Below are 60,948 nucleotides of genomic sequence, written 5' to 3'. Positions count from 1 at the left end.
AAAATGGAAAGAAATATTATTTTATCAGATACGTATATCCCTATCTCATGCGAGTAGTTCTTTAGTAGTTCTCCTGGCATCCCTACCTCACAACGAAGGAAATATACATAGCATCTCTGTCTCGTGCGAGTCGGATTTTTTACTATCTCTTTACTTTATCGAGTTTATGTATGTGTGTTTTTCTTGACCAATTGAGGACGACGGTAAATCAACACTTTTACCGTCCTCAATTTTGCGGGTCAGAACTGCGAGTTTTTTCCAAATCGCTTCAGTCCACTTTACCGTCCTCAAAAGTGCAAATATATAAACTCGCTTTAATTTTTGTCAAGGACGGGAAATAGAATGTCAATACATTCCTTGACTAAGAATCGATTTGCCACTAGCAAATGGAAAGAGATCAAAACTTCGAATATGAAAATTAAATTTGGAAAGTTAGACAGTCATTCAGTAAGTGTCTCGATTTCTCCTGGGACATTTCTCGTAACATCTTTGCTGGTATACCCGAGAAAAAAAGGGTAACAATTCCGGGAAAGCAACAAGATTCTTAGAACACGCATCGAAAAACTCGAACATACATGAAATAACATCGAACCGTATTTTCAATCGAACTAATTGAACTAATCAAGATTTCCGCGGTGAAGTTCGATTACTGTCCGATTCGGTTCGTTAACCGAACACCTATCGTTCGATTAAGTTCGATTGAAATTCTATGAAAGGTAGGAGTAATTTCAATATTAGAAATTTTAAAAATTCAAAAGTTCGATTTTTATCGTTTTCGAGCACTTTCTGAAAGTAACTTTTTTGCTATATAAGGATACACATCTAAGCCTTCACTGTAAAGGGAAAAACCCTTTCCCTCTCCCTCTAAAGATGCTTACTCCCTTTCTGTTGCTTTAAGAACGAAATAGCAACACCTGTCAACCTATACTTTTGCAATTTTGGTCCATCATTTGGCCATCTTCGCACAAGAAGTTAGTTCTCTCGAAAATCTAAAATCCAAATTTTAACCAAAACCCCTAATAAGATGAATGAGAAGGTCTAGCTCTGGTTTAGAGGGTCCACTTTTGGCCTTGTATGCTCTAATTGTGAACTGAAGTGAACAGATAGCTGGCTGTCTGAGGACAATGCGTTGTCTACTTTTGAGGACAATGCATTGTCTACTTTTGACGTCAATGCAATGGCTTCTTTCAACAAGTTTTTCAAGCCAAGATTGCCTTCAATTAGAACAGGCACGGTAAAATCAGTCGTCTAAACTAGAGTTTATTTTCGAAATTTATTCTACGCTAAAACTTCAGATTCTCTATTCGCGAGTAAAAAATCCAGGTCAAAAATTAATCCACTTAAGCGTATGCACCTCATTAAAATGTTGATTATTGGCAACCATTAATGGTCTCTGTTGTTGCCAAGGATGTTGTTGCTGTGTAGGATAATGGTTGGCTGTTGTTGTTGTTCCGATGGATGGAAGAACTGGGTGGTTAGGATGGCCTCTCAAATTGTGAAGTTGCTGAAAATCAAATCGGTATAAATAAAACAAAAGTTGTTTGAGAAGAGGAAATATTTGGAGTATTTTTAACAAACATTCTAATAAGATTAGCCTGTACTGCTCCTAACACCCATAATATACATTTTTATTGTATGACCAAGTACTTCTCTTAGGAGTGGCTCAACAAAAAGATGGCAAAAAAGTAATTTCTAAATGCAAGTTCAATTTGTTATCAATATAAAGTGACAAAGGGCTTCTTTCTAGGTTGAGTTTTCTTTTTACAGGCTTAGTTTACCTGTCTTAGCTGTTCAAGCTCAAGTTGTTGGCGATAATATTCCGTTTCTTGACGAATTCCCATGAGCCTCTGTTCGTGAAAATCACCTTTGTGGTGACTTATCATTGGTACATGATCATTCTGCAAGTGCCCTATAGTGGAAGTTAGAAGAATGATAGATAGATAGGGTCGATAGTTAGAGGTGGATAGCACAGTAATAACCTAGGAATTTTAGACAGTTTTTTCTATTTTATTGAAAGAATCCCAATTGATAAATTAAACATTGTCGTTACCTTGGTGAAAGCCAAAAGGATGCAATGTCGATTCAACATTTTCCTAGAAAGTTTATGTAAAATATTGTGTGAAAAATGTTTACTAGACCTAATTTCCATTGAAATGCAATAACCTAATTACTAAGTTTGATTAAGTACTCTAATAAGTACTCAACGGACTAATATAAAATGACGAAGGGGGTCTAGCCCCCAGCAATTTTTGAGGGGAGGGGCTAGTGAAAATATCCCCCAGCTAAATTTTAAGGGTGTAACCCCATCTCCACGAAACGTAAAATCAAAAATTAGTTGACGAAAGTTCTCAAACAAAATAATCAAAAAGGTCACTTAAATGCAATAACATTTTTTCCTATTACCAAATATCTCCATGATACATTAGACATTTTTTATAAGCAACCAGGTTGCTAAGGCACGAGCCCTGACAATTAGCCAAATCGTTTTCACTATCTCGAAAAGCTAAAGCTTTTCAGATAATCTAAGCATGGCAACCCACAGCCATTGACCGAATAAGCATAAAAATGGTATAATATTAGGGGTCAAAGCAAATTTTTCAGAAAATGAGCAAGAATGCTAAGCAACCCCAGCCCTGACCCGAAAATTGGAGTTGCTTATTAAAAAAGGATGTTTATCACATAAGGGCAAGCTAAATTACATTTTAAATTTGCATACTAGTATATAAGAAAATTATTTGAATTGTTAGCACAGCCCCCAGTTTGATTACTCAAAACGTACCCACTCCCTATTTCCGTATATATTGGAACTGTTAACAGACAACATTATACCTGTGCATTTGACTTCTGATTTTGATTATTTGATACTTGTTGCGTCCGTTTAAGGTGATTAATTTCATCTTCCAGGTATTGGTTCTTATCTTCGAATTTTTTTAATTGATTTTGTAATTGCTCGAGAGTTGTGCCAACTAAAAATTAGTCACATGGATGGGTTAAATAATATGGTCTGACAAAGATTGTGCTACTTGCAGAGAAATTAATGTCATAGAAATTTTGACCATATTTTTTCTTACCCTGTATTAAATGTTATAACTGTAGAATTATCCTGTTTAAGTTTTCAAAACAAGTAAATAGTTCAGAATCTTAGATTGTTACTCTTAGGTTCCAAATAAACGCCCCCCCCCCCGCTTGTTAATTTTTTTCATTCCAAGTCCAGCGGCACGTCCCCGTCGGCCATCAAGCTCAGTGCCCCCCGGGTTATAAACAAACCTGGGCTTGTGTTGATTGCCTCTCTATTGCCATGGTCACCTTCTAAGCCATCTTTTAGATATTCGATTTCTTTTTCAAGTTTTGAGAAATAATTTAGAATGTTTTGATCATTTCCACCTTTGTTTATGTAATCCTCAGACATGACCCTGGTAAGAAACAATAAAAAATGAAATTTAAAAGTGAGACAATGTAAAACTGGGGAAAAATAAGTTTGTCGCAAATTTATGGAATGTCTGGATTTATTTTTTTGGGGCTAAGGTTAAGTGTATTATATTTGGTGAGTATTTCATTCTTTGAATTCAATCAAATTTAATGGCCTAATTTAACTTGAGTCCCGCTCGGGACTGTCCCGAACTAGAACAGACTAGAACGACGTAGTTAGGAAGTCGAAATCGATGAAAAAAAAAATTGATCGATGGTTTGATTTATACTATTATATAGTAAACGAGGACTAAAAGTTTCTCGTTACTATATATACTTTTACTTGAGTCCCGATTTTGCGTACGAAATGTTTGGATTCGGGACTAAATTAAAATTCCCGATTTGGCCTACGAAATGGTTGAATTCGGGACTCGAGTAAAAGTATATATAGTAACGAGAAACTTTTAGTCCCGATTTACCTTACGAACATATTGGATTCGGGACTCAAGTAAAAGTATATATAATACATATTTAATATCTGAGTCACTGAAAAGATGGATATGGCGGCTTGAATTTGAAAATCAGGGAAGTGTGGGCAGATCTTTATTTATACGGGCTAATTATAGCTTGTCTTGAAAATGTAAATTTCGGGACGGTCCCGAATCTGTCTATATAAAGGTTTGATTCGGGACGGTCCCGAATTGGTCTACGAAAAGGTTGAATTCGGGACTCAAGTAAAAGTATATATAGTAACGAGAAACTTTTAGTCCCGATTTACCTTACGAACATATTGAATTCGGGACTCAAGTAAAAGTATATATAAAACATATTTAATATCTGAGTCACTGAAAAGATGGATATGGCGGCTTGAATTTGAAAATCAGGGAAGTGTGGGGCAGATCTTTATTTATACGGGCTAATGATAGCTTGTCTTGAAAATGTAAATTTCGGGACGGTCCCGAATCTGTCTATATAAAGGTTTGATTCGGGACGGTCCCGAATTGGTCTACGAAAAGGTTGCAGCATTCGGGACTCAAGTAAAAGTATATATAGCAACGAGAAATTTTTAGTCCCGATTTACTTTACGAACATATTGGATTCGGGACTCAAGTAAAAGTATATAAGGCAACGAGAAATTTTTAGTCCCGATTTTCCTTATTTCAAAATTTCTAAAGAAGGCGAAAATATAAGAACAAAAAATCCAAACAATGTATTCCGCCTTTTATAAAAAAATTCCCTTTCGAATGTTTCTAAAGAAGGCGTAATACATTACTATGGACTTACTGCCCTAACATAGTATTCCGCCTTCTTTAAAAAAATACGTTTTCGAGTGTTTCTAAGGAAGGCGGTATACACTACTTTGGACTTACTGCACTAACATAGTATTCCGCCTTCTTTAAAAAAATACGTTTTCGAGTGTTTCTTAAAGAAGGCGGAATACACTACTTTGGACTTACTGCCCTAACATAGTATTCCGCCTTCTTTAAAAAAATTCCCTTTCGAATGTTTCTAAAGAAGATGGAATACACTACTATGGACTTACTGCCCTAACATAGTATTCCGCCTTCTTTAGAAATATACGTTTTCGAGTGTTTCTAAAGAAGGCGGAATATACTACTATAAACTTAATGCCCTAACATAGTATTCCGCCTTCTTTAAAAATATACGTTTTCGAGTGTTTCTAAAGAAGGCGGAATACACTACTTTGGAATTACTGCACTAACATAGTATTCCGCCTTCTTTAAAAATATACGTTTTCGAGTGTTTCTAAAGAAGGCGGAATATACTACTATGGACTTACTGCACTTACATAGTATTCCGCCTTCTTTAAAAAAATTCCCTTTCCAATGTTTCTAAAGAAGGCGGAATACACTACTATAGACTTACTGCCCTAACATAGTATTCCGCCTTCTTTAAAAAAATACGTTTTCGAGTGTTTCTAAAGAAGGCGGAATACACTACTTTGGACTTACTGCCCTAACATAGTATTCCGACTTCTTTAAAAAAATACGTTTCGAGTGTTTATAAAGAAGGCGGAATACACTACTTTGGACTTACTGCCCTAACATAGTATTCCGACTTCTTTAAAAAAATACGTTTTCGAGTGTTTATAAAGAAGGCGGTATTCGGGACGGTCCCAATTTTGATAGCAAAAAGGTTGAATTCGGGACTGTCCCGAACGTGTTAAATATGTGGCTAGATTCGGGACTGAATTAATATGGGTAGAGGAAAATTTTCGAAAAATTAATTAGCAGGGGGGGACGACCATTAGATACCCGAGAGTATTACAAACACGGACATTCATTTCCAAATATTTAAATCGGTATGGTACTTTTCCGGGCGTGTTACAATGACGTTGAAATCGGGTTCCGGCAAATTAGAATGGACTTATTTTAAACGCATAATGACGAGGGATCCCTAATGACGAAGAGAAGAGGAAGAGAATCGATTCCAAAGAAAACCCAAAAAGGTAAAGACATAAATTTATGGTTAAGTACAAAATCGACGAAAATCCTTTGTCTGAAAAGTCGAATCCCACTCGGGACTCAACTCCAATTAGGCCAATTTAATTCTATGGATTGGCATGTTTTGGGCTGTTAAAATGACCCATACAGAGGGTCAATAAGATGAGTTAAAATTACTAGCTTCAGAAAACCCATTTTAGTTTTGTTTACTTCATGTCTTTTTGCGTTTGAATATAAAGCAGAATTAGATTAGATTCACAGCCTATGTTTTTTAGACTTGAAGATTAAAAACAAACAAGCTACATCCTACATTTCTACATGAATGGACCTACCTGAAGATTGATGTAATAAGACAATTGAGAAAATGGCAACATTAATATGAAAATGCAGAATAATACAAGAACAAATAGAGAAATTCAAGAAAATCTCTTATTCCGGCAATTCTCGGCTGTTCTGGCGATTTTTAGAAAGTTCCGGCTACCAAAATCAGTTTCGTTGAAAATTGAACCATGCTTAATCTAATTCTTATAAAAAATGTTTTTGTTTGAAAAAACAAAGATAAAAAATGAAAAAGTCCATTGAAAATCTGCAATTTCCGGCATATCATTTTCTGTCATTTTCGGCCGGGAAACAATTTTCTGGAAATATTTTAGGCATTGCTAGTATTGCTTTGAGTAAAAAATTAAGAAAAAACTAATGATGAAATCTCGAGAAAATGAAAAAAACCCCGGTGTTTCCGGCATATTTCCAGCATTTTTGGCCGGAAAAATTTTTTTCTCAAAATAGGGCTCCGTCACATTTTAGGTATTTCCATTTTGCATCAGTGTGCAAAATTTCATTAAAAAATGTATAATACAGCTCCGGAAATCCAAGAGAAACCATTTTCCCGGCGATTCTCAGCTGTTCCAGCGATCTTTAGAAAATTCCGGCTTCAAAAATCAGTTTTATTGACAATTGAATCATGCTTGAAAGTGGGATTGTTATCAATAATGTTTTTGAGTGAAATAAAAAAGAAATATTCGGAAAAAGTCCAATGAAAATTTGCAAAAACGGTGATTTCCGGCATATTTCCGCAATTTTCGGCCGGAAAAGAACGTTTATTCAAAATCGGACTCTGTCAGATTTTAGGTATTGCCATTTTTCACAAACTTCCAAAATTTCATTTAAAATATAAAGTATAGCTCGAGAAATTGAAGAAAATCTGTTTTTCCGGCGATAATCGGCTACTCCGGCGATTTTTAGAAAGTTCCGGCTCCAAAAATCAGTTTTATTGACAACTGAATCATGCTTGTTGGTGGGCATTGATATCATTAATGTTTTTGTGTGAAAACGGCGATTTCCGGCATATTCCCGGCATTTTCGGCCGGAAAAAAAATTTTCTCAAAAATCCGAATCGGCCACGTTTTGGACATTGCTAATACGCATCTCTGTGCAATAAAGCAAATGAAAAAAGCATACTTCTGACATTTTCGGCCGGAAAATTTTTTTTCCGAAAATCACCCGATCACATTTTGGGTATTGCCATTTTGCATCATTGTGCAGAAAATCAGAAAAAACTAATGAGCCAATGCCGTAGCGTGAAAAGCACAGGTCAAAATCATATATTGATGCTGTGCCGACGAATCGAGATTCTATTCATGCGCAATCAACGAAGACAAAAGTAACCATGACGACCATCCAAGATCTTGGATGGTTCAAAGTTGATATTTTTATTCCCATCGTTGAGAACACAACAAAAAAATATCATCAATGTTTTTTAAAAAGAGTCCGTGATAGAGAATCATAACATAACTTCTGTCTATTATTTCGATTCAATTAAAAGTGACATTTCCATAATTAATAGTTTAGAGGTTACTGTTATACATTTGGGGATCATGTAAAAGATTTCTTTCGGAAGAAACTCACTTCGATTACACTTGGAGGTTTCTGGGGAATTCGTAAATAGTAAACTGCATACTGATACAGTCTGCTAGACATTAATAAGGTAATATTTGCTTTTCATCTTTGATTCTTTCTAAAGTGATTAGATTGACACATGCGCGATAAAATTTCTATTATTGGTCTTCAGAGGTTAATATATTCTTTGAAAACTTAACCTCTGATACTCAGGATACCAATGCCGAGGAAAGCTGGTAACAGACAAACGAACGAACGAAGGAACGAAAATCTAAGGTGTTAAGTTATTTCAAAATTACAATTAAACCTCTGCCAAAACAGAACATTCTTTTAATGTGAAATTGACGTCAGCAACAATAAATGGATAAGATGACGCCAATTAAACTGACCAGAATTGACGTCAAATATTATTATTTTTTAACTTTTGCTAGTTTAAAAAATAGTTGACAAAAAAAGAAGCAGTACGAAAAATGGATAGAAAGGCGACGCAGGTGGCACGGAGCACTACTGGGTCAGAAACCGTTCGATTCGGACACACAAACGCTTTTCCATGCGTGACAAACGGGTCACCCGTTCGTGACGAATGCTTATGATTTTTTTTAATAAAAGCGTTTGTCACGAACGGGAAACCGTTTGTCACGAATGGTTTTTAAAGAAAACCGTTCGCGAAGAACGCTTTAAAAACTTCAAGAGATAAAACCATACGCGAAGAATGCTTTTCCGTTTACCTCGAATGCTTTTGAACAATCGTTTAAAATCGTTCGTCACAAACGGTTGTAAGTTTTTAAAAATGTGTGCTGAATGGCTCTTCTTAACAATTGTCAAGATTATCGTCCTTAAAGGTATTCTATGGGAATAAAAGGAGCTTATTTTAGGCAGTGTCTTTATGCTGAGCCAGATAAATCAAAGCTACTTTTTTACGCAACGATATCCTGTAAACAAGTGAAAGATCAAAAGTTGTTTCGAGATGTGACCTCGCATTCTTTGGCTTTTGTAAACAAAAAAAGATTTCGAGCAAATTTATAATCGAATGTTTTGATTATAAGATAGAAAACGTTCTATTTATTATAAACATAAAAAGATTCGAAAGAGTATCAGTTAAAGTCTGAGGAATGAGGAATGTTTTTTTATTCAATGTATTTTCTAATCTTGTCGCACTTGTTTTTACTACATCCGCATCATCAGACCTTTCAATCAAAAAAAAACCTTTAAGAGAGGTTTTCCTCACATTGACTGTTATTAAAGTTTAATGATGATAAAAATAATTTGATTTTTCTTTGACTTTAAACGGAGTCACTGAGACAGGGGTGTATAAGGAAAGTTTAACAATAATTAAAATCATTTGATTATTCTTTGACTTCAATCGGAGTCACTGAGACAGGGTTGTAAGGAAAGTTTAATCTACCTTGGTTGAAAATCATTTCATTTTATTTTGACTTCAAACAGGGTCACTGAGACAGGGTGTAAAGAAAGTTTATTTGATACTGATGAAAATCATTTGACTTTTCTTTGACTTTTTACATTATTTGATCGGGTTCTTCGATTTGGGAGGGCTTGGCTTCTAGGCTATAATTTTGGCCACATCCCTTCTGATATGATTTGTTATAGGAGATGCCGTATCGGCGAACAACCCTTGTCGTGGTAAAAGGTAAGAAAAAAGAGATAATCCTCTATGGAAATTCACTTTATAGCAAATTTCATTTCATCAAGCATTTCATCGATACTTAAAATCTCATTTCTGCTCTCTGTGAAGAAAAGGAAGACAACGCAGTGTCATTTTATTAAGATCAAAAAGGCCGCCATTCTTGGGCAACATTTTCTCTCCTTTTTTGCAACATTTAAAAGAAAAAGAAGACATTCCAATGCTTATTACGTGATAAAAATCTCCCACGCTCTAAGAAACACAGGAAAAGTATGGAAATCACATGCTTGGTAAAACTGATTTCTGTGCATGTGATTCTGAAAAAAATCATAAGCGTGTGAAAATGCAATTCACAAGCCATCTTTTCTCGACTTAAATGGAGTGTCTGACTAGATCTAAAATCACAAATAGGATTGTTTGTCTTTCTTAGAGAGAGAGGTTTAATACCCTAAAAGTAACTCACTTCTATTCTATTTAACAAGTGAGAAAAGATGGATTGTGAATTACATTTTCACACGCATGTGATTTTTTGCAGGATCACATGCTCGGAAATTGGTTTTCACACGCATGTGATTCACGGATTTTTTCCTGTGAAAAGCTCTGATTTTCATTTTTACAATGTATAACCTTTTCTTAAAATTAAAGAAGGACGGAAGTAGGAAAAGATTGGGCTTATAAGCATATCTAGACTCATCATACTATGGCAAAGATTTAAGAATTTTTCAAAATTTGTTTGTTTTTGGCTGGATTTTCGAAATTTCTCTAAAATTTTGCTTAGGATATAAGCATCCTTCAAAGCATTTTTCAGCTTTGTAAATCTCTCGATCTAAGCATTTCCGAGCCAGCTTTTGAATTTTTGTATGCTTATAAAAAATCAATTGCATTTCTAAGATCGATTTTATTGAATCGCTTTTTTCGAATCGCTTTCTTTGCAACTTTTAGAGTGTTTCTAAGATCACTTTTATCAAATCGCTTTCTTCGTAACTTTCAAGGGTGTTTCAAATATCACTTTTATCAAATCGCTTTCTTCGTAACTTTTCAGAGTGTTTTCTAAGATCATTTTTATCAAATCGCTGTTTTCGAAACATTTAAGAGTGTTTCGAATATCACCTTTATCAAATTGCTTTCTTCGTAACTTTCAAGGGTGTTTCTAAGATCATTTTTATCAAATCGCTGTTTTCGAAACATTTAAGAGTGTTTCGAATATCACTTTTATCAAATCGCTTCATTCGTAACTTTTAAGAGTGTTTCTAAGATCACTTTTATCAAATCGCTTTCTTCGTAACTTTTCAGAGTGTTTTCTACGATTATTTTTATCAAATTGCTGTTATCGAAACATTTAAGAGTGTTTCAAATATCACTTTTATCAAATCGCTTCATTCGTAACTTTTAAGAGTGTTTCTAAGATCACTTTTATCAAATCGCTTTCTTCGTAACTTTTCAGAGTGTTTCTAAGATCACTTTTATCAAATCGCTGTTTTCGAAACATTTAAGAGTGTTTCAAATATCACTTTTATCAAATCGCTTCATTCGTAACTTTTAAGAGTGTTTCTAAGATCACTTTTATCGAATTGCTTTCTTCGTAACTTTTAAGAGTGTTTCTAAGATCACTTTTATCAAATCGCTTTCTTTGTAACTTTTCAGAGTGTTTCTAAGATCACTTTTATCAAATCGCTTTCTTCGTAACTTTCAAGAGTGTTTCTAAGATCTATTAAGGTTATTCTAATACAGGTGTTCTCTAAAAGATCGTTCGTGGTGAGACAGGGGTATCTTCAAAGTTTTTCTTTTAATTACTTAATATTCTGGTTTTGACTTTCTAGACGGAATGAAGATTTGATTTGAAAAGAAAAGTTAATAATGATTTTTACCTAAAGTTTCCTTATAACTTATCGACCCCGAACAGTTTTTTAAAGCAATGTTGCTGCAAATCTTTAATGACTTTTATTTCAATTTTGACCCCTTCTATAAAGTTACCCTTTTTTAAAAAACATTAATGAGAGAAGTAACTCAATAAGTAAATTCATTCCCCGTTCCATAAATCCGAGTAAATGCGAAGTAAATTTTCTTAGAAATCTTTCCCATTAAAATCCATTCGTTGCGTATGTTAAACCGTTTGTGACAAACGGTTTTTTGAATAATTCTTTAAAAGCATTCGCGGCAAACGGAAAAGCACTCTTCGCATACGGTTTCATTTCTCAAATTTTCGTAAGCGTTCTTCACGAACGCTTTTCTTTTTAAGCCGTTCTTCACAAACGGGTTAAAAAGCAAAAGCGTTCGTCGCGAATGGTCGCAATCAAACTTTTTTAAAGGGCGTTTGCGAAGGATGCAAAAGCATTCGTCGCAAACGGTTAACCCGTTCGTCACGCATGGAAAAGCGTTCGTGTGTCCGAATCAAACGGTTTCTGACCCAGTAGTGGAGGCTTCTTCACAATAAGGTAAGTACTTTAAATTGAATTGAATTAAATGTATTTTCGCAGCAACGCAGTAGAGTAATGCCCTTGTGAGATTGTGTTCATGAGACTAAGACATGAAGTTAAATCAAAACTTTGTGTGCCAATCCTAAAATTTATTTCCCTTGCTCTCAAACAGTCTTAAAACTGTATGGGTAAATTCATCATTTTGCATATTTTCTTAAGCTGAGTCTAAAATAGGAAGTATAAAGGAACGAAAACGACAACGAAGGGATTAAAAACAGAAAAAGGAGATATGAGAAGGAACGAAAACAAAGGGATGAGAAGGAACGAAAACAGAGGGATGAGAAGGGACGAAAAAGGAGGGGTGAGAAGGAACGAAAAAAGAGGGATGAGAAGGAACGAAAAAGGAGGGATGAGAAGGAACGAGAACGAAGGGATGAGAAGGAACGAAAAAGGAAGGATGAGAAGGAACGAAAAAGGGGAGGATGAAAAGGAACGAAAAAGGAGGGATGAGAAGGACCGAAAAAGAGGGATGAGAAGGAACGAAAAAGGGAAGGGTGAGAAGGAACGAAAAAAGAGGGATGAGAAGGAACGAAAACGGAAGAGGGATGAAAGGGAACGAAAACAGAGGGATAAAAAGGAAAGAAAAGGGAGGGATGAGAAGGAACGAGAACGGAGGGGTGAGAAGGAACGAAAAGGGAAGGATGAGAAGGAACGATAAAGGAGGGATGAGAAGGAACGAAAACAAAGGGATGAGAAGGAACGAAAAAGGAGGGATGAGAAGGAACGAAAAGAGAGGGATAAGAAGGAAAGAAAAGGGAGGGACGAGAAGGAACGAAAAAGGTGGGATGAGAAGGAACGAAAAAGGGAAAGATGAGAAAGAACGAAAACAGAGGGATGAGAAGGGACGAAAAAGGTGGGATGAGAATGAACGAAAAGGGAAAGATGAGAAGGAACGAAAAGAGAGGGATGAGAAGGGACGAAAAAGGTGGGATGAGAAGGGACGAAAAAGGTGGGATGAGAAGGAACGAAAAAGGGAAAGATGAGAAGGAACGATAAAGGAGGGTGAGAAGGAACGAAAGGGAAGGGTGAGAAGGAACGAAAAAGGAAGGATGAGAAGGACCGAAAAAGAGGGATGAGAAGGAACGAAAACAGAGGGATGAGAAGGAACGAAAAAAGAGCGATGAGAAGGAATGATAAAGGGAAGGGTGAGAAGGAACGAAAAGAGAGGGATGAGAAGGAACGAAAAAAGAGGAATGAGAACGAACGAAAAGGGAAAGATGAGAAGGAACAAAAAAGAAGGGATGAGAAGGAACGAAAACAGAGGGAAGAGAAGGAACGAAAATGGAGGGATGAGAAGGAACGAAAAGGGAAGGATGAGAAGGGACGAAAAGGGAGGGATGAGAAGGAACGAAAAGGGAAGGATGAGAAGGAACTTAAGGGGAAGGATGAGAAGGGACGAAAAGGGAGGGATGAGAAGGAACGAAAAGGGAAGGATGAGAAGGAACTTAAGGGGAAGGATGAGAAGGGACGAAAAGGGAGGGATGAGAAGGAACGAAAATGGAGGGATGAAAATGAACGAAAATGGAGGGATGAGAAGGGACGAAAATGGAGGGATGAGAAGGAACGAGAACGAAGGGATGAGAAGGAACGAAAATGGAGAGATGAGAAGGAACGAAAAAAGAGGGGTGAGAAGGAACGAAAAGGGAGGGGAGAAAGGGATGAAAACAGAGAGATAAGAAGTAATGAAAACAGAGGGATGAGAAGGGACGAAAATGGAGGGTTGAGAAGGAACGAAAGGAGAAGTATGAGAAGAAACGAAACAGAGGAATGATAAGGGACGAAAACAGAGGGATGAGAAGTAATGAAAACAGAGGAATGAGAAGGAACAAAAAGGGAAGGATGAGAAGGGATGAAAATGGAGGGACGAGAAGGAACGAAAATGGAGGGATGAGAAGGAACGAAAGGAAAATGATGAGAAGGAACGAAAACAGAGGAATGATAAGGGACGAAAACAGAGGGATGAGAAGGAACGAAAAGGGAGGGGTGAGAAGGAACGAAAAGGGAAGGATGAGAAAGAACGAAAACAGAGGGATGAGAAGGAACGAAAATGGAGGGATGAGAAAGAACGAAAAGGGAAGGATGAGAAGGAACGAAAACAGAGGGATGAGAAGTAATGAAAACAGAGGGATGAGAAGGAACGAAAAGGGAAAGATGAGAAGGAACGAAAAAAGAGGGATGAGAAGGAACGAAAAGGGAGGGGAGAGAAGGGATGAAAACAGAGAGATGAGAAGTAATGAAAACAGAGGGATGAGAAGGGACGAAAATGGAGGGTTGAGAAGGAACGAAAGGAGAAGTATGAGAAGGAACGAAACAGAGGAATGATAAGGGACGAAAACAGAGGGATGAGAAGTAATGAAAACAGAGGAATGAGAAGGAACAAAAAGGGAAGGATGAGAAAGAACGAAAAAAGAGGGGTGAGAAGGAACGAAAAGGGAGGGAAGAGAAGGGACGAAAAGGGAGGGAAGAGAAGGGACGAAAAGGGAGGGATGAGAAGGGACGAAAACAGAGGGATGAGAAGGAACGAAAATGGAGGGATGAGAAGGAACGAAAGGAGAAGTATGAGAAGGAGCGAAAACAGAGGAATGATAAGGGACGAAACAGAGGGATGAGAAGTAATGAAAAAGGAGGGGTGAGAAGGAACGAAAAGGGAGGGATGAGAAGGGACGAAAATAGAGGGATACATGTTTTTTATAAGCATAACGCTTATAAGTATACGAAGGCTCAGATTTGCAAAATTCATAAGCATAACATGAGCATATAATGTCAGCCTAAAATACTTTTGAAGAGGTCATTTTTATCTGTTTAAAAAGGTTTGGTAGAGGTTAAGTAAAAAATAAGACATTCCACACTGCTCCCAAAGTCTGAATAAATTTTTTCACAAAATTTCTGAAATTCAATTAAAAACTTGGCTCAGGGTGAATCATAAGCATGATTCTTAAGCTTATAATAAGCATAAACAATGCCTGGATGCATTGAGAACTTAAGCATACACGAGCCTGACCAAGGGGCCTACACTTGCTTATAAAAAAAACATGTAAGAAGGAACGTAAAGGGAGGGATGAGAAGGAACGAAAAGGGAGGGATGAGAATGATCGAAAAGGGAAGGATGAGAATGAACGAAAAGGGAAGGATGAGAATGAACGAAAACAGAGGGATGAGAAGGGATGAAAACAAAGGGATGAGAAGGAATGAAAAGGGAGATATGAGAAGGGTCGAAAACGGAAGGAGGAGAAGGAACAAAAACGGTGTGATGAGAAGGAACGAAAACAGAGGGATGAGAAGGAACGAAAAGGGAGGGAAGAGAAGGGACGAAAAGGGAGGGATGAGAAGGGACGAAAACAGAGGGATGAGAAGGGACGAAAAGGGAAGGGTGAGAAGGGATGAAAATGGAGGGATGAGAAGGGATGAAAATGGAGGGATGAGAAGGAACGAAAACAGAAGGATGAGAAGGAACTTATGGGGAAGGATGAGAAGGGACAAAAAGGGAGGGATGAAAATGAACGAAAATGGAGGGATGAGAAGGAACGAAAAGGGAAGGATGAGAAGGAACGAAAACAGAGGAATGATAAGGGACGAAAACAGAGGGATAAGAAGGAACGAAAAGGGAGGGATGAGCAGGAACGAAAAGGGAGGGGTGAGAAGGAACGAAAAGGGAAGGATGAGAAGGAACGAAAACAGAGGAATGATAAGGGACGAAAACAGAGGAATGATAAGGGACGAAAACAGAGGGATAAGAAGGAACGAAAAGGGAGGGATGAGCAGGAACGAAAATGGAGGGATGAGAAGGAACGAAAACAGAAGGATGAGAAGGAACTTATGGGGAAGGATGAGAAGGGACAAAAAGGGAGGGATGAAAATGAACGAAAATGGAGGGATGAGAAGGAACGAAAGGAAAATGATGAGAAGGAACGAAAACAGAGGAATGATAAGGGACGAAAACAGAGGGATAAGAAGGAACGAAAAGGGAGGGATGAGCAGGAACGAAAAGGGAGGGGTGAGAAGGAACGAAAAGGGAAGGATGAGAAGGAACGAAAACAGAGGGATGAGAAGGAACGAAAATGGAGGGATAAGAAGTAATGAAAACAGAGGGATGAGAAGGGACGAAAATGGAGGGTTGAGAGAAGGAACGAAAGGAGAAGTATGAGAAGGAACGAAACAGAGGAATGATAAGGGACGAAAACAGAGGGATGAGAAGTAATGAAAACAGAGGAATGAGAAGGAACAAAAAGGGAAGGATGAGAAAGAACGAAAAAAGAGGGGTGAGAAGGAACGAAAAGGGAGAGAAGAGAAGAGACGAAAAGGGAGGGAAGAGAAGAGACGAAAAGGGAGGGATGAGAAGGGACGAAAACAGAGGGATGAGAAGGGACGAAAAGGGAAGGGTGAGAAGGGATGAAAACAGAGGGATGAGAAGGAACGAAAATGGAGGGATGAGAAGTAATGAAAACAGAGGGATGAGAAGGAACGAAAAGGGAAAGATGAGAAGGAACGAAAAAAGAGGGGTGAGAAGGAACGAAAAGGGAGGGGAGAAAGGGGTCAGTGGAGGGTCAAGTGAAACTTTTCTTTAAAACTAAAAAGACTGTTTCACATAAAAAAAAAACTTTTTCTAAAAGCAACAAAAAGTTCTAGTGAGCAGCAAGTGAAACAGTTCGAACGAACGAACGAACAAACGAACGAACGAACGAACGAACGAACGAACATCAGTTAATTTAAAGGACCTCCGTGGTAGGTCCAAAAATATTAGAGCATTAGCCAGTACATCGATTAAATAACCTTGCATCTATTCTTCGATTTCATACTCAAACATACCTGAGATCTTGCAATAGTTGAGAAGGGTTCTGATTTTCAAAATCTTCATGCCCATCCCATGCATATTGCGGACTGAGAGGAGAAAATAAAAAAGAAATGTTAAAAAATAATAAGCATTCTGGAATTGATAATAAATAAACACAGAATTGAAAAACATCATGTATATATAGTTTATTTTAGCAATTTTCTATATTTAAAAAAATCAATACTTATAAGTTTCACCCTGACTTAAAAAAACTAACACGTAATAAAAGTCTAGAAGAACATACTTAACTTGTTATTAAGAATATACTTTCTAAGAATATTCATAATAAAATTGGCCAAAAATTAAGAAATGCTAAAAATATCACCATCATGGAAATTTGGCAACAGAATCTAAGAATACCATTATTAGAGCATTATAACCGTAAATTTCCAATTAACCCCCAAGTAAGGCTAAATGTTATCACAAAAATACCATTTTATGCTTCATGTGTGTATCTCATGTTAAATTTAAGTTTTGAATTTGGATCCTAACCTAAGAAGACCGTAAGAGTATTTAAGGACTAAAAAGTTGAGAATATCCATGATGAAATGAGAAAACGTCATTCTCATAAAAAAAGCGTGTAGATAATCTATTGACCCACTCATACTTAGGACCAGTGACCTAAGGTAGAGGCAGTTTCTCGATTCTGAATAAACAAAATCTTTGTGGTACATTAATAGAACTATTCTCCTAAAATTTGATTTTTTCAAAAATTCACCCACGCTAACATTAAGGTACTAATCTCCTTATAACTCAAATCAAAGACTAGGCTGCGGGCATCCCCTTTGATATATTTTTATACGATTAGCATCCCCTATATCAAATCAAAACATATCAAAGGAGATGCGTGCAGCTTAATCAGAGATGACTGATATAGCTTTGCTAGCACAGGGTTTATAAAGGTTAGGGTTTAGGACAGATATTTTTTACTTACACTTTTCCTGCTTTAAACAATTGTTCATGGTCATCGTTGTTACCAGATAGCTAAAAATCGAGAAAAATATTGTATTGACAATATTTCTCATAAAACAAGCAGCTCTTCCTTGAAGTAAACAATTAGCTATAATTTGATACCGCTGCACATATTGAAAGCAGGACAAAGAGCTATCCATCTCAAAGATGAGAGGACAAAAAGGTTATAGCTCTCGACAGAAGTTGAAATATGTAAAGATAGTGTTTTTGTGCCCGTTTAAAAGAAAATTAAGGCTGGTCTACACTTTCGCACAAAAATGAGCAAAAACGTTTTGACTAAGTAAACATTTCTTGAAAATGTTTTCATATTGTTGAACGCCCTGAAATTGGAGGTTTTATGATACGGATATGTTTATCAAAGCACAATTCTACAACAAATAGAAAGTATTCATCTTCATTTCTAGAACTTTTTTTATTTGACGATATTTTACTCATCTTACACAGTATGAGCACAAAACCACTATCTAATTTTTATTTGATGATATTTTACTCATCTTACACAGTATGAGCACAAAACCACTATCTAATTTGAATTCTATCAAAATCCTTTTTTGTCTCCTCTGCAGACTAATTTACAATAGACTTTGAATGTCTTCTTTCAGTACAGTTTAGCAAAATGACAGAAACTTGCATCAAAAAATCTGCCGTGATCTGACAAAAGGAAGTAACTGCATTTTTCTTATTTTGAGATAATTGCATAAATGACTTGACCTTATTCAAGATTAATGGTATCGTTTTAAGATCAAAACTTTTGCTGATTGTGAAAGGCCAAACCCTAGAATAGTATAATATTTAAAAGGAAGGAGTTAAAAGAAGTTTAACATCTTGATTTTAGAAAAATCCACACAAGATTTACTCTACTCAAGCTCTTTCAAGCTAAAAAATTTAAAGCTACTTCTTTTTGTCAGAATATAAACCGCAAAATATTGCAAGCAATTTTCATTTTTCAGGCTATAAAAAGAAGTAAGCGACTTTACTTCCTTTTGTCAGAAAATAAAATGAAACTTTAGTCCAAAAAAAATGATAAAAAGAAGTCTTTTACTAGAAATCAACTACTGGAAAACATATGCTGGAGTTGATTTTTGCAAAAATATGAATTTTTAAAAATTGATGGTTACTTCCTTTTGTCAGATCACGGCAAAAATGATGTCAGAGTTAGAAAAAATATTAAAAAACAAATGACAATTTTATTTCATGATAATAAAGAAGAACCAACAAATGCGAGAAAAAGTCTTACTTCATTCTTATCAAAGCGGTTAATATCTCCCCCAAGCAATTTTAATTGGCTCAACAATTCTAAAAAGAGAGTCAAGGACACTTTGGATTAAACATGGAACAGCTTAAAATAACTACTTAACAGTAAATTTTAATGAGCTGAGATGTTCCCTTGAGGGAAAGTAGAAAAGTTCTTATTTCCGCTTATTTCAAATTCTGAGGAACTTAAAGTAAGTTTTGTTAAACTATATGTTTTTAAAAGCTTGCAAGGAGTTTGAGTAAAGAAATTACTTGTTTTTCAAAAAATTCAATTTTTCTTTGGAATTTGTACCAAAACTTTCTTAAAAATACCAGAAGTCTTAAAACCATTGTAACACCTTTTCTTTCCTTTTCTAATTGAAAGGCTTGTTCCTTAAGGTTTTTGTTGCTCAATATTTGGGATTGATCAATTTTGCCAGCATCCTGAAAAATAATTTAGGTTATAAGATTAGAAAATGTAGATATCCTGTGAGCAAAAAAATTTATGTTCATATACAAGAGTCAATACAATTAACAACCATTATGTTGTGATGCAAAAAAAAGATCCTGTTTTCAGAAAGAGTTTTGAAGAAGTTAGCAAGAAAAAGATAAATTGAAACCTACGATTCTAGGTAACAGAACAGCTGACCTTTCTCATTCCTGGGAAAGCCAAAAAATAGATGGCTGAAAATGGAACTTAAAAAGTTGAAAATGTTGAACCTTTTCTAACATCAATTATCATGACATAAAAAAAGAAAATCTGAAAATTGAACTTTTAATTTTTTCATTCAAAAGGAGATGAAAGAAGTTTGTTTTTATAACTAAAAAAAAAAGTTTTGTTTTCAGAATTCAACTAGACTGTTACATAGAGCCAATTTTAGTGTCAAGTCCATGCTGTTTTCGGAAAATAAACTAAAAAGGTTTTGGTTACTAAGCTATTTAGCTTGGTTTAAATAGCAAGGGATTACATAGCAGTCGTGGTCTTCCCATTTCATAAAATAGTTTATTCTGGTCCTTAAAATTAATATCCCGTGCTCTAGACTTAATAAAATGTCAGTTAATAAGCAAAAAACAACAGGATGGTTGATGACAACTAGACGTTTCTGGATAGCTCACTATGGCTCGAGGATAGCTATGTACCTGGCAGTTTGGGGAAAACCGTGTGTTTTGTTTTTGATATAAAAAAGCTTATTCTTTAATTGTGCCCTGACAGCTGACAATTAGGCTAAAGGCTAGATTTAGCTCTTTTCTCTTTTCTCTTTCCTATTTCAAAATACAACGCTTACATAGTTGACACATAATACACATTGACAGAAGTATTCCCCATGTAATGTATCAAAATCTTCAATAAAAAAGGAAATTGGGCTCTTTTTTTCAGTGGCTTCTGTAAGTTGCTCCTTCGGAAAGTTTTTTAAAGTTTCAACCAATGAGATTGCTGGGTATGATGAAAGTTATTAACGCCCTGCCCTAAATTTTGGTGCTGATGGCTTTTTGGCACCTTGGATGACAAACAGTCATATAACTTTATTTGTCTCAGTCGTTCATTCTAAGGGTTGATTTTTTTCTTATCTTTAGTTCTCAAACAAAAGCTGGAATTTGATGGGAGTGTTATTTTTCTAAGAATCCTTTCTGATTAGATGAAAGTCTCTTTCCTTCATTTGATAGGATAGTTCTTTTTAAAAAATTGCAAAGCAATTTTCGATTAGGCGACAATCACAAATATCTTCATTTCACGTCCTTGTTGGGTCTAAAAAGTGAGTCTGTTGGTCGGTCGGTCGTAAAGATTTTCGGGTTTTTATCATCCATCATCCATTTTTGGAGTGTATTCTTGAAAAAAACTGCCAGCCAGCCAAAACAACTGTGTGTTATGGGTGGTTTCAAATTATGACCTTTGAGCACTGTGACCTCAGACCCAAAATGGCGCATGTAATGATAAACATAAGTCAAAATGCGGCGAATGCACTAGAAATCGCACGCAAAAAATTGGCAATAACATTCATCGGCAGTAACATTCATCGACAGAAAATGTCAGACAAATTTACCGGGTGCGTCAGAAAAAACTTTGGACGTTTGGCGAGCCACTGAGGCCGAACAAAGTCTTGTTTAGACTCAAAACCACTTTTATTAGAAAGAGGACATGCTAACTTAAATTTTGCGGTATAACTTTTTAAGTTTGGTCAAGTAGTTGTCAAGTTATAAGCTTTTGAAGTCAAAATTCACTTTTCGAAAAGTGTAAAAAACACGTAAAAAAAGGTGTATTAAATTTATGCAAATAATGAAAAAATAGCTCAGTATTTGACTTATTTAACGACTTTTACGACATAATTAATTGTTAAAATACTTTTAAAAGCAGTTTTCGTTTACAACATAGTCAGTTTTTAGTAAATAGTCAGTTTTTAGAAATATTTGAAAAAAATTCTTATCGAAAACGCTTAAAAATGCTTAATTTAATACCCTTTTATTACGTGTTTTTCACACTTTTCGAAAAGTGAATTTTAACTTCAAAAGCTTATAACTTGACAACTACTTGACCAAACTTAAAAAGTTATACCGCAAAATTTAAGTTAGCATGTCCTCTTTCTAATAAAAGTGGTTTTGAGTCTAAACAAGACTTTGTTCGGCCTCAGTGGCTCGCCAAACGTCCAAAGTTTTTTCTGACGCACCCGGTACAGACTCACCGACTCAATTCTATTCAATTTTTGAGAGTCGGTCGGGCAACAGGAAACAAAGATATTTGTGATTACCGCCTTAGACAAAATAAAACAATTAATATCACTGGATTGGATAACATAAATATTTGTCGCTTTCAAGAGTGTTTGCGATCGAACAAAATAAAACAATCTAAATATTTTCCAGGGGTGAATTTTTAGGTTTTTTTTTATTTCTTCATGTTGCTTATACAGGGAGTAGTAAAGCTCATGAAATCTGCTAGCGTAATGTCAAATCCCCAAGATTGGCGAACAACCATTCTTTCCCATTTACGGCTTTTCTCTTTGCCAGACAATCTCAATCGAACGGAATCGGCAGACGATCCAGTCGAACCAAATCGAACGCAATTGACCAATTGAAATTCGATTGTCAAACGCAATCGAATCTCAATCGAACGTCGAAATTCGTAGAATTTCAATCGGTCTATTGCGTTCGATTTGGTTTGACTGGTTCGATTGTCGATTCTGTTCAATTGAGATCGTCTGGTCTTTGATCTTTTATTGGTTTCTTTTATTGATTGCTAGCGTCATCCATGACTCACGTATCATTTCACACAGTTTTTCCCAAGCTGCCTAGAACATTCACAACCCTGCCAATGCCCCGGACAATACGGGGCACAGATGTCGTCCGGGGGAACAAAAAAAATTTTTCTATCCCCAGACAAACAAACAAACAACGCAGCCAGATAAGTAAACTGTGCCATCATGGCCATTTGGCAGCTTTAAACTTGAAAAAGTCCAGAACATGATCTGAACTGACCTGTGCAGGTTTTCAGAGGTGAAAATTGAACGAAGAGGTGAAAAAAGTCCATTTATTTAAATAAAGGACACATATAAAGGACAAGGTCTTCTAAAAAAAGATATTTACTTTTGATAGTTTTGGAATAGTTGGAGACTGGTTGTTGTTATTGTTATTATTGAGGTAAGAGCAAAAGTTTCTCTTGTGCTTTTTCAAAGCAGCTAGGCAGTGGAACTTCAAATTACATCTTCCACACTTTAAATCGATTTCATCCATGTCACATGCTAGTTCTATTCTATTTATGGTTGAGTTACACGAGACTTCTGGGAGCCCATTCTCGCAACTATAGATGACAGTTTAATGGTTTGACTCTGAAAATAAATGTCTGAGTATGAAAATATAAATGGAAACAAAATAAACTCCGATGAATGTACAGTAAAACCTCAGTAAAAACTCAAAATGCAGACGTAAAAATCATAAAAAACTAAAAACCAAACGAACAGTCAAACCAGTTTTTTTTCTAACCTGACATTTCGCTAAATGCACAGAGCGCGACGGCCCATTTTCCCTTTCCTATCTTTCACCTTACCTGTTTATTCTCTACTTTCTGAGACTTACTTTCTCATTTCTGACTGAGTTTTCATACCTGTCAATCATTTGTCCATCAATTTCGACCAGTCTAATTTTCGCACCGAGTGGGATTCGAACCTCCACCAAAGAAAGACCTTCAGATTCGGAAGCCAGCGTTCTATCCGTTGAGCCATCGCCGCACAGCAAAATCACGCAATTCATAACACATTATAACGAACTGGCAAAAGACGGGGGTAATGTTATTATAATATGGGTAAAAGTACCCCTTTTTTAAACCTGACTGAAATTCGAGCCGTTACTAGCAACCCTGCGGGGCCCAAGGCGCCGAGTATGCACCCGGCACAGTGACAAGCCGTTACTAGCAACCCTGACCCTACCTCCGAATACCCCCCTGAATCACGGAATGACGGATAGGAAAAATTATCGGGGAAAAAAATTGCTCTGCGCGCTCTGTGCATTTAGCGAAATCTCTAACCTGCACGTGGGTACCATGTTTGTTTACGTCTTTCTCGATTATTCAATTCGAATGTTTTGAGCTCGCTTACCCAAAGTTTCAATCTTTTTCTTATAAAAAGACTGGATCGTGCTTCCGATTAAATCTTTTTATCTTTCACAGGTAATTTCAAGCTTCAAGGGGGGGGGGGCGTACGGGACTTCCAAAACCGATAAACCAAACAAAAACAGCTCAATCACCGTGATGTTTTCCCTTCACCGATAAACTGACATATTTCGAGCTCTTCACCGATAAACCGACAAAAAAAGGGGCCGAAACCGACAAACCGCTTTTCCGTACGCGCCCACCTTCAAGGCCTTGAAGGCTTTTTAAAAAATGGGTGCTTAGTATTTATATGGTCGAGTTTTTTAGCTAATTGGGGGACAAATTTGACCAAATTTCGATCTTTCCAGGGATAAAAAGTCGCCGTTTTTCAATAATGACGTCATTTGAATCTTACTCATATGACACGTGTTTTTTCGATGTATTTTATAACGTCAAAATCAGTTTTTGACCAATATCTTCAGATTAACTTAATGTAATTTTTTGACCCTTTTTTATATGTCCTGTTAAACCTACCTTTTTAGAATTTAAAAATCGAAAAATTGAAATGAAAAAATTAAATGAAGAAGAAAACGAAGAGTTTTTCGAAGAGGAGTATTTCACCTTTCAAAGCCCTAATCTCGGTAAAAATCAAACATTTTGGATTTTTTTTTGGTTCAGGTGATGTATCTATTTAATTTAGTATCTAAAAATACAATTTCGGAAAATTTTTGTGGAAGTATCTTCCCTTTAAAATCTCCAAAAAACCTCATTTTTGGCAATTTTCTCCACTAAATTTCCATACGAAAACAGCTATAACTTGGGATGTAGCCAAATAGAAAATTTTTCCAAAAAAATCTGAATAAAGAAATGATTTGTCATTAACTTAAAAAAAGTTTGAAACAATAAAATGATTTCCCCAAGGAGATTAGATTTTTTGTGAAAAGTATATAGGTCCATGTCACACTTATTCCTTAATTATTCATGATGTAATTACTTAAATTCAATTTTTCAAAAGCAGTTTGTTCTTAAACATGTCAAAGAAGCGAAAACATAAGGTTTTATCTTCAAATTGTGAAATTGATTTTTCACAAAAATTGGGTATATCCAGAGCCCTTAAAGGGTTTACCCTTCCCGTTAAGTGCCACTGGAATTATATATATGAGATCGGCAGGACTGGGTGATAGAATAGGTAGTTGTAAAATTATCAATTATCAGCCAATCTAAAGCACTGACTGAAAATCTAAGATTTCCCCGTCTGGCCTTCCTTTACCACAACTATAAAGAAAGTAACTGTTGAAGAATGTTATTGAGGTTCTGTTCAAAATCAAGGGGATTGAAAAGACTGATTTGTTCGAAAGATTTTATGATTTTGTTAAAGAAAACGTCTTAGGCGTGAAATACTGGGTTATAAACATATTATGTGTTTACGCATATTATAATATATACATAAGATATCCTGTATATGCGTAAAACGCATATATCCTCTTCACATACATATGACATACAGTATGATCAATCTTTAACGTTGCGTATATCGATATGCAAGTTGACATATCAAAAGTATACTTTAAAATCGGTATATAGATGTGCGATATATGTAGGATATTTTTATTCCCCTTTTCTGTGGCGGAATTGTTTGGTACACCCGGGCGGGAATGGAGAATACTTAGGCAAATATCGGCACATAGGCTGGACATTTTCAACTAAACGAGTCCCAGGTATGGATTGACGACGCCGAATCACAAGGTAGAAAAATTATTTTTATTAGCAATGATTAATTTCAATAAAAAGGAGTCTAATGCTCTATTTTCTCAACCTTTTCGTCGATCGACAAGAGTATGATTAAAGTACCCATATAAATTTATTTCAAGTTATTTTAACTACGAACATTATGATAGAAAAAATTAAATTGCAGGGACAGCAATTTGATGCAAAAATGATTTGTTCACATTTTTTGTAATTGGAGTCTTTGGAGTGAAAAATAGTGGTAGATGGATAATGAAATATTCAAATCAAATTTCCTCTGAAATGAGAAATAAAATGTAAATACTTTGTTCAGCCTAATCTATTTACATGCCTACAAAATCGAGTGCTATCAATGTTGTTACCTACTTTATCAAATTAACGCAAAGTAATGTGTAAAAAAAAACTCACTTTTACGATTGTAAAAAAAAGTACACCACAAAGGCTTTCTAATTATTGGTCAGCCCCGGTGACCCTTCAAATCGGTTCCGCGATTTTTTTTCCAGCATCCGCAGCGCATTTGGACTTGTTTTTAAATCCGATTTCGGATTATTTTCGGAAAACAAGTTATCGGTAAAACTTTAGCGCGAAAAATATTTTCTATTGGAAGAGAAAAGAAACACGTCACTTCATTTATTAAGATTTGTGCATGATATCAGAATAATAAAAGAACACTATATAAAAGAAGAAAGTAGTAAAAATGAAAATTTTTTGTTTATTCAATAAATTGAAAGAAGCTATTGCATTGTAAATAAATAGAGAGTATAAAAGAAAGTTTTTTATGATTGGTTTTGAGGCTTTCTTGTGTGGAGAGAGTTTTTAGAAAGCAGAGAAATTAACGTCAAAGTGTGGCGTAACATTAACAGAAACTTGGAATCATCATAACTTTCGATTGAGTTATCGAAACTGGACGGAATTTTCGACGCAGCTTCCTCAATATAAAATGCCCCTACTCATTCACATTATACTAGGGGCCTACTTGGTTCAACACGTCATTTAAGTCAATCTGACAAATGTGACGAAAGCTGCAGTGAACAGTGAACATCTAAAGCGACCGCCTCGGATATACTTTCTCAGAGAATAACGAACAGGTTTAAGACATTCTAACGAACAGATTTAGGTGAAATTTCCCGGGGGGGTTTACTTAGGCAAAATGGATGCGAACCATAAGGCCCGGGGGGGTACTACCCTTGTCGACCGACGGGGGTGCTCCGCTGGGGTTCGAAAAATGGACCCTACGTGGGACTCGAAATTTGTGAAAAAAGTGACCCTGAATGGGACTGAAATTCCAAAATTTTCTCAAATTTTCTACTTTTTCCCCAAATTTTCCTAAAATAGGCACCCTACGAGGGACTGATTTTTCAATTTTGGTGTTTTTGCGACCCTACATGGGACTCGTGGAGGTTAAAAAAGGTACCCTGACCAGCGGAGCATCCCCGTAACCCATCTTGCCCTAGTACCCCCCCCCCCGGGCCATAAGGGTACCTTTTTTCAGGCCTCAAAAGTCTCTCAGAGGGGTACAAATTCATAAGTTAGTCTCTAAAAGGGTCCCAAAATCACGAAAATCGAAAATTTTTCTCTAAAAAGGACACGATTTCCAGAAATGTTGACCAAAATTTGGTGAAAATCAAACCAAAATTTGGAAAAAATCTACCAAAATTTTAGGAAAGTCTCTCAAAGGGTCCCAAAATCTTCAAAATTTTGTCTCTCGGGGGTCGAATTTCGGCTCGGACACCCGTCACCTCGTAAACCTAGTCCCCCCCCCCAGGTGAAATTCCAACATCTATCCCATGTCCACTTTGGACAAATCCAACTTTGTGTTAAACATTTTTTCGTCTGAAGTTTCAGCCAAAATGAGCTCTTCAACCTCTTTGACTTTAACAACGAATTAGGTTTCTTGATTGTACTTCCTTCTAATCGTTTTAAGCTTATTGGGCTGACCTTCCAGCGCAGCTGGTTTATTCCATTTCTAGTGTAGAGATTTTATCTAGATGAAGTTCTGGTTTGTTTATTGCTCTTTTTTGATAATGAAAAATCTCCCCGTGCTTAATTCCTGTCCCTTCTACTCCATAATCGCTTTACTACAATTATTTACAAAAAAGAATTAAATGGCAATCTTATAGATAGAACTACTGTATCAGGACCGTCATCAAACTTCAATGATTCTTGAATATATACAAATCGTTCCTTTATACATCTCATTGGGACAAAGGCGTTTTTTGAATTCCTTTCAAAAGTTGTATTCCAAACTGTGATGTTTGAGTTTTTACCGTAATGAAATTTCTTCTTTTTTGATTTCTTAATAGCTTCCTCTGTCCCTTCTTTGATTTCAAAATCCTTAAACCAGTCCAACTGAGCTACCCAATATTTGTTCACCTTCCCACTTACTGTAGCCTGAACTTCAAAAATGTTCTTAATAATTGCTGGGCGGAAGCTGAATCCAGTATCATCATGCCAGCGAGCAATAACATAACTGTAAGGAGATAATCCACGGTATTGGTTGCATGCAAAAATTTGATTTCCTATTTTCATTCTAAGTGCACTGCGTCCGACAGATGAAATACACTTAAGACCTTCAAATTTACAATATGAGGTGAACATTTCATGAAGCTCTTCCAGTGTCTCAGAGTCAAATCTTGCTCTACGGCTTGCCGATTTCAAAATTTCGAAGCTAGAATCAAAAGAAGCTTCGTTGATAACTTCACTTTCCAATACACGCAGGATGTTAGTGTAATCATATTCTCTTTCATCTTGTGCTTCGTCGGTATTGTTTTCTTGCAGCTTTGAAAACGTTACAAACTTCCTCATTAACTGAACAGAAATTGAATGACTATTCGTGTGGAAGGAGCCCATTATACCATTGTACCTTAAAGAAGAGAAGAGCTACAAATTGAGTATACGTTTTATCTATTTTTCTTTAAAAATTAAAGATACATCTTCAAGAAAATCAGGAAAATATTTAGAAAAAAACAACTTTTTATCAACATTATGCAATGCATTTATCAATAAGTAAAGCATGTAAAAAGAAATGAAGGCGAAAGATGACAAACTTTTCCAGTAGTAATCCAGGATAACATAATACACCCCTGTGTCACAGACCCGGTGGACCCCCCCACCCCGGTGGAAAAATAGTCCAAAAAATCGTGTGGAAAAAATATCCTACAATTTCAACCCCACTGCGAAATTGCTCTATGATTTTATCCCCATTGAAAGCTGAATGTAAAAAATTTGCACTCCAAAACCATCCCCACTGGAATTTTCGAGCTGGAAACAATAGATTTTCTATCCCCATTGGCATTTTGATAGAAATTTTCATCCCCACTGAGGGAAAAAGTTCTACCGGGGCACTGAGACAGGGGTGTCATAATGGAACTTACCGCTCGAAACCGAAGCACCAAAATGCATACACAGGACCAAAGTCTTTAAGGCATTCCTTGATGTGCAATGACATATGCAAGTTAGGAACAAGATAGATCGAACCGTATCTTTTTTCGAAATCTGTACAAAACCTTTCAAAAAGATCATGGGCATCTTTGATGTCTTTCTCCGTAATGACCGGTCTGCAAATCAGAAAACAACCTCGAACAAAGTAACTCCAAATAACCAAATCACGTCTTGGAATCAGGTCCTTTAGACAATAGATGGAATAAACCATCGTCCAGTGTTTCCATTCGTCAGCTTTTAGAGTCTTGTAGTTTTCACTGACAGACTTAGCGATACGCCCAACATCAGAGGGAATCCGTAACTTTTCTTGCCTCGCAGTAACGGTGTCGAAGTTTGTTTTGTTCAAAGTTTCGGTCTCCACCCATATATTAAACACATGTTTCGCTACTCCTAAAAATAGATTGAAAATTAAAGTTACTTACATCTCTGTCTCAATGAATGTCCCATATTGTAAAATTGTCAGTCAGTAGGGCAATACAAAACTATGCTTCCCTTGCCATAGAAATTCACTTTTCTATTAACCTAATTCAAATTTTCGTGATCAGTTTACTTGAGCCATATAATTTATAATTGTTCATTGCAAATCACTTAGAGTTAGGTAGTTAAAAGTCGTCGGCAGTTTTGACGAATTGATGGAGAAATACCGGCTAAATCAAACAATATAGAATGAATAATAACTGAACAAAGGAATGTTTGAAAATTTTTTATTTCTTACCCAAAACAAGTTATGCATTGGATCAATGACGTGGCCGCGAATAGGATCATGATAAGTGAGGCGGAAAAGTTCACTAAATCGAACTCCAGTCCTTCTTTCTTCTGTTTTGACTTTCTCTAGCGTGTTGTGTTGTAACAAAGCAAATCCAGCTGACTTATGATCTTCACCATTTCTTGCTGTCCATTTTGTCTGATCGAAACCACCAATGTCGCGTACATTTTCCGACTTTGTATCGATTGTGAAGTTAGTAGTACATTTACTGCATCCTAAAAAAAGAAGCATTTAAAAAAAGAATGAATCGAATCGAATTCTTTCGTGGCTGAAGTACCAGATGACGATATCATTTTACAAGAACAAACACACATTTGAATGTTTAAATTACCTATTGTTGAGTTGAACCTGAAAGTATATCTACAATTAATGCCAAAACAAGCTAGAAACAAAAGAAGTTAACGCTGAAAAGAAAATCGCAACAAATTGGTGTAACGTTTGTGATTTACCTTGTTTTGCATTATGAGATAAGAATCCTCCAATTTTACGAAGTGCTGGTAAGTCACACGACAAAGAAAAAAGGCCAAACTGGTATTGTGCACTTAAACCATCTGGCTCCACCAGTTTGATACCAGGAGACCAGGCTATAAGAAGTTCATCGACAAATGGACGTAAATATGTATTAATATGTAATTTTGGTTCTCTTGGTCCCGGTATGATCCCCAATACCAAAACATTTTCCCACAAAAATCTGACTTTACGTGGTAGGTTAACAATTACAGCATACACAACTCCAAGTGAATACTTGGATTTTTTAAACGGATTAAAAAAGTCGAAGTTCACAAGAAGCCCAATGTTTCTTTTCTCGTTGAAGAATGGTAAATCATCAGCATCTTTGAACTCAGAATAATATTTTCCATCGTAAATATCAGAATATTTCGATGAACGTTGTGGTGCAGAGAGCAAATTTTCCAAAAATCCTTTCCTCAATAGCTTTTCCTGGAACGATCTTTTAATGCCACGATAACAATAAACTTTCTTTGGATAAAAATTTTCTTTACTTCCACTAGCATTTGATATTTTCTTCAGCAACTCTGCGTTACATGGGGTGCGGAATCTTTTTTGAGGGTGGTGTTTGAACGGTACGTACGAACATCTCTTTGCTTTTGGTTTGCCATCTGTAGAAAAAAAAAAACAAGTAGATTTGATCGATTATAGAGTGATTCATCCTTATGTTATGAAGCGAATTGTTTTAATCCCATTTTCGAAAAAGAGTTAAAAGGTGAAAGCATTCATAAATCTTAGACTTAGTCCTGGATTTATTTTTAAGTATTGCAGGCTTGTATTACAGACCTGGTGGATCCGATATGACCCTTTATTATCCCTTAGATAAAAGGCCAAAAGATTGTCAAGGTGATAAAAATACCCTGAAACTTGATCCTCATTGGAGAACTGCAGTAAAATCTAACTCCAATTGAGAAAAGAATATTGGTAACATTCAGCTTAAGTCCCTATAAAAAAATTTCATCTTGTTGTAAATTGAAAGCATTTAGTTCCTTTATGTTAATCCATTTGATTAAAGTTTTTCATCGGGTCAAGAAACATGGTTGTTATATGATAACAAAAAAGAGTGCTTACCTGAACCAATAACAAGTACATCTTCCTTCTTATAAAGTGAGTTGCATTCAGGGCAAACAATATATTGGTCAAAATCATCCCTGTTGATTCCAGTAACTTTTCTAAGGCTGTGAAGAGTCTCTGGTAAAAGCTCCAATACTTCGGTAAGGAAGTTAGAGTTGATAACTACGTTGAGTGCTGCCAAGAAAACTTTTATCACCTTTAAGAGGGCATTAAGGCATCCATCAGAAACAGAATACTTCAATTGCCATTTCAGTAATTCTTTAAGTGCACTTGATACTTTTCGGAAGCTTTCACTGTATTCTTCTTCTATTTCCTCCTCAAAAAAATCAGGAATTTCTTCTTCGTCCCACACCTCCGTTATAACCTTAAAAATTAAAGTAAATTTCAATTGTTTGGTAATAAACAAGTTCAGAAAAAAAAAATACAACAGGCGAATGAGCATAATGTCCAGATTGTTTAACAAAGATATGTCTTGGCAAATGACACAATTGGTTGTTTGCCTTAGTATTCAGAAATTGCTATTCCAAATATTGTTATTGAATTTGAATTAGAAAGTTTTCAAAACCTAAAAAGCAAGCAAGGCTGTGTTCAAAAAGTTATAAAAGACAGTTTACATCTTCAGGTTGATCTTGAGGAAAATCGTCTTCCACATCATTTTCGTCAGAGTTTTGATCATTTCCACTGTCTTCTGGTGCATCTTGTTCATTATCTTTAACAAATGAAAATTGTTGAAATACAGTGTTGATTTGATTAAATTTTCTAGATGCGATAGTTAAAGGGAGATAATCAGGTAGTTTTTTATATTTCACTGACAAATATCTCCCATAGCTCTGAGAAAGACCTTCAAAAATTGATATTTTTGCTTGAAAACAATATAAATTTATCGTAAAGGCGTGTGAAGACTAAATTTTACACATTATAAAATCAAATATCTTAGCTTTGAAAAATAATTGGGTCAAAAAGTTTGAAGGTTTTTCTCAGGACCATCATCGGAGACATCTTTAGGTCGAATATAAAAAAACTATCTGATCCCTTTAATGTCAAGATTATATATTCCCATAATGTAAATATTAAACAAACTAATACAGCTTGACTAAAAATATTGTCTTTCAAACACCCTACTGAATTGTTTTCGTATACCTGAGACATTGTCATCATGATTATACTCATTCTCTTCTGCATCATTGGGATCATCATAATTATTATTCCCATCTTCTATGAGAATATTTGGAGGATCCAAAACCATCTTCTTTGTTTGACATTTCCGATTATTGTGAGATCGGTAAAATACTGATTTGGAATATTTTCTTTTGCAATGAATACAAAAAAATAAATCCATTTTTCTATTTAAAGAGAACGGTAATATAACATTATTCAAATTGAACAAGTAAAACAGGATACACAAATTAATGTAGCATGAATGTATACTGAAGGGGCTATTGTTTAAAAAATCGTCAAGCAAATGTTTTTTTATTTTTCAGAAAATCTTGCACAAATATCGTCCTAGGTAGATACTTTTATGTAATTTGAATTATCTAAAGTTAACTTGGATGACTTCACTTGTCTTGATTTCACATTATTACCAAAATTACCATATCACTAAACTAACAATATGTCATTCATTCTATTATTTGTTTATTCATTCCAGTTGAATCTCTCCTATCACAGTGGGCAAAATTTACAAATTCCTGTCCGTAAAATATATTAACAGTATAAAATTTAAAATATCTGTATATATTTACAATTTTTTAACAGGCAGAAATTTTAGGCAGCTCTACGTCTCTGAGGTTTTAAGGGGCAATCACAAAAATCTTTGTAGGGCATTATCACCCGACTGACCCAAAAAATAATTCCTCCTTGTTCATCAGTCACTTTCTAAAAACAAAAATCAATCAGAAGCAATTTGCATTGAACGCCATCAACAAAACAACTGTCATGCTTAGAAAGGCCTAACAACATCACATTTTTCAAAGATTTTTGCTGTTTCTGCTCTAGAAAGATTACAATTTTTGTTGTGTGTTGAAATTTTTTGGGAATTTAGGGAATTTAGACAAGATTTAACAAGATTAGTTCTCTTCAAAACTAAATTAAATGTTTTCCTTACTCACCAAAATAACTTTGGTTCAAAATTAGATTTTTTCATGAAAATTGCTTGGAAAAGGGCAAAATAGAGCAGATTTACACTCATTAACTAATTTGTCAAAATTAAATCTCCATTCGCCATATAAGTGATGAATAGACCTTTTTGGAATTGCAGCAACTATCTGCTTTTGTATGCAAAAATGTGGAGCACAAATTTGCAGTGAAATTCCTTTTAAAAAAGTATGCAAAATCTAAGCAACTTTTAAGAAGAAATAAGATGTTAATGACTGGTTTATTTGCATGGAAATGGCTTAATACAAAAGAAGATAGCCTTAAATGACTAAAAAAAAGTGTAAATTCTTCCATCTGATTGCACAATTAACAATTCAATTTCACCTATATAACGGATTGGAAAAATGCTTAATGCTAGAAAGCGTACATTCTAATTGTGTTATCTATTGTTACTGGTATATAAGTAGATAAATGTAAACAACGGCAAAATTATATTTCCTATCCCTCACTAGTATAGAAATGGAGGTTGCATACAATTTATGACATCAATTATTCCAAAAAGGACTATAGAGAACAAGGTAAATTAAAAAAATGAGCTCATCGTCGTCCTGTTGAATAATTATGTAGTCCAGCCATAAAAACAATGATTGAGCCATGCATAATTACTGTATCATGCATATTGTAATGATTATGCATGGTTTTATCATTGTTTTTCTGCTGGACTACATAATTATTCAGCAGGGTGGCCTCTTTGAAAAAAAGGTCTATTCCTCCTCCTTGCTATTCCTAATAGTAATAATTTCAAAATAATGTTTTTTAAAATGAATTTCTTAGTTGTATTATAAGCCTTTTCCCTCAAGTGATTTCTTAGATCCAAGGTTAAGTCATAGTTATTATTTCTTTTGTATTTATATTTGATATTCTATCTGATACGTGTTGAGTGGTGTCTTTCTCTATGTTTCGCAAAAAAGAATTTTGAACGTAATACATTGTTCAAAATTGTCTCTGATTTCAGTCATATTTTGTAGTGCCAGCCAGAGCAGAGCCAGAGGTCACAGCATCAGTTGTGTCGATGACTTTGTGCATTTTTCGTCAGCAGTTCTATCATTATGTATTTTTAATAATAGTATGTTTAAACATCTTGCTTTGGTTCCTTTAATTGAGTTAGTGTCTTTACGTTGGTTGCACTTTTCACCTCTTTTTTCCATCACCAGGTTTTTATTATTGTCTCAAAAAAATCATCGCTCTGAGTATCGTTTTGTGTATTATAAAAGCTGGTGGTGTCGGGGTTGATTTCTACTCTCCTCGACTTCATCACCACATCATATGTGGTGTAACCAAAGTAAAGTAACCAAAAGTAAGCATGAGCTTTTGAACTTCTTCAAAAATTATATGCCAATGACGCTCCTCTCATGTGGTGTGCTTTCTCTATCTTCCCCATGTCTGACTTTGATAAGTTTGACCACAATTTAGTATTATGTAGGGCTTTCGCTTTGATGATGACTCCATACAGCAACTCATTGCAATTATTAACATGTGATATGCTTCGTGTGCGACAGTCTCTGTACCACCATTATGGTGGTACAGAGACTGTCGCTTCCCCAACAGACCAACATGCAACAACAGCGCAGTGAGTGGCTACCATGTTTGTTTACATTTGTTAGCCTCGCGCATTTTTTTTAACTTAAAGGTAAATTACAGAGGCTAAACGGAATAAAGCGCGCTAAAAAGTGAATGGAAACATTGGAAATGATGTTGGTCACAAAAGAAGAATTCGAGACTGTTCGAGATTTGGAGAGATTTGGGAAAGAAGATTCAAAGAAAAAGAACGATTCTACAATTCTTCTTTACCTGAAAAAGCTAAGTTTACTTTACTTTTTTTATTCTGTAACATAGATACTTTTTCCCCAGCCATTTTTCCAGAATCATACAAGTATTCATCCACCAAAACAAGATTTCAAAGTCTGTTCTTTACCCCCTGTTTTCCATCTGAACTTTACAGCCAAGTGTGGAGAAAATTCTAGAAATATGAAATTTGAAATCCACTGACTAGGGAATAATAAAATCATTGTTGGAAAAATGTTGTATTGTTTTTAAGAGAGAGGCCAGCAATTGTTTTGCTTCAACTGAAAACCCCAGGCTTTTGTTGTTAAAAAATCAATATTGTGTTTGCATTATTGTTGTTTGATTGACACTAGAAGACATCAAGTTTAAAGGGAAGCACATGAAATTTAAAGTCCCTTTTCCACAAGACTCATCGAAGACCAAACATAATTATTCTAACTTTTCAATCTTTGAATTTCTTTCTAATCTCACATTTATTTAACCTAAAATGTAAGTAAAAAGTTGAATATCTATTACTATCTATAACCTAGTGGCATGAGTTTTGTACAATTAAGTGCTAGAAGCTGGACAAAAGTTTCAACCACTTTTTCTTTTTTGCTCATATTAAAGCTACTAGCGGTACATTTGAAAGTGGGGGACATTTCACTTTATATTTTAGTACTGCAGAACTTCTTTTTTCCGCACAAAATACTTCTGGTACTTCAGAATCCAAAAAAATGCTTCAGTGGTGTTTGTCACTAACCAGTTTTGAATAATTAAACGATAGTCGATAAAACTAGTGGCAAACGCATCATGGGCTATTGCGTGCTTTCTTTCTATAAAACGTTACGTATCATGAATATGAATAAGTAGGTTTTTAAAAAATTCAGGCTGAGTAACAAAAATAACATAAAAAATTGGTATCGGAACTGAGAAATTTTCTTTAAGAAACATATTTAAAAAAATTTTAATTTTGTTTTTAGCATGGGCAAAAGAGCAAGTGTACCAGCAGAGCCAACTTCTACACCTGGAGGAGTAATGGTTATTTACCCTCAAAATAAAAAAAGAAATCCTCAACACCAAAGTAAATTTTTTTTTTTTTAATTTTTTATTCCACCAATACCGTGAGTGGTCCCAAATCCGACAGCCCTGGCTAAATCCGATGGGGTCTTTCAAAGATACAAACTAAAATAAAAACAACAACTTTGCGCTTTGACGCAATGAAGATACCAAAGTGTCAACTAAACTGAGAGATTTGATACACATTGATTTTGAACCAAATTACAATAATTGTGCTTCTTATACAAAACATAATTTTTTATTACATAAATTGTTAATGTTTTAAACACGAGCAACAGACACAGCTTCAGCCCCCCCCTTACTTTTTGGGGGGGGGCTAAGAAATATTTTGGCCTTTAAAGAGCCTGGGGGCTAAAATTACCAAAATATTTGGGGGGACCTAGATTTTTTGGGGGGCCTATATGATCTGACTGAGACTCTGGGGGCTGTTCAGCTAATTTCAAAAGATCTCTTATCTTACTATTAAATCAAGTATAAAAAGCAAAAGATTTGTAAACATAAATATTAATATCAGTACTGTACTCGCATATATTTTTTATTGACTTCTCTACGGCCTACGGGGGGGGGGAGAACAATGTTTTTGTTTTTCCCCAAGTGTTAGGGGACCTAGCACAAGGCAATTTTTTGGGGGGAGCTAAATTGTTGGGGGGACCTTACTTTGTTGGGGGGAGCTAGAAACCTGGCTGAAGCTATGAACAGATTCAGAATAATGGAGGTATAATTATTTTTACAACTCACACTTTTTTATCACATTAATTGAAATCTTGACATTATAGCCATCTTGTAATAGTTTATCGTTCAACATGGAGAAGGAATATTTGTAAACATAGAATTTTTTTCATAACAGTTATTTGGGATGTCGGAATTACGCAGGGTTGTCGGATTTAGGACCACTCACGGTACCTATCCTGAAAAATGAATTAAATTCAGTTAACGATAAGTGTGCACTCTTTTTTTTTACCGCATGGAAACCTCTCCCAAGGGAATTAGTCTATACGTTTCCACATTAAAGCGAAAATGAGTGCACAGTTATTGTGAACAGACAGGTTCATTCAGTCATTAACAATAACAGAGTCTCACATTTTGTATCATTGCATTTGTATTGTATTAGGAATGTAATTCTATATATTTCTTTCAAATCCTTGAAAATTATTGTTACTTTTCATTTCAACAGGCAATCAAACAATAACAAAAGTTTGGACAATTCAAGAATAAGTGGAATCAGTATGTTAGATGACAGTAGGGCAAATGGCAGCGATGTATCCCAGAGGTACTTCCCTTTTTATTTTCAAATTTTCAAATTTATTTTTATTCTCCAAAAAAAGTGTTTTTAGACTTTTTTAAACCAGGCATTATAAATGAAAAAAAACTCAGCTCTCTACTGTACAATTTATTTTGAGATAGATTAATTTCAATATCGAGAAAAAAAGCTCTGATATGATGACTTTCAGTTGTAATCAAATACTGTCTTAAAAATCCCCTGATTTTTTGTTCAATGATAATCTACTAACCGGCATCAGTGTAGTCAAATGTGGCAATCACTTTTCCTATACTAAGGCATTCAAAATGCTAAAGTATAATCAGTAGTATGTCATTGTATGAAGAAGAAAGGACATTCTTTACATCTTTTTCAACAATATGAATTTTGGGCACTCTACTAACCGGCATCAGTGTAGTCAAATGTGGCAATCACTTTTCCTATACTAAGGCATTCAAAATGCTAAAGTATAATTAGTAGTATGTCCCATTTTTATAATTTGTTTAAATGTCTATTCCAAAAAATCAAACTGTTTGTTTTTTTTGTCATATGTGAATTAAAGCATATAAAGTATTTGAATACAACTATGAAAGCCATGTTTATCGAAGATACCTCTTAAGATGTGAAGAATAATTTTGAAATCTATTCTATATGAGATTTTGAAAATTTTGAGATGCAGGCGAGGTTGACAATTTGGGATTAAAAACATCAAAGTCACAGGTATTGTTAGATAAGGGGAGGCTCCCACGAATACCAGCAAATTTCAATTGGGACAGTCTGTTATTAAAGTACATTTCAAATTAGATGGCGGTAAATTTTCAATTGCGTTTTACTTTTGATAGATTTCAAAGGGGATTAACGAATGATAATTTTCCTGTTAATAAGAAGAGTCTTGTGATAAATGGAATGTTCACATTTGATGGGTTATCATAGTGTGCACCCCCCCTAAATTAAAGGGGGGCTTTGTTGATTTCGGTTCCAAATCTTTAGGTGGGACTTCGGATTTTTTGGATCTCAGGGGGGGTTAATAGGATGAGCTGGGACTAAAATTTGATTGGTGGGACTTGCCAACTTCGTTACAGAGGCCTAATTTTCAAGCACAAGTATACATACCATTTTAAAAATTTTCGCCTTCTTACTTAAACCAATTTGCTATTTAATGCTCTCTTCTTTATAAAATCATAATTTGAAGCATATCTTAATCTTTGAATCTTAGCGGAATCACTTTCATAGTTAAAAGGGGTACACACAATTGCCTTTGGGAACAGGGAAAAATTCGAGTTTTAGGTGGGACCAAAGATTCAAGTTATCAGGTGGGGGTTTTAGATAGTGCTGGGACCTCATTTTTTTGGTGGGACCTTGACACCCCTTGCACACAATGCTTATCCCTTGAGGGCAAATTTTGTCGAACGTTTTTAACGAATTTTTTCCCTCTTTCTATCTGAAATCATATTATACAAACTCAATTGGTGCTAAATTTTTAAAACAACAGTAAGAGTTTAGCTTGTTGGTAAAATGCTTCAAGTCAGCTAATTTAGTAAGGGGTCTCCAGTTTTTCCATTTTAGTAAGACCCCTTCCTACGCAAGACTTCCTTCCTTCTTGATCCCTCTAGAAACTGTGTGTTTCACTTAAAATTTTGCTTATACCGCTCTTTAACCCTATTTAGCGGTTTTTTTGCGGTACATAGTTCACATAAAAACTTGAAAAATGGTAGAAAAGTCATGAAAATTGGCAGGATTGTACATATCCATACAAAGTTTGCTTTGGCACCCAAAATTTGATGACGTCAGCAATTTTTTATAAGCAATTTATGAAAAATAGAAAAAAATATGACATTTTTTGAAAAGACTAGCTCTTAATGTGAAAGAGATTTTTCAATTCTGTTTTGATATTCTGAAAGCCAACTGTAGAATTCCCTTTTAACATTATCAAATCAGATTTTCAAAATTTTTAATTCCTTCTTAGAAATCTTAGAATGAAGAAGAGAGTTCAACCAACCCCTTGAATTTCAAATCGCCTCAACCCCTCTTTTTTCAGAAAATTAGTCCCAAAAGTCAACCCCCCCTTTTTAAAGAGGTGTTCTCACTATGACGGGGAAGACCTTGTTCAAGAGCCAGGGCTGGGCCAAATTAATGAGATTGAAAAAGAATCTGCAGATCATCCAGGGGAAGAAAACAATTATTGTTTTTTTAAAACGTAGCCTTCATAATGAAAAGTATCAAAATTAGCAATCTAAGTAAATATTGCCAATTAAGTACTCAAAAATTCTTTAAATTATAATGTACATAAAACAACAGTTAAAGTTTAGTTTAGTTTTTAGTTCTCCAATTTTGTCAGAGAAATTCATTGATTGTTTACAAATTTTTAAAAAGTTTGATAATCCTACTTATTGTGAAGAGTACCGTAATGAAAGTTCTTTCATTGTTTATTGTTTATAGAAAATCATTCAGAAGTGACGCAAAAGCGCTAGAGAGAAAGCAGGATATGAGAGTAAAACAAAGAATTAAGAAGGCCAAAGAGGAAAAAACCGTCCGCAGTCAATTGGTGACAGCAAAAAAGCAATTGAAAACATATGAGGTGAAGAAAAACCATACCATTGTCACCAAGAGGCCAGGGACAGTAAAAACAGTGACTGAAATGACAAGGCAGAGTAGAACTAGGATGAAGAAAACTTGTATGGACAACCTTTTGACTGAGCTGGAATCGAACATTCCTGAGTTTGACGATGGATCACTTAAAAATCTAGGCTATAAGACAATGGGTGGTGCGTTTGGCCAGGTATCGGCCTATGAAATTACATTTATGGGAGTCAAATGCGCCCGAAAAACTATTTCCGGATCAATGAAGGAGTTGAGAGCAGAGGCGTTAGCTTTGAATAGTCTATCTGGACACCCAGGTTTCCCTTACTTGTTCGGATTAACAAAATCCGGAGCTCTTTTGATGGAGTACATCTCCTCAAATGCAAACCGCCTCACCAGTTCAACCACGTTAAGATCGGTATTGAAGTCTGGGCAGTATAAAAAGAAGATTTGGTTCGACATATGTAGAAAGTTAGTTGATGCGTTATCCTTTATGCACGATAAAGGACTACTCCACAATGATCTCCACAGTGAGAAACATTTTGATTCGAAGTAACAAACAACCGTGTATAATTGATTTCGGAAAATGTACCCTTGTGAATTCACCATTTCATTATAATATCAAGGCTGGATCTAAAGAGCAGCTTAAATTCAACACGTACCACATTCACTTGGCCACCGAATTAAGGAACGTGCCAAATTCTCCCCAGACTGTCTACACAGACATATACTCACTTGGCTTCAATTTCGCCAGCATTGGGAAATTTCAGAACATTGAGGACATTACTAAACTGGCGAAACGAATGACAGTTGAAGAACCCTTAAATCGGTACGATCTGATGGATTGCAATGTCAGTTTGTTAAAGTACTAGATTTTATTAGATTTTTATAAGGATTTTACCTTTTTTTACGTCAAAACAAAAGTACTTTAATGTGATTAAAGTTTGTGGGCACCATCAGAAGATAATATTTTTACTTTTTACTTTCAAACATTACGTGTTGGTTCTTGAAATACCTTTGATGTCAATAAACATTAAAAGTAGCTTTTTGACAATCTTTTGAATTTTTTTTTCAAAAATATACTGTGGATAAGGCCTTTTCAGATTTCCATTTGGACTTTATTAATCTTGCATTAATCTCGCCTGATGACATCCAAATCTGCGAACACTACGAAATTTAATCCCCATTAAAGTACATTCTTCTTTATAAGCATACAGGAAAATCGATATGCTTGACAAAATTTAAAATTCTCAGCCTAAATTTATGCTTATCTGTTTAGACTTGGACCTGTTTATTTTCTTTAGATTTGAAAATTTCGAGTTTTAATATTTACATTGTTCGACCCAGAATAAAGAAATAGCCTAAAGTTTTTGTTATTAGTGAAATAATGATCATTTCGATTTTGAAATGAAAAATTTCCTGGAAGAAAAAATTCAAGCAAAATTTTTGCATTTCAGCTTGGGTAGTATGGTTAACATGTGCTTTTTACCTAAATTTCAGCCTCGGTATGCCAAGAGTATTGTGAGTATTGTATATAATTAAATGCTATATTTAGGTATTAGTGTTTTAATGTTAGCAATTGTATGTTACTTTTGTTTGCAAAAAATTATAAGAATGACCTTGAACCTGCCTAAACCCACTGTTTTGAATCGATTAAATCCTCTGAAATCTTTCCACATTAAAGTTTGTAGTACATAAGAAACTCCACTCAGAATTTTCTGATTTTGACATAATCCTACTAAGACTTTTACCTCAAAGTCAATTCCACCATACGTGAATCCTTATCTTCTGAAATTTTGATACCAAGTTAAATTTGAGAAGATCCGGTCGCTATATCCAATCATTTTGTATCTTCAGCACACATTTTTTATAAGCAACTTCAATTTTCGGATCAGGCCTGGGGTTGCTAAAGATTTTTCAAAATCCATGCACAAAGAAAGTTTGCTTAAAACTTTTCAAGCTTGAATATGGTGAAAAGCACATTTTCTAATTTTCAACAATTTTCAATATTTAATGAGACTTTTTCAAACATTTCTAGTACCAAAGTTATTTTTCATATCTGATTAAAAAAGTTGCTATTTTGGGTTGCTAAGGCAATTTTGAGGCCTCGAGCCCTTAGGAACTACTACTTTCCTTGAAGTTTAAAATATTTTCATCCCAATTTTTTTGTAATAACTTTTGATACATCAATTGAGATAGATACTTAAACTTTTTGCAAACAATTAAAAACAAAATCTAAACAAAAAGGTTGATTACCCATTAAAACTAAGCTTGTAAAAGAGGGTAATATAACATTTGAACGTCTCTTTAAGATTCGTAACGTCATTTATGTAATTAAATTGCTAATTACTCTTGATAAAACAAATTCACAAACAACTTAATATAGACATTTTTGTTAAGAGTGTCAAGGATCTTGAAACTATAAGTTTCATCTTTAAATCTCATAATTTATTCAAAGATTTGTATGGCTTTCTTTTAAATTTGCACTAGTACCAAAGTTTTTTACATATCTGATTAAAAAAGTGGCTATTTTGGATTTGAGGCCTCGAAAAAGTGTGTAAAGAGGACCCCTAGGGAAGGGGGGGGGAGTTTCGTCAAAAACTTTCTGGGGGTTCCGGGGGTGTTACGACCGATTACGACTTGACGCACTCGAGGCTCGATTCTTTCAATATATACATTGTTTACTTGCACTCCTCTTGAATGAGGTTTGCTGTGTTAGGCAAGTTAGAATACAAACTATCTCATCTTAATGTTATAATTTCAGAGATTTTGACCGGCTCAAGGATAATTTTAACAAGAGTATCATGAGCGTTCGTCAGAAAAACAAGGCTGAGGTGGCATCCCTAAAATCCGATATCACTGAGTTACAGAAGAACGTTTTGGAACTGCAACGTCTTTTCGAAATGTCCAACCAAAGACGAAGGAGACGCCGTCCAGAAGTTCCGGGAAACGTCTCGGTAAGGGGTTGGATTTGAGTTTGAAAGGAAATTTAGATATCTAGAGTTGTTATCGTTCCGGCTGTTTTTCTCTACTTCAGATTTTCCGCATATCATCTACGTAGAACACCTTTGAGTGTTGCTAAATTCGTATTTTCATTATGCTTTTACGTTCTTTTCCTTGATAAATTCCTTACCTTTGTCCCTTTGTATTGCTCTGTGCACAGGTAGAATTCGAAAGCTTATCGGGGTTATCCCTAGAATTATTTAGGCTCTGACGTATTATTCCTACAAATGCTTATAAAGTGTTAAATTTATCAATAGTATCATGTCCATGTCGCGTATGATGGCCTCGGGATTGATAACCAATGGTCAACTGGTAGTAAATTCAGTTCACAGCGAAACGTGGAAGTGACGACCAAAGTCATCAACAAAGTTAAGGATATGGAGCTCGGTGTTGAAGATGATGTAATTCTCGGTGAGTATAAAAAGTTTGAGTGTAAAAGTTGTCACCGGTTATCTCAATAAGGAACTAATTCTTGTTTCACTAAATCGATTTTTTTAAATAGATACTGCACTCTTAACAAAACCTCTGCTCGTGATACGGTTGGTTTTTTGTCTTGGCATCTGTTCTTGGTGAAAATTATAGAGTAGTTTTCTTTAATTATTTCTCAAATTTATGTTTTCAGAGGCAGTTAAAACTTATTTCCAAACTCAGAAACGAAATGATCGCGAACCTCCTTCAGCACCCATTACACGGAAGAGAACGACTAGAAGACACAATGTGAGTACAAGTAGTCTTAGTATGGCTTTCCAGTTTGATAAACACCAGAATGAACGGAGGTCTATTAATCCCAATCCAGATAAGATCATGCTATTCCAGTTATATCGTATGACTGACAATACAACTTACCTTAATTGTTTTCGAACACTCCTTTAGGCTTTCATGTACCCTTTTTAATGCCGCCTTAATATCTTGTATAATTCCAGGGACATTTTTAGGGGTGTTTCTTACGGAAAATGTATATAAAAAGGGCAAAAAGAAGTAAATTTGCAGATTTTCATTGATATGCATTAGATGATCCTGATATGTCTTCACTTTACTTTGATATTTTCTAATTTCTTTTAGCTTTTCAAAGCCCGAAGTAAAGTCGTTAACAGTGCGGGCTCTCTGGATGATAAACAGCTTTGGTCGAAAGCGAGTCCAGCATTAATGTCAGACCAGGAGACGGATGGTGAAGATGCTGGTGCTGGGAAGTACAGAAGATACGTTTCGCGGCGTCCGGAATGGAGAGCAGGAAGACTCAATGATCTTGTTGAACGAATTGACAAAGCAATGCAACGACAACGAAACTACGGCGAACTGTCAACCAGACAACCAGACCTCACTAAAATCTCCAACGAGGTCCTGAGCCCTGAGCACAGATACGCCGAAGAAGTAATAATAGAAAATGAAGTCAACGCTAACACTAATGGAGAGTTGGAAGGTGAAGCTTATGCGGAAGAACATGTAGCTGAATTTGAAGCGGAGGCTGATGGATCCAGAATGAGTGAATCAGATTTTGAAACGAGTGAATCTGATAGCGATGAATAGGATTTTTAAGGCCCATTACTGCATTCTGTTTTTATTGACGGTATAAACTGAATTATATGGCTTTATCCTTCGTTTTTATATTATGAACAATACATACCTTGATCTATCGTTTCATTTTCTAAATAAAGCTTTGACATTATTTTTTCTATATTCGATTCTAGAATCTTGAGATTCCAAATTAATAGGATGCTTGCATGTTAGCAAATTTTCATAATCTTTAAAAATACATTTGTTTCATAACTGATTTACACCATCAGTTAAATTTAGCTAACTACTGTATTTTATTGTAAATATTTAGTTTAGTATTACATATTTTGCAGATTTTTATTTCTTGTACTCCAATAGCATGATTGCTTTAAAAGATAAAAAAATCGTCAAAGATGTTAAAGGAAAACGTCAATATAATTGGTTCTTTATTTAATTTCTTCAATTTGTGTAACATTCACCAGTATAATCATACTGGCTTTACTGACCAGTTAATATGTATATAACTTGACCATTGTTCTAAATTTTGAGCTATTCCCTTTTTGCTTCCCGACTCAGATTTATCCTAGGACTTTCCTCGTATAAATCTAGTCACATCATTCCCTTCATGCCCAGTACAAAATTACGTCATTCAAAATAAATTCGGTATTACGTAATGTTAGCTCTTATTTTTACTATTCGTTTTATATCTCAACTGTATACGCTATCCAAATTCTAAATATTGTATGTATACAAAAACTGCACATGGCGTCTCTAATAAATATCCAATATATATCCTCCCTTATATGTCATAATATATCCAGGTATATGCCGCCGTTGACATATCATATGTATCGACTGTATACACAACATTTCTATATGTTGATATATACTTTCCCATACCTGTCCCAGATATCTGTATGCGCGAATGTGTATATTATGTATGCGTTTCATGGATAACCCCCGCATAACCCAATGTATGCGCAGTATATCCTTTGCAAATTTTGGCCGTATACAGGACCATTTCACGCAGTGCCTCTAAATGTTCCCTTAAGTTCAGTTTACAGATAACTGTGTTGGCTCAACATGGACCTCATGAAAACAAACAAAATGTTGACTAAAAAGTCCTAGCTTACTTGACCATCCATGTAAAATATCGATTCAACCAATCAATGAATGACAAACACAAAATCACAATTCTTACCTATCAATAGTTCTTTGCTTTTCTTCCATGGTTACAACAAGTTCATTTTCATCGACTGTCAAGGATTCAGCAGTGGCTTGCATCACTCTCAGGTCTTCTTGTAATTCTTTCATTTGTCGTTTCTTGTATCTAAAGAAATATAACGATGATAAAAAAAACGGGTCGAGTTTACGTTTCTTTTTCAGAAATCTCTCAAGTAAAATAGCAAGAAAAGAATTACCCTGAAGATTCCCATTTAAGCGTGCGATCTTTAAGTTTAAACGATAAGTAAGTTGTAGTAGGGTAATAAGAAGGATAAAAACTTAAGATGCAAAAAATTTGTTCTTTAAAATAAGAACACGATAAGAATATTTCAAGTATTAAAGAAGCCAAAAAAAATAAGAGCAGCACTTGATGAGTGAGGAGAAAACCTATATACTTCTATATACTACTTGGCTATTAGAATGGTTTTCTTTGATTTTGGAACGACATGAGATCGTACAGGGGGGTTTTCAAGTTTTCCCGAAGTAGCACAACTTAACTTTATAGGCTAACTATTTACAGATTTCCTGTGAAACCAGTCCAGTTTTAAAATCAACTACTCCACCGTGCTGATTTCTATTTTTTAGCTTAGACTTTCGAACGTTTCAATTCGAAACATTTAAATCCCACTGTCTACAACCCGAATAAAAAATAACATGGTGGATTAGTCAGCTTATACCGGTCACGCTTCTTATTTATGCTAGTCAAAGAGTTAGATATCAATCAGACAAACTGAAAAAACCTCTATCGCATAAATAATGCCTACACGTTTTTTTTAAGAAAGCATCCAAAATTTTTGAAGTCGTCGCAAGTTCTTTAATTTTTGAGCTTTAAGCCCTGTTAAGCCTAGAAATGTTCTTATGATGTTTTTATTTTCACCCTTTTTGTATTTTAGTGCAATTTCTTAAGGAATCGGATGTTCGCAAAGCCTTGTTCTTAATATTTTGGTCATCGAAGCCTTATAAGGTTTGTTTTTATATAAAAAAACCATGTTCACCTACTTTAATTTATCCATGGCAGCACGTAATTGTTCTTCAAGTTGCATTTTCTTTTCATATTCTTCAGAAGTTTCTTCTACGTTGTTGAAACTCTTACGATAAGTGGAATTACGATCATTCATCAACTGGACTGTGTTCTTCAAAGCTCTGTGTTAGAAAAATGAAAATATTCTGAAAGAGTCTGTTCAAAGCACTGGCCTTAATATACCATGGACAAAGCTTCTTAATCCCGGCTAGGCAAAATCTCTGATCGGAGTTTTTTTGAAAGCGGTGCCCAAATGGTAACACTACTCAATAGCGGTGTAAATACATCGATAGCGCTAAGATCTACTTTTCCTGTAACACTTTCGATGATGTAGCGCCGTTAAACGTTAATCTTTAGCATTGTAATGGCTTCTTTGCGAGCACCACTTTCAAAAAAAAAACTTCGATCAAAGATGGTGGATATAGCTTCGTCCAGGGATATATAAAGGCCGTTGGTTTAAAGCCATTGGAAGACAGGGTAAAGCGATAAAAGGGTGCGATCGCAGCGCGCGCAAGTGGAGACCGGCCTTTACGACTAGACAGACGAAAAGACTTATAGGAATTATACCTTATCTCTTTCTCAGCTTTCCTAATTTTGGCATCCAATTGGTCACCAGTCCTTTGTAGTTCTTCTTTCTCTTGAGCTGCCTTGATAACATAATAAGCTTGTGTTTTTTCCTCCTCTCCTTCAGGTGGGGCCATCGAGACCATGAGAATTTCATAGCGTTTTCGTAGCTTCTCAATCTTTGAGATACGTTCGTGAAGCTCAGCACTAAAAGAATTTGTTCATGATATTATTGATTTTTTTTTAACAACAGAGCATCTACTGTTCAATGGTGGCATATTCATAAACCATATAAGAAACCCCGGTCTGAAAGCCTTTTGTTTCTTTCTATTGTTTCGAATCTGAACTTGCGTTGAGAAATTAGTTTGTTTTGCTCAATTTTTGATCATGTGATGAACTTTTGAACCAATCCCAAGAGTAACGTTTGGTAACTTGATCAAAAAATGAGCGAATCGAATTTTATAATCGTTATTGACAAAGGAAAAAGTTTATACGGACTATGGTATATTAAAGCACATGCTAAGAGGGAAAACTATTGAGTTTAAAGCCCCAAAGCGTCTAGAAATAATGAATCTTCAACCTTTCTCAAGCAAGAAAAAGTAAAGCCTTAAGATTTAGTATGACGGATTGAATCTAGTGCTTTCTTAGTTTTCAAGTGGTATAATTGTCAAAATCTGGCGGTGGGTTTTACTTTCAATCTGGCGTTTGTGTGAAAACCACGCGGGTCACACGCGTTGTGGATGGAAAATAAGTGGCATGACATTAAGCTTTAAAAACGTCGAAAAAGCAAAATGAAAGCTTTGAATAAAAGAAAAAAGTTGACTCTCTCTCTCTAACTCGATCTTCAAGGGACAAAAAAATATTATAGATTCGAGTTAGAGAAAGATTCGAATTACAGAGAGAATTTTACACTATCTTCTAGCTGAGGGGACCAATGTTTTAGCTCGAATTACGGAGAGATTTGAATAATAGAAGTTCGAATTAAAGAGAGTCGACTGCAGTTTAATATGGGAAAGGCGTAGTCTTAGAATGGTCTTTTCCAAAAATAGTCCGTTCCCTTCCTGTTGAGGGAGGATATCCAGGGGGTTAACGATTTTTGTTCAAAAGTGTAAATCCAGGGGGTTAAATATCTACAAGGGAGCGGATGTCCAGGGGGGTAAAGTGTCTTTTCAAGTAAAAAATTCGATATCCAGGGGTAAGCATCTTTATAAAAGAGGATATCCAGGGGGTAGAGCATGTCTTTAAGAGTGGATATCCAGGGGTCTTTACTAATAAAGTAGGAAATCTAGGGGGTTCGATATTTCGAAAAATCAATATCCTCAACAGTGGGGGTAAAAAAATTTTCTGGGAAAGCCCAATATCCAACCAACCAACAATATTTACCTAATTTTTTGTCGCTCGTCTTCCGATGTCTTCACTTGTGCTTTCAACATGTCAGTGTGAATGTAGATTTCCTGACGCCTTTCCTTCATTGCTGTTTCAAGTAACAAGCGGCGGTCTTCAAGCGAAAGAACTTCGGTCGCACGGTTAAAAAGCTGGTCGCGTAATCGTTTAATTTCGAGCTTGAGTAGATTTTCGTCGACCATTAGATCTTCCTTTTTGTTTTTGATGTTACGTAACTCACGCTCCGATGAATCGTTATGAAGAGTCAATTCGCCTTAAAGAAGGAGGGTAAAGTTATCTCTGAAAATGGTTTGTAATTTAAGCTTAATCAACAGAAAGTCGTTCACCGTAAAATCCCCGGTGCTTTCAGACATAAAAGAGCTATGGTGATTCAACAGCACGACAACCCAATTATTCACGGGAACAAAATTCAAATGTTGTCTGAAAATGTGATAGCGATGTCACCTTTAGGTAATGCATTTGCCACGTTGTAGTATCAGACCCGAACCATGGTGTCCTCCAGGTTTTCAGGTTCCCCCATCTGGGACCTAAAACCCCTATTTGGTCTTCTTCCTCCACCTACCCTTTTTCCGGGGTTCCCCCTATTGGAAGAATATTTTTGTGACCAAACGATTCGCTATATTTTGCATTATGACTTAACAAAAATAACAATTTCCTGCAATGAACGCACAAATGCAGGAAATATAAACACACTTAATCATCTATTTGAAATATTATACCTAATTTTTGCACTTTCTATCCCCACTTCCCATAAGATTTTCTATGCCCCCATTTGCGTTAGTCCCCCACCAAGTCCCCCCATATTCACTCCCCCCTCCAGGGCAAAAGTTGATTTTTCCCCATCTTCCTGGGGGGGGGGGGTTTGATCCCATGCAAACCCTGTCCAGATGAAATGGCACGAGCAAGTCTTAATGCAAAATCAAGAACTTGCCAAGTGAAATTGTACTTAGACCAACCTTGGTTCCTGTGCCTTGATTTTTAGTACTACTGTAAACGTACAAGAGGGGTTTTTGCTATTGTACAGTAAACAGAATTAAGTCAAAACTGTATCTACGGCGCTTCTAAATTATGATATTTCATGATGTAATTTCTAGTATATCACATGAGAAATTTCTTTTTTGATGTAATTTCTAGTATATCACATGAAAAATTAATTGAGATTTAATCGTCCCTAAAGACATACCGATTTTATTGGTCAGATTCTTTGTTTCATCTTCTCCTTTGCTTAAATCGCGGTTTGCTCTTCTTAAGTCATCACCCAACTTCTTCAGCTGTGCTGTCAACATGGTCTGTTTGTTTTGGTGACCTTCTAAGATGCCGGTCAATTGCTTAAAGAAAGACAAACGAATAGTATATATGGACTAATAACTGATTATCAAATACTTTTTCATGCTAGACAGGAGACCCATCCTGTATTTTTATAATCTGATATATACAGGACGGGTACGAGTTGTGAAGCAGATTTCTGCCTTAAAAAATTTACAGTGGGAAATTCGAATTTAGCGCTGTCCTCACTTACTAAAATAAAAACCAAATTTCGGAAGTTGCGCTTTTTTTAAGATAGTGTGACCAGTGAAACAATAACAGGATTTGATTGGATGTGTTTTCAACCGTTATTAGGATATAGGAAATTCAAACTCACAGACCAAGGCATGCTATATATTTTGCCATCAGTATATATGTATGCATGCATTTCTTTAATAATAATAGACTTGCTAGACTACCCAAAAACGTGTTTGATCGCTAACTGTATCCTTAAAATGTAAAAATAAACCATCTAGTTACAATTTTAGAGCTAATATTAACAGAAAAGAAAAGACAAAAAAAGATACTTTGATTTTCTCATTCAATTGGTTCTTCTCTTCGTTCGTACGATCGCCCTGTAAACGTATCAGCTTGCGTTCTGCTTGTTGAAGTTGAAAATCCTGAAAAAACAAGACAATGAGGTGACCTTCTAAAATGCCGGTCAATTGCTTAAAGAAAGAGAAACGAATAGTATATATAGACTTTAATACTTTCGGATATTTCGGATAACAGGAATAATCAGTCACAGAATGCAAATCCAATGAGTACTTTCTGTGATCACTCGATAGATAGAGATAGATGTTTCGGAATAGATCCCACCCACTGAGGAGTGGTCAACAAACATTCAGTCATTAGCGAGTTTATGGGTGAACTTTGTTCTAGATGTGAAGATTGTGAGCTAAGCTCGGTTAGGTTGTTGTTAAATAAAGTTGGTTATAAATTCAAGGGAACAGATAACTTGTTTCAAGTTTCAAGCGACCGTAGTGCAATGGTAGAGCATCCGGCTACGATACGCAAGGTTGTGGGTTCAACCCCCAGCCGGGTCATACCAAAGATTCTTAAAATGGTACTTGATGCCTCTCTGCTTGATGCTCACCAACTAAGAGAAGGATCATGGGTAAGTGGAGCAATTCAGGGAGAAAAAGTGGCGCCCTCCTCTACCTTCGGGTTGCCTCCAACTGTGGTCGCAGACTTACTATACAGGTTATGGAAACTTAAAAACTTTAGTGACAATTTACCTGATTATAGACGATTTCTTGTTGTTTGAGAGATTCTTGATCCAACTTGTAGAGTTTACTACTCAAATTACGACTGGCAGCTTTGGCACCATGGATTTCAGCATTTGTGTTGGTTTCCATCTGTCGTACTTGGTAAAGATCTTGTGTTTTCTTGAACTGTTTGAAAATTCATAAGCAATGATAGCGAATTAGCAACGAGTTAGCCCGGGGTTCACATAAAGCTTTTTTATAGACTGGGTGTCGCGATTAAGTGGCTCAAAGGCATCTGGTAGTTCTCCAATTTTGAGCTTTACTTATTGTTTTTTGAAGGTAAAAATAGGTTAAGCAATATTTTCATTTGAAAATAAAGGATTGCATTGCAAACCTGTTATTTTTGTTGGTTTCCCATTTTTTGTTATGTATTTAACTTAAAAATAAATTTTTTGTTATTTTGAATTTTTGTGATTGCCTTTCAAAATGGCGTTCTCACCAAGCGTTCCTAGTCTACTTCATAAAAAAAATTATTAATAAGCAAAGTTCAGCCAGAAGTTGTCTCTAGTATACGAGACATTTTGTCTTGTCAGGGGCATTGATAAAGTTGAATCTCGTTACAAATTAATACAGGGATATTCATGGAAGTCACATCTGTGAGTGATGTCAATGCAATGACTCCAGACATTCAAACCTAGTAAACTCGGAACCAATCCCTCTTCAAGATGGAACTTTTGGTATAGAATGCACCCCCCCCCCCTTTAAAATTAGGGGGAGAGCTAAACCATTTTTGCTTAATTTGGGGCATTTTTTAATAATGGGGGCTAGCTTGCTAGGGGAGCCGAGTGTTGAGTAATAGAACTGGGGGAAGAGCTGATAGGTTATAAAAAATATTTTAAATTATGTTAAAAATCTATGCGGTGGGGAAGGTTTTGACCCCTCTAAACAAAAAGATTTGCCAGCGGCGCAATAAATTTCTTGAGAATTTTCATCCAAAGTTCTTCCCTATTTTGTTTTGTGAAGGTGGGGCCTACGTAAAATTTAGCTGAGGCTATTTTCCTATGTTTGATGTAAGGTCTGTATTAATTTCTGGTGACACTCAGTCATAATAATACCTGCATCTCTCTTAGTTTTGCCAATTCTTTTTCCACATCTACAATACGTTGTTGTTCTTTCTTTAAAGCTGCTTCCAAACGATCTGATCTTTCTTCAGCTGTCATTTTGGAATCTTCAGCCAATGTCAATTGTTCAATCAATTCTTCTTTGACGTCCACAGCACGTGACAATCTAACAAAGTTGATTTGTGAAAATATTTTATTGGTTGGTATTATTGCTAAAGGCCGGTCTCCACTTTCGCGCGAATTTGGCGACAGTTTTTTCTCAACTGCTTTTGCCTGAAGAAAAGATTACGTCATAAAAAAGTTTCACGTGAACAAAAGTTCAATTTTTTTCAACCGTTACGTCAATTTCGACCAATGGAATTGCTACATTTTTCAACCGACCAATGACCTTACAAAAACGTTAAAAAGTTTTCGCTCATTTTGCACGAAAGTGCAGACCGGCCTTAATACACCATTTTCGAGATATATACCTAAATAATTTTTCAGTTTTGATACAAAAGCACAAAAAATTATAAACACTAGTTACAGTAGTCTACTGTATCAGACCGCTCCGAGCTTTAGGCTCTCCTCGAAGAGAAGAAGGTTTAACGCACGGAGCGAGGGAGATATGACGTAGCCTATAGTTACAGTGGGAGTCTCTTTAACTCGAACCTCTATAACTCGCATGTCTCCTTAACTCGAACAAGTTTTCTCGTCCCTTCAGTTTAACAATGCCTTATGAACCTTCCTGCATAACTCGAAATTTCCCTCACTCGAACAAATCTATGCCCACCCCCGTGCGTGTTCGAGTTATGGACATTTCCACTGTATATCCAATCCCATTTAATTATCTTAACAAATAGCGAATTTGCGAAAACGCCCCGAAGTTTTAAGGTATCTTTCAAGCCCTCTAAACTCGATTTGTTAAATTACGTTTCAAAGAATCAAGATTCATTTCAATCGAATAATGACTACAACCGAATCTCAATCGAACAAATACCGAAGTTGATCAGGCAATTCCATTAAATTTCCCTTAAAGTGAGGGTGGACGAACAAAAGTCAGTGTTTTAACCCCTGGAAATTTTAGAATAACTTTTTACCCCCATTGGAAAAATGAAAGAATACTCCTTTAGAGCCCCTGGAAACTCTTCTCGCAGGTTACCCCCTGGAAATGTTTATTCACTCCCTGTATGGATATAAAATGGAATTGTTCATTATTGGACGCGATCTAATGTCAAAATTCACATACTTGTCTTGTCTTATAGCGACCTCGTTTTTCAATTCGTTAGCTTTCCTACGAGTGCTTTCCAGATCTTTGGCCGTACGATCCACTTTATATTTCAACGTCTCCAGCTATACAAAAAAAATGAAAATAATTTTGATCATTGCACAATACACGGGTTGAAAATTTTTTATTAATGTTAGTAATTTCCAACTACTCAGAACTAAGGTCATATAACAAGCGCATAAAAAAGTCGAGTAAAAGCGTGATCTAACTTCAGACTTTAATTTAGCAACCTTTTAAGTAGATTGATTTACGTTAATTATATTTAATTTTAGAAGATGAACTTTTTTCTACTTGATGATATTCCATTCCTGATTATCTTTTCAACAATCAAAAAACCACTGTGCTATCAATATTCTATCAAAAGTTACAGCCTTTTTTGTCTCCTCTGCAGATTGTATTGAGACAAAATTTAATAAACATACTTGCTTACATTACATTTCCTTTTTTTCGTAAGAATAATTTTAAAACAACATTGAGGCTCGAAAAATGCCAAAGAAAAGAACCACCTTATTTATTAGATGACTTTTGATTTCCTTAGCAAAAAAAATCACTAACCTCATCTTGAAATTGTTGTCTTGAGTTTTCAATATTTTGATACTCCAATCTCAATTTAGCAGCATTTCGTTCAGCCATTGAAATCTTCTTCTCTTTCTCTTTATTGTTATTCAATTCATCATCTAAGAATTGTTGGCGATCTTTCATATCTTCTTGTTTTGTTTTGACGTTAACTCTCAACTCCATTAAACGTAGTGATGCGTCATCGATTTCGTTGTCCCGCCTTTGCATTTGTTTGATAGTAGGTTACCATNCTACAAAAAAATATACAAAAAAGTCTGATAAGAGTATATGGTAACTTTAAACGATTTGGGAGATTGATGATGCAATATAATTTCCATTTGCAGGTGAGTTGAGCAGAACCACGAGTGTCCAGCACAAGTCTTAGGGAGGTATATATGTTTTTTTACAAAAATCCAAAAGCTGGCTTGGAGATGCTTAGATCAAGAGATTGACAAGGTTGAAAAATACTTTGAAGAATTCATATCCTAAAGCAAAGTTTTAGGGAAAAATCTAAAAATGAAAGGTCAAGGTAGACTGAGCATATGCTTAAATTTTTCTTATATCAGAGCCTAGATATGTTTATAAGCACAATGCTTATAAAGAAAAAACATTTAATGCCAATTAATTTCTAATCTCATTAACAATCTTAAAATGTTATTCATACATTCCGGGTAATCTTATAGCGAGTTTATGTATTCAAAATAAATCGAAGGAGACGGTATAAAGCAAAGTTGACAAAACTCTAAAATCAACGTCCACTTTGCTCAACGACGGTAAAAAGACTATAATACCGTCGTCTGTTTAGGTGAAAAAAGGCGATATAGAGCCGTAAATCAACTATCGACTTTGTTTTGCGTTGACTTCATTTACCGTCGCTCACGATATCCACCGATACATAAAACCTTTAATATTGTTCACCAATATATATTAAGTATTCAAAAGTAGTAAATAACCCTCGAACGCGTTATTAGAGGACTTTAACCAACAAAGTTTCTGTCTAAATAAGGGTTATGAGTGGCCTGGAATAGTAGATAAACTAAATAAACTAAATAAACATAAATAAACTTAAGAAAACCCTCCAATAACTTACGTAAGATAGTAAATCTTCTCTCTAGCGTATTAGTCCCAGTAAATGTTTGGGAAGCAAAACATCGAACAAAACGGGCCTCTTTCGGCAAATTTGAAAATGATGCTGTGATGTTTGATGGCATACCAGGTTCTAAAATAGATGAAGAAAATATGAATTTCAATGACATACAACTTCGAGGAGCGATGACCGAGTGGTTAAAGCGTCTTCACTACAAGCAAGAGGTTCGCGGTTCGAAACCCCGTTCCTTCCAATGTTCCGTTTAGTTCATTCATAGGGAGCCGTCTGGCCGTGCTGCTCGTGAAAACAGTTGAAAGCCTAACAAAAAGTCTGGACTATTGGGTTATCCACGCAAAATAGCGACTCTATAGTAGATAAACTACACCAGGGATTTGATTGTTGATAAAAAAAAATTTTCAACATTTTTTCAATAATTTTATTTTTTAGAAAATCGGAAATTTGTACATAGTTGGTGGAAAAAGGGAAATTCACGTATTAACCCTATAAACAGGGCAGATTAACGTATTCACGTATTCACATAATAGCGCTCCGCAACACATACGTCATATAATTATTACTTTTCACTTTTTTTGACATTTGTACGAGTTGTAATCACACAATTCAACGCGGCTCAATTAAAGATACGTGCAAGCTGTTATATATCTTTTGTCAAACGATGCAATACACCTTTCCCAAGTTTATCGATTTTTTTCGACCTCTCCAGTTTGAAACGAGAACTTGATACTTTTGAAGCTTTTGGTGATACAAAGTCATTCTGAAAATTTGAGATCAAAAGTTTTTTTCGTTCCTTTTTTATGGCTGTTTTAATTCCTTTGTTTTTACAGTCAAACCTCTCTTAAAAGATATTTTATCCTACCGGGCCTCGTTTCTATGTCGTTTCCATGGGATACTTTTGTTTAAGAAAAAACTTTAAAACTGAAATATCTCAAGAACCGAAAGAGCTTTTAACATAATTCTTTTTTTGTTGATTTTGTATTTCCTAGTAGAATCTTTCTAAATCAAATGCAAGTAGAGCAGGGTTTTGGAATGGTGTTTTTCATAAAGTCAAAATAAACTCGGGAAAGGTGTATTAACGTGCAAAAGAGATTAGCGCAAAGGTTGATGGGATTGGAATTCGTACAAACGCATTGAGAGTAATGATTATGTCAAAAATAAAATCTATTTTTAGATTCAGCGCGGTGCGCTATTAGAAAATGGATTTTCACGTTCATGCAAGTTTTTTTTCAATTCACACATTCACGCACTTTTTTCTTCTATTTTCACGCATTCACGCAAACCGCTGGGGGACCCCTTGGTTGATAACCATTCCTGATTATAACTAAAGACGAGGAAAATATTATATGTACTAGTAATAACCCGAACGTAGTGAGGGCTATTTTGAAATGTTTTCAATGAAACGAGGGGTTATTAATACAAAATCACCCTCCAAACCATGTTATTCCGCGTTAATTATATGGTCAAAAAAAGAATTGAAGAACAATCAATCGTTTTTTTTGTTGTTTTTTTTGAAACTTATAAAAACATTCGAAACTATAAACAACATTTGATTGACACTCTTATCTAGATTTGCTTAAAAATTTTGTGCGATACTTTGTTAATCAAAATGCTCTGAAGATATCGTACGCTACTTTTCAACCAATAGAAATTCTTGTTTACATCAGGGCGATTACAAAAAAGCGGGGTTATTACGGATTTATCCGCCCGCTTGTCCCTTACAAATCTAAGCTAAATGTAATCAAGCATATAATTATATACCTTATCGGGGAAAAAAATGTCGGAGTTTTATTTAGTCGGGTTTTTTTTCGTCGGGGAAAAATTTCGTCACCTAGAGGCATTTTCGTCACTTCCCCCGACCAAAACTTCAAATTCGTCACTTTTCCCCGACGAAATTTACAATTTAGTGACTTTCACCCAGCTAAATTGTCCAAATGAAATGGTTTTCTTCACTTCACTAGCTCGAAAAAAGATCTTGTAATTCGACGTTTAAAGCACTAATTTCGGTTAATAAAGGTGTAAAAAATTTGATTAGAATTTGATTTTTGTTGGGGTTTAAAGAATCGGGTAAAAGTTTTGGTCGGGGATAAAAAAATCGGGTAAAAGTTTTGGTCGGGTGATAAAATATCGGGGAAAAAATTCGTCGGGGGAAAATTTCATCACCCCCTCAAAATTTTTTTTCCCCGATAAGGTATAGAATTTCTTTGTCTCGTTCTTTTAAAGAATACTCAAAAGTAGTTTTAGCGTAAACTTAGTGCAAATTCCAGCTCCCCGTGCTTGTTCGAATTAAGGGGACTCAACTACTATAAAAAAGTGAGTAAATCATTACCATCTTCCTCGAGATTTCGACCACTATTTTTTTTAGGGAAAGTATTTAAAATTTCTCTATCAAAAGCCAACAATGAACATTTCAAGTTAGGAGTTGGATTGCCAGAGACTTTGCATGTTATATCAAGTGAGTTGCCAGCCACAGTTTCTTTGGATTGTATGTTTTGCAAACAGTTTGTAAATTTTGGACGTTCTGAAAATATAAAATAATAAAGGTGAGTTATTACGAATCAAAAAATCGATGACCAAAAATCCAAAACATGAGGTATAGCATAGTATAAGGGTATAGTAAAGGCTTGTGGACACGCACCTTTTTTTTGCGTTGGTGCAATGCAACATGCTTCATCCCACCAACACAAGAAAAAAGGTGCGTGTCTCATGGTTTCTTTTTTTATTTCATGGGACAAAAAGTGAGGGAAATACCCAAAAGACACGCTGATTTTGTCCCTGGGATAAAAGTGAGAGAAGCACAAATGTTATTAAATGAAAAATGGGATGGAGACACGAGAAAGCGTTTCAGGTTGGTGGGATGGAAGCATGTTGCATTGTTGAAAAAAACTTCTGGTTCCCCAGCCTTAAAGCATTCAATTTATCGTTGGAGTATCTTTAAAAAATTTTAAGCCCACATTTTGATTTTTCAATTTTGTTTGAAGTTGACAAAAATCAATTGTCATGGTTCAACAGACAAATTAATTGAATATTGGTCGAAAGTAAAAAATTCGCCTTCCTATAATTACAGTACAATAGCTTTTGAGTAGTTCAACTTTTGAACTTTCAAAGCACTTTTTTGAAAGTAATTTCTTGCTTTATGTCATGGCTTTTACCCATTGAGTCAAAATTGCTAAACATGACAGTCAAAATTAAAATGTATCTTTCCTTTTCAGTTGGCAAGTCTCACTATCAATACTAGACTATGCTATAGTCTAAGACGAATCACTATCTAAGAAAAAAGGCCACCCAAAAGCGAAGAAAATTCGCAAACGAGTTTTTTGCGGAAAAGAGTTTAAAGTCGGTAGAGTTGCCAGTCTTCAAAACTCGCCCACCGATTTTTTTTCCACATACCGCCGTATTTTCCCGCCTTTACTATCACTGTAACGGACAATAACATCGTATTTATCAATACACGCTTTTTTATCAGAATAGATTTGATAAGAACATATGGCTTCGCTAAGCAAAATATTAAGTACAAATTAAGAACATTTCAAGTCTTAAACTCTAAAGTACCAAATTTTTATGAAATTGAACAAAAATTCTCACAAAATGGTGAAAATAATAACATTTTGAGAACTTAAAAAGCTAAGAATACCCGAAGGCTTCAATAATTTTTCTTAAGAAAAAAATGTGTACTTTTACTAACACTGTTACTGTATATCCTATTGAGGAAAGACCATATCGCCGTGTCAATTCAAAACAGCCTTAAGTCCATTTTTCCCATTTTTAGATAATTGACTTTAAAGGTTGAGATGTGTTGGACTTAAGGCTACACATTCCATGTCAATGCTTCATAGAAAATAAAATTTGGCCTAAAATTTAGGACTTAAGGCTGTTTATCGTTGATATATTTTTTTTGAATTGCAAAATACACCTCTTTCCCATTAGAATTCTGTGGATTTGAGGCCGTTTTTGGAAAGCGTGCATGCTGAAAAAGGGGGTTATGGTCAATTTTCGAAAAAATGGACTTAAGTCTGTCTTGAATTGACACGGCGATGTATTTAAAAATATATACCTAAGACAATAAGATTGACACGAACACTTGCTTCACTATCAGCCAAACCATCAGCTTTAGTAAAAGATGCATCGCAACGATACTGAGTTGGAAAGGTCTTTGCAATATTACTCAATCTTAATCCAATAACAGTTGGTTGTGTAGATTCTGTATAGAGAGCTGCATTATTCCCTAAAACATCGCCAGTAACTCCACTTCTTCTTTGTGCAGGTTGGTTACCCATTTTATTCACCATGGGAATGATTTTGGATTGATTTGTATTCCATATTCCACATGTAATATAAACACTTGAACGGTCTTCAGCTCCATAGCTATATCTGAACTTGATAATTGCGGAGCCTGAGTTGTTAGCATAAACGGATGAATCACTAACTGAATTGTCCCATTGAAAACATTCTGAAAGTTAAAAAAAAAAATTATTTTGTACACAGACAAACGGGGGCTAAATCGAAGGTATAGTGAAAAGATCGTTCTAGGCCTTAAAGATAAAAATTTTTGAAAAAATGAAAAAAGGCACACAAGGAGCAAGCTTAATTAAATTTCATCCGAATCTGACGATTTCCAAAGTTTCTGCCTTTTAAAGGTTTTGAAACATAAAGACAGACATTCTCAGAGTCAGGCTCAATTAAAGTTAAGAATACCTCCAAGTATTTATGATAGTGAAGACTAAAAAAACTATTATTCCATAGCACTTAGAAAATATATAATGCAGTCGAGTCTCCATAACTCGAAGTCGCCAGGGGAACACAAATTTGTTCGAGTTAGGAAAATTCTAGTTACGGAGTATAAACCTTACTTTATAATATACGGTATAAATACCGTTGTTTTGTATAAGATTCCCATTTCCGTACTAAGATTCCTTTTCCACTTTTCTAGCGGAAAAAGACCAGAACTTTGGGTGGTTGAAAATTAAGCTTCGGAAAGTTAGGCAATTTCGTGAGTACTACAACACCTTCCGTACTTTTAGAAGCAAACCCTTTCTGATCTCGTGCTAGTTATCCCGGAAAAGTGACGAAAATCTTAATGAGGAAATGGGAATCTTATACGAAACGACGGTAAGGGACGAGGGAACTTATTCGAGTTAAGGAGACACTCGAGTTATAAAGGTTCGAGACTCTACTGTACAAAAAAATTGTAATTACCTGTTAATTTTATCCATAGCAAACACGATAACACTATAATGTGGTACTTCATTTTTACTCTGATTCAGTAACAACAGTTAGTCGATATTTATACTAAGATTTGATATGATATATTCGAGATGATCTTGGCAATTGACAATTTAACCACATAGACCCTTTTTAATTTCTTTTTGGTGACGTACACGCTTTTCTTTTATAAGAATAGTGTACTTTGAATGAGGGTCAAGTATTCTTAAGAAAGTGCCAAAATTGAGGGTGAAATATTCTTAACGTATTCTCTTTTTTAAGACTTTTTTTACAAACATAAAAAATGATCAATTTGAGAGTTTTGGACTTTTGAGTGAACATTTGGGTTAAAATTACATTTCTTCCACAAAGCTTCGATTTATCTCTAACAAATTAAGCAGTTTTTTCTGTTAACCAAATACAAAATGACTGTATTCTTATCGAATTCTGTGAAATTCACCCTAGAGGGTATTCTTAGGGTATTCTTACGATTTGACCAATTTTCATCCTGATATTCTTATAGAAGATATTCTTATAAAAAAGCATGTCATTTTTGAACGATTAATCAAGTTTCATTTTCGATTTTGATGAAGTCGTTGATTGAA

General features: G+C 35.3%; 5 protein-coding genes across 5 annotated transcripts; 1 reads left to right on the top strand and 4 right to left on the bottom strand.

Moving 5' to 3' along the window:
• Positions 1–1,291: 1,291 nt before the first annotated feature.
• On the bottom strand, positions 1,292–22,752 carry LOC136797886 (uncharacterized). Its single transcript, XM_067054466.1, has 10 exons — positions 22,501–22,752; positions 19,284–19,368; positions 18,929–18,987; positions 17,654–17,703; positions 16,695–16,766; positions 3,268–3,413; positions 2,830–2,966; positions 2,051–2,093; positions 1,779–1,909; positions 1,292–1,504 (listed from the first exon to the last, which is right to left on the bottom strand). The coding sequence occupies exons 1-10, from the start codon at positions 22,645–22,647 to the stop codon at positions 1,325–1,327; spliced, it is 1,050 nt and encodes a 349-aa protein (XP_066910567.1). The 5' UTR covers positions 22,648–22,752; the 3' UTR covers positions 1,292–1,324.
• A 4,460-nt stretch (positions 22,753–27,212) lies between these two features.
• On the bottom strand, positions 27,213–32,366 carry LOC136797926 (uncharacterized). Its single transcript, XM_067054510.1, has 7 exons — positions 32,175–32,366; positions 31,649–31,743; positions 31,032–31,398; positions 29,903–30,571; positions 29,477–29,668; positions 28,621–29,077; positions 27,213–28,109 (listed from the first exon to the last, which is right to left on the bottom strand). The coding sequence occupies exons 1-7, from the start codon at positions 32,278–32,280 to the stop codon at positions 27,335–27,337; spliced, it is 2,661 nt and encodes an 886-aa protein (XP_066910611.1). The 5' UTR covers positions 32,281–32,366; the 3' UTR covers positions 27,213–27,334.
• Positions 32,367–34,832: 2,466 nt separating this feature from the next.
• On the top strand, positions 34,833–44,400 carry LOC136797925 (uncharacterized). The gene is made up of 6 exons (XM_067054509.1): positions 34,833–36,036; positions 37,207–37,302; positions 42,635–42,827; positions 43,131–43,284; positions 43,496–43,590; positions 43,936–44,400. The coding sequence occupies exons 2-6, from the start codon at positions 37,259–37,261 to the stop codon at positions 44,398–44,400; spliced, it is 951 nt and encodes a 316-aa protein (XP_066910610.1). The 5' UTR covers positions 34,833–36,036; positions 37,207–37,258.
• Positions 44,401–45,564: 1,164 nt separating this feature from the next.
• LOC136797891 (coiled-coil domain-containing protein 39-like) lies at positions 45,565–54,283 on the bottom strand. The gene is made up of 10 exons (XM_067054468.1): positions 54,037–54,283; positions 53,443–53,546; positions 52,209–52,380; positions 51,124–51,279; positions 50,413–50,505; positions 49,764–49,908; positions 48,560–48,833; positions 47,180–47,383; positions 46,591–46,734; positions 45,565–45,697 (listed from the first exon to the last, which is right to left on the bottom strand). Exons 1-10 carry the CDS (start codon positions 54,265–54,267, stop codon positions 45,565–45,567), a joined length of 1,656 nt encoding a protein of 551 aa, XP_066910569.1. The 5' UTR covers positions 54,268–54,283.
• A 718-nt stretch (positions 54,284–55,001) lies between these two features.
• On the bottom strand, positions 55,002–60,442 carry LOC136797895 (uncharacterized). Its single transcript, XM_067054473.1, has 4 exons — positions 60,338–60,442; positions 59,196–59,591; positions 57,471–57,662; positions 55,002–55,258 (listed from the first exon to the last, which is right to left on the bottom strand). The coding sequence occupies exons 1-4, from the start codon at positions 60,387–60,389 to the stop codon at positions 55,017–55,019; spliced, it is 882 nt and encodes a 293-aa protein (XP_066910574.1). The 5' UTR covers positions 60,390–60,442; the 3' UTR covers positions 55,002–55,016.
• Positions 60,443–60,948: the final 506 nt, after the last annotated feature.

This window comes from Clytia hemisphaerica, unplaced genomic scaffold (assembly GCF_902728285.1).
Source record: "Clytia hemisphaerica strain Z4C2 unplaced genomic scaffold, Clytia hemisphaerica genome assembly, whole genome shotgun sequence".
In the NCBI taxonomy this organism is placed as follows: domain Eukaryota; kingdom Metazoa; phylum Cnidaria; class Hydrozoa; order Leptothecata; family Clytiidae; genus Clytia; species Clytia hemisphaerica.
This window is presented reverse-complemented; position numbering and strand designations above follow the sequence as displayed.

What these genes read in the sequence shown, in the direction of transcription:
- LOC136797886 (XM_067054466.1), bottom strand. Translation starts at nt 22,647, where the DNA reads ATGGATGAAATCGATTTAAAGTGTGGAAGATGTAATTTGAAGTTCCAC. An exon ending in ACCGCTTTGATAAGAATGAA is followed by an intron (nt 17,704 to 18,928) that starts GTAAGACTTTTT and finishes CTCGATTTTTAG; the next exon opens with CTATCTGGTAACAACGATGA. An exon ending in TTGTTTAAAGCAGGAAAAGT is followed by an intron (nt 16,767 to 17,653) that starts GTAAGTAAAAAA and finishes TTCTCCTCTCAG; the next exon opens with TCCGCAATATGCATGGGATG.
- LOC136797926 (XM_067054510.1), bottom strand. Translation starts at nt 32,280, where the DNA reads ATGGTTTTGGATCCTCCAAATATTCTCATAGAAGATGGGAATAATAAT. An exon ending in CTCAAGATCAACCTGAAGAT is followed by an intron (nt 31,399 to 31,648) that starts GTAAACTGTCTT and finishes TTAATTTTTAAG; the next exon opens with GTTATAACGGAGGTGTGGGA. An exon ending in AAGGACTGGAGTTCGATTTA is followed by an intron (nt 29,078 to 29,476) that starts GTGAACTTTTCC and finishes ATCTATTTTTAG; the next exon opens with GAGTAGCGAAACATGTGTTT.
- LOC136797925 (XM_067054509.1), top strand. Translation starts at nt 37,259, where the DNA reads ATGTTAGATGACAGTAGGGCAAATGGCAGCGATGTATCCCAGAG. An exon ending in GGCAGCGATGTATCCCAGAG is followed by an intron (nt 37,303 to 42,634) that starts GTACTTCCCTTT and finishes TTATAATTTCAG; the next exon opens with AGATTTTGACCGGCTCAAGG. An exon ending in AAGTTCCGGGAAACGTCTCG is followed by an intron (nt 42,828 to 43,130) that starts GTAAGGGGTTGG and finishes ATTTATCAATAG; the next exon opens with TATCATGTCCATGTCGCGTA.
- LOC136797891 (XM_067054468.1), bottom strand. Translation starts at nt 54,267, where the DNA reads ATGCAAAGGCGGGACAACGAAATCGATGACGCATCACTACGTTTAATG. An exon ending in AATTGAATGAGAAAATCAAA is followed by an intron (nt 49,909 to 50,412) that starts GTATCTTTTTTT and finishes TCTTTCTTTAAG; the next exon opens with CAATTGACCGGCATCTTAGA. An exon ending in AAAGCTGAGAAAGAGATAAG is followed by an intron (nt 46,735 to 47,179) that starts GTATAATTCCTA and finishes TTTCTAACACAG; the next exon opens with AGCTTTGAAGAACACAGTCC.
- LOC136797895 (XM_067054473.1), bottom strand. Translation starts at nt 60,389, where the DNA reads ATGAAGTACCACATTATAGTGTTATCGTGTTTGCTATGGATAAAATTA. An exon ending in GCTATGGATAAAATTAACAG is followed by an intron (nt 59,592 to 60,337) that starts GTAATTACAATT and finishes TTTAACTTTCAG; the next exon opens with AATGTTTTCAATGGGACAAT. An exon ending in TCGAAATCTCGAGGAAGATG is followed by an intron (nt 55,259 to 57,470) that starts GTAATGATTTAC and finishes CATCTATTTTAG; the next exon opens with AACCTGGTATGCCATCAAAC.